This window comes from Rattus norvegicus, chromosome 7 (genome assembly GCF_036323735.1).
Source record: "Rattus norvegicus strain BN/NHsdMcwi chromosome 7, GRCr8, whole genome shotgun sequence".
Taxonomy (NCBI): domain Eukaryota; kingdom Metazoa; phylum Chordata; class Mammalia; order Rodentia; family Muridae; genus Rattus; species Rattus norvegicus.
The window spans coordinates 719,376-779,283 of NC_086025.1; the positions used below are offsets into that span (position 1 = coordinate 719,376).

Below are 59,908 nucleotides of genomic sequence, written 5' to 3' on the forward strand. Positions count from 1 at the left end.
TACAACTTGTCAATTCACAGCTTGACTTCTGTGGCAGAATTCCTGAGCCCAGATAGGAGGCTGCCTAAACAAGCCTTCCTTAACCACATTATCTCTGTTTCTTGCTTTCCCTAAACTCACTGGCTAGTCAAACTCAGCCCCTGTCAAACACCCTTGGCCACCCAACTACGGTAGAGGCCACAGGCCATAGCTCTCCTCCTCTCCCATGAAGGCTTTAAGTGACTGCTGCCTTCTTCATCCAAAGCGTGACAGAACAGCCTTCTCTCCTTGCCTGCCTCTCCTTTCTCCCTCAGACCAGGAAGTCCTGTCTGTACATTCTGCCCTGCAATTGACTCCCAGCCTTCTTTATTGAAAAATCAAGAACCAATTAGGGTACAAGACTTTAACAACAGAACCTCCATTACAGAGTTGGGGAATGGGATCTGCAGATAGGAATGCAACAGTTTCAGAGACAGCACCAGCTACAGTTCTTGGGATACCCACATGAAGAGCAAGCTGCATATCTGTTTCTTACGGTTGGTAATTAAGTCTCCAGTAGTTCTCAAGGGTCCAGGTTAGTTGATTCTGTTGGTCTTATAGTTGAAACCCGTTCCTCTTGTGTCCCTCAATCCTTCCCTCAATTCTTCTGCCAGACTCCTTGAGCTCCATCTGTTTGTCTGTGATTCTCTGCATCACTTTCCACTGACAGCTGACTGGAGCCCCTCAGAAGACAGGTTTTCTAGGCTCCTGTCTGAAAGCATAATACAGTATCATTAATATTGTCAAGGATTGCTTCTTGTTTCTTGCCCATGGGATGTGACTCTGTTTGGGGCAGTCATTGGTTGGCCATTCCCTCAGAAACTGCTCTTCGTCCCTGCATATCTTGTAGGCAAGACACCTTTTAGGTCAAACGTTTTGTGGGGGGTTGCTATCTTTATTCCTCCACTGGGAGTCATTCCTAGCAACATGCAAATGCCACTGCTATGTCCACATTACCTACTATTAGAAGTAGTAGCCCTCTGTAGGCCCCCAAGGGCCTCCTTTCATCATAGGTCACTGGCTTGATCTAGCAGTTGCTCCCAACTCACTGCTTATTTCCATTCTCTCTGCCCTGCCCTCCCCACATTGGATTATCCTGTATCCTGCTCCTTTCCCTATCACCCCTACAACTCACATCCCTCCCTCCACCTACCTCTTATATCTATGTTTCCCCTTATGAGGAAGATTCAGCCTTCCTTCCTTGGGCTTATTTGGGCCTTTGATTATAGTATGGTTCTTTTGTACTTATGACTTATATCCACCTGTCCTACTCATGATTGGCAGTATTAATATTGTAAAAATGGCCATCTTGCCAAAATCAGTCTACAGATTCAACGCAATCCCCATCAAAATTCGATCTCAATTCTTCATAGAGTTAGAAAGAGAAGTTTGTAAATTCATTTGGAATAACAAAAAACTCAGGAAACCTAAAGCTATCCTCAAAGATAAATGAGTTTCTGGAGGAATAACCCTCTTTGATGTCAAGCTGTATTACAGAGTATTGGTGATAAAACTGCAAGGTATTGGTACAGAGACAGGCAGGGAGATCAATGAAAAAGAATTGAAGATCCAGAAATAAACCCATATATCTATGGTCACTTGATCTTTGACAAAGGATCTTTGAAAAATTATCCAGTGAAAAAAAGATAGCATTTTAAGTAAATGGTGCTGGTTCAACTGGCAGTCAGCATGTAGAAGAATGCAAATTGATCTATTCTGATAGACATGTACAAAGTGTTAAGTCCAAGTAGATCATGGACCTCCACATAAAACCAGATACACTCAAAGTAATAGAAGAAAAAGTGATAAAGAGCCTAGAACATATGGGCACTGGAGAAAATTTCCTGAACAAAGCACTAATGGCTTATGCTTTAAGACCATGATTCAAAAAATGGGACCTCATATAATTGCAAAGCTTCTATAAGGCAAAGAACACTGTCATTAGGAAAAAATGGCAACCAACAGATTGGGGAAAGATCTGATAGAGGGCTAATATTACATACACACACACACACACACACACACACACACACATACACACACACACACACATATATATATATATATATATATATATATATATATATATATGTTAGATTCCAGAGAATCAAATAACCCTATTTAAAAATGGGGTACAGAGCTAAACAAAGAATTCTCAGGTGAGGAATATCAAATGGCTGAGAACTACCTAAAGAAATGTTTAACATCCTTAGTCATCAGCAAAATGCAAATGAAAACAACCCTGAGATTCCACCTTATACCAGTCATAATGGCTATGATCAAAAGTATAGGTGACAAGAGTTGATGGCGAGGAAGTAGAGAAAGAGGAACACTCTTCCATTGTTGGTGGTATTGCAAGTTGTACACCCACTCTGGAAATCAGTCTGGAAGTTCCTCAGAAAATTAGACATATTACTACCTGAGGACCCAGTTATACCTCTCCTGGGCATATACCCAAAATATGCTCCAAAATATAACAAAGACACATGTTCCAGTATGATCATATCAGCCTTATTAACAATAGTCAGAAGCTGGAAAGAACCCAGATGTCCTTCAACAGAGGAATGGATACAGAAAATGTGGTACATATACACAATAGGGTACTACTCGGCTATTAAAAACAATGACATCATGAAATTCATAGGCATATGGATGGAACTAGATAATAGTTCCCAAAAGGACAATTAAATGTACTTTTCAAGATATAGCAAAATTTTCACGAACAGAATCTAAGTTCCATTTCAAATTCAGTTAGTTCCCGATTGTACGCGCTTGTAATAATGTACTTTTCAAAATATAACAAAATTTTCACGAATGGACTCTCAGTATTTTTGCAAATTCAGTTAGTTCCCAATAAGACCCACTTGTAATAAGTGTGCTTTTCAAGATATAGCAAATTTTTCACGAATGGAAACTCAGTATCTTGGTGAATTCTGTTAGTTCCCAATAGGATGCCCTTGTAATAAGTGTACTTTTCAAGATATACCAATATTTTAACGACTGGAATTTCAGTTTCTTGGCAAATTCAGTTAGTTCCCATAAGGACACACTTGTAATAATTGTACTTTTCAAGATATAGCAAAATTTTGACGAACAGAATCTAAGTTCCATGGCGAATTCAGTTTGTTCCCGATAGGCCTCGCTTGTTATAATGTACATTTCAAAATATAGCAAAATTTTCATGAACAGACTCTCAGTATCTTGGCGAATTCAGTTAGTTCCCAAAGGACACGCCTGTAGTAAGTGTAATTTTCAAGATTCAGCAAAATTTTCACGAACAGAATCTCCATATAATGGCAAATTCACTTAGTTCCCAACAATATGTGCTTGTAATAAGTGTACTTTTCAATATATAGCAAAATTTTGACAAATGGAGTCTCACTATCTTGGAGATTTCCATTAGTTCCCAATTGGCCCCGCTTGTAATACGTGTACTTTTCAAGATATAGCAAAATTTTCACGAACGGAATCTCTAAGTTCCATGGCCAATTCAGATAGTTCCCAATAGCACACACTTGTAATAAGTGTAGTTTTCATGATAAAGCAAAATTTTCAAGAACAAAATCTCCGTTTTTTGGCAAATTCAGTTAGTTCCCAATAGGACACACTTGTAATAAGTGTATATTTAAAGATATATCAATTTTTTTCACAAACGGAATATAATTTCCATGGTGAATTTCTTGCTTCTCCTGGCTTGCTCAACTTGCTCTCTTATAGAACCCAAGAACTCCAGCCCGGGGACAGCACCACCCACAATGGGCTGGATCCTCCCCTCTTGATCACTAGTTGAGATCACTGCCTTGCAGATCGGTCTCATGGAGACATTTGCTCAACTGAGTCTCCTTTCTCTGTGATAATTTCAGCTTGTGTCAAGTTGACACACAAACCAGCCAGTATAGTCACCTACCCCAGAATTCCCTAATGTACCTTAAAACAGGCCTGCAAGCTCATTGGTGGTCTCTCTGACTTGCTAATGAGGGACTCCAGCATGCTGGACTTCTGCAGAATAAAACATTCAATGTCTTTTCATACTATTTGAGTCCGAGTATCATTCTTCGGCGAGCCATGGGCCCTCATTCTTGTGACTATTATGTAAAATGTTTGAGATGTTCTAACTTAGATCACAACAACCCTAAAGGTGCAAATGTCATCTGACAGCATCTGAAACCTGTACCAGAGATTTCCCTTCTGTGGTATTAGCTAATTTAACCTAATTTCCTTATTAATTCACTTAGTAAATTAATTCAGAACTATTTTTTGTTTTATTATTATAAAAGATCATGGGACTACTCCTCTAGTGTCAGGTCCAAAAGAAACTCCAGTTCCCCGAATCCCAAGAGGCAGTCCAATGAGCTCAGCCTATGGCAGTCAGGTAAGAGTCAGCATTCCTCTGGAACATGTGAAACTAGCTTCTGTTCCCCTTACCCAGCAGAAGGGACACATGGGTGCCTGTGGTTCCCATTACCATGTGAGAGATCCAGGCTTCTTCAATGTTACAGGTACCCAGTACTAGTGCACATTTCAGAGTCCAAGCCAGCATCCCAGCCTCCTCAGTTCACAGGCTCCCTGACCCCAGCCAGTCAAATTCTTTACAACCCTACTAGTCTCCCTGTTTTCTCTGTTCTCTATGTTCCTGCAGAGAGTTTGGCCCTGTCCAGAATGTTGACCATGTTCAGTTTACAGCTTTCTTTTTCTGCTCTGGACTCTTCTAAATGCCTCTGGCTGGTCTCTCTCTCTCTCTCTCTCTCTCTCTCTCTCTCTCTCTCTCTCTCTCTCTCATCATATATCCAGCAAGTTGAATCCACATTTCTGGTCACAGTTATTTGACTCTTAGCCTCTTCGAAGCAAGTGCTTTGTTTTGTGCCAATAGCTGTATGTGTAAAATGCACATCAGAATACAGAGCTTAATATGAAATACATCAGTGTTAATGACATCATTAGTAAATGTCTTTATACTGATTATATGTTAAATGATAATGCATTGACTAGAACCATGATGTATGACTCAAATTTCACTCATTTCTTTTGACCTATTATTTTTAAAATATAGGACTATTAGAAAATTTGAAATCACAAATGTGATTTGTATTTTATTTCCATTATGTGGTGCTGGTCTAATTTTTTTCTTTTGCTTAACCTTTAAAACAATGCCTTTTCATAGAAGAAAGTTATGTTTCTCCCCAGTGTCTTTCCATTGTGGAGGAAAGGGATCCATGAACCACTAGTGACATGGTTCCTTCCTCCAGTAGGCTTCTCTGCTTTACCAAGTGGCTCCCAAGCTTGTCCTGTTGCAGAGCCCTACTCATAAGGCTTTTTTGACTGGAGACTTACTCTAGGGCCACCAGCTAGCTAGCACACTGAATTCCTGTCTCCATTTCCTGGCTCAGTGTTGGTGATGCATGCCATTTCTGGTGACTCTGGAAAGCAGAGCCTCCTGCTGGGCTCCCTGAAGGGACAATGAAGAGAGCCTTCCCAACCCTCCCTCAACTCCAACTGAGGAATGAAAAGAAAGAAATGTTCTAAGGAGCCCCTGGGAAGTGTGGGGGAGCCCTGCTGTTCTGTAAAAGGCAGTTTAAGGAAAAAACTTCACAGAAAACCATTTATTACCTCTTAAGACCTTTCCTTTAACCTATATCACACTGTTCTGTTCTTTTTTTCTTAGAGAGGAGCAAAGCAGTGTGTGATAAATTGTATATTCTTCCTGTGTTGCCCTTGGAAGCAGCCCAGTGAGTCCATGCACTCTCAGACAGAATGATTAGCACGGAAATCCTTCCCGGGCAGAGTGGTGTGGGTTCAGGAAAATGGAAAGGAATGTGAAGGAAGGGCAGCTGAACCTACACACAAGAATCCTGTCAGCTTACACAGCTCCTGAAAGAGCTTCCTAGGTCCTTTCTGATTCCTCCTCCTTGCTTCAGGCTTCTCTCTGTTTACCAGGGGAATCAAGACTGAGGTTTCCTGTGGACAGTGCAGGTCTGCTAGTTCCTGGTTTTAGCCATTTTGTGCTGTCTGCCTCTTCCCATATTCCTTATCTTTGAGTGGAAAGTTTTATACACAGTGGTTAATTTTATCCCAGTATTCTGTATGGTTAAGAACATGGATTCTGGAAGCACACAAAGTCTGAGGTAACAACAAAGGCTGTACTGAACTAAACTGTTTTAGTCAGGGTTACCACTGCCTTGCTGAAACAACAAGGAGAGCAATCTGCGGAGGAAAGGGATTTCACCTCATAGTGCATCAATGAAGGAAGCCAGGACAGGAACTTAACAGGGCAGGAACCTGGAGGAAGGAGCTGCTGCAGAGGCCATGGAGGGGTGCTGCTTACTGACTTACTCTTCATGACTTGCTCAGCGTGCTTCCTTTTGGCTCCCAGGCCCACCAGCTCCGGGATGGCCCCACCCACAATGGGCTGGGTCCTCCCATATCAGTCATTGAGAAAATAACTTACAGTCAGATGTTATGGAGGCATTTTCTCAAATGAGTTTCCCTCCTTTCAGATAATACTAGCTTGTATTAAGTTGACACAGAACTAGCTAGCCAAGTCTCCCTTCCTCTGTAAGTGGGAGGACTGACCCCATTCCCTCTGCAGAGACTTTTGTTGTGAATGAGACTGTTATAGTTTCAGTAATAGAAGTGGGCAAGGAATGGCTCAGAATTCAAGACACTAAAGCTAGCTTAGGGTAAGGGAATTAGCTTCCTGGTCGGCAGCATCCCAAAGTCTCCACATGGTTGCAGTTTTACTCAGTCAATTATTTCTCTGCAGAAATAGCTTCTTCTCTGGAGAAGGAAACACCCACGAACCACCAAACTTGACCATATGGCTAATGCTCACACAATCAGTTGTTCCTCTCCCTTGGGGAGACTGTTCCCACACCTAGGTACATTTTGCTCTCTTTTAGAAACCCACATTTGTACTCTCCTGTGTACTTTCTTCTGAGCGTGTCTCTTTCTGTTAAGTCTTATGATTAAGCCCATGATGAAATATGTTTAATAAAAGTCTCCAACCCTTCTTTATAAACTGTTTAAACCCAAAATTATTTTTATTATTGAAGCTGTGAATCCTGGTTTGTCCTTAGTCAAGGTTCCTAAAATTCCCAGGGAACTCATCAAGTTACCAAGGTCAGCAGCATGGAGTTGTGTCTCTGTCCCCTCACTGCTGAGGTGTGCTGGCATTTGAGAAGTGGCTATCATTGAGAAGTTAGTTCCTTTAGTATTCCTGGGGAAAAGGACCAACCTCATCCTGGCAAACACAGGGACACAGAGGAGAAAACTACTTACTAAATTTGATGCAAGCCTTCCTAAATTCCCCATTGGATCCCACTTATTCTTTTATCATCTGATCTAAGCTGACCTCATGCCTGTACACTCTTTATCACAACCATGTCAACAAAACAAAACAAAACAACAGCAGAAGCAGCAGCAGCAACAACACATTTGCTGCTCCATTGTGTCTTCATTTCTTTATGATCATTACTGGGAAATTCAGGCTGCCTTTCTGAGAGCTCCTCATCTCATAGATAAAAGAACTTAACAAACTCAAGAGGAAGCGGAAGGCCAATTTTATGGGGTTTGAGAGGACAGTATCAACAAGGCAGGCACCATAGAACTTCCTCAACTGGCAGGAGAGAAATGGGCAAAAGAAGAAAGAAACCCATGCTTTCAGGGTTAGATATAAAGAAATCAAGCAGGTTCAGCATGGAGACCTGCAGAATAATATTCAGGGGCATGGGAGATGAGGGGGTGGGTGGGTGATGGGTAGGTAGTGGTGGGTGGTGACTGGTGGCTGGGGGGACATGTCTTCCAAGTTAGAGACCAAGAAAGCAGGCAGGTTCAATATGGAAGCTTGCAAAATCAGATGCATTGGTGTGTGTAGGGGGGTGGGGGTGGGGGTGTCTTCAGAGAGAGTGGGAATGCTCCCAATATTATGGCCAACAGATTAGGAATCTTGTCAGTAGTTATAAGGGGTGATGTAGAGGGGTCAGGATGATAAAAATTACAGTTTTTGAGTTAGAACTTGTGAAGATGTCAGACTTAGTGAAGGTGAATTTTTGTCAGGATTTCTGTTGCTATGATAAACACAAGGACCAAAGCTAGGTGGAAGGGAGAGGTTTATTTCATTTTAAAGCTTGTCCTTCATCATCCATGGAAGACGGACAGAGCAGTAACTCAAGACAGGAACCTGGAGGCAGGAACAGAAACAGAGGCTGGGGAGAAAAAGAAAGCTTATTGGCTTCTTGCTCATGGCTTGCTTCCTTATACTACACAATAACCCCTATCTAGGTGGCCTCACCCACGGTAAGCTGGGCTCTCCTGCATTAGTCCTTAATCAAGAAAATTCCTCCACAGACTTCTGTATAGGCCCGTTTAAGGGGAGAATTTTTCAAGAGAAGTTCCTTCTTTCCTGTTGATCCTGGTTTTTGCCAAGGTGAACAAAAAGAAAAAATAAATCTAACCAGGACAATCTGTAAGCAGCTGCATCAAGGGAGGGGCTCCCTTGATCATCGAAGGGATAGTTATCTCTTGTACCCTTTTAAAGTCTTTAGATGACTTATGTTTCAAGGTTATAGTTTTTGAAGTTTGTTTTCTGTCCATGTGATTGACAAGCCCATCTGAATTAATTTTATGGGAGGAGCCAAGGGTATGTATCTATATTATAGGCCTTGAATAATTCAGATTGTCATGTTTCTACTCAGAGAGAAATATATAATTCATATCTTATTCTTTTGACCAAAAATCATGTAAGGGGCTGGAGCGATAGCTTAGTGGTTAAGAGGACCAGCTGCTCATCCACAGCACCCAAGTTCAAGTCTCAGCACCCACTTCATGACTCATAACCTTTTGCAGGATATAAAAACACTTAAATGAAATGTAAAAAACAATGATATTGATTCTGGTGACACACATACCTTAATCCCAGCATTTGGAAGGCAGAAGCCCAGAGATCTCTGTGAGTTCTAGGTCAGCCTAGTCTACACAGTGAGTTCTTGGATAGCCAGAGATGCACACTAAATTGTTCCAAATATATGCCTTTAAGAAGAAATGATATTGAAGCTATAGCAAAAAAAAGTGTCCAAATTCTCCAACAAGGATAAGATGGGACAGATGCACTGTTGAATTATATCTGTGTGTGTGTGTGTGTGTGTGTGTGTGTGTGTGTGTGTGTGTGTGTGTGATGTACTTATTATTGAGAGTCCATTTATACCTTCGGGAGAGTGAGCTCATGTGTGTGCATGTGTGTAGAGCAGCATTTTGCAATTTGTGGATTGCAGCCCCTTTGTAATGTCATAGTTAGGGGTCACCACAACACAAGGACTCCATTAAAGGGCTACAGCTTTAGGAAGGGTGAGAAGCACTGATATACAGGCTAGACATCAATATTGAATGTCTTTCTTTTATTGTTAAGACTCTATTGAATAGCCAGAAGAATCCTGATCAAAACCACAAATGCTCCCTGTACCACATTACCTAATTTCAAAATTAGACAGAGTCGGGATAACAAAAGACAGGATTTTGTAGAAACACATACATTATGTGTCAATGGAATAGAAGAGAGGACTGAGAAATAAGCCATGTAGTCACAGCCATCTGATTCCTACTTAATAAATGTGTGTTGGAGAAAAGGTATTCTTAAACAGGTGATGTCAGGCAAATTGAGTAGCTACACATTGAAGAGTAACACTAGATCCCCGTCCCTCCTGCTCTATGAAAATCAACTCAAAATGGATCAAAGACTGTAACTTAAGCCCCCAAAGTATTCTTGAGAGGATATCTTTGCTCAATCGTTCATCTAACCCAGAATAAATCTACATCCTATAAAGAAGTAAAGTAGGGAAGGACAGTGTGGCACATTCTAATCCTAACTTGAGTCACCATAAACAGGTAAAACTCTGTGAGGTCAGGCCATCCTCCTTTACATAGCTTGTTTTAGACCATCTAGGGCTTTACAGTAAGATCTTATCTAAAAACAAAACTAAAATAAAACATTGATAGCTAATAAGCAATATAATTAGTAGATGAGCAAATGATCTGAATAGAAATTTCTGTCTGTCTGTAAGTCTGTCAGTTTCTGTCTCTCTGTGTCTTTGTGACTCTGTGTCTCATGCGCGAACATGTGTGTGTTTCTGTGTGTGTGTGTGTGTGCGTGTGTGTGTGTGTGTGTGTGTGTGTGTGTGTGTGTGTGTGTGTGTGTGTGTGAGGGTGTGTGCATTACTTGGGCCTGCACCCAGAACTGGATGCTGGGTAAATATTCTACCACTAAGCCACACTTCCAGCCCTCAACTGCTAAACAGATGTACAGAAAACCAATAAATGTGATTTTAGCAACCAAGGAAATACAACTAGAAAGTCCACTGAAATTCCATGTCACCCCAGGCAAAATGATGATTCTGTATGTAAAGAAACTTAGATCCTGGCCTGATGACCCAGGTTCAATACCTAGAACTAATGTAAAGGTGGGAGAAGGAACCAATTCATACAGACTCTGTCTGACCCTCAGCTCTGCCCTGTGGTACACATATTCCCTGACATAAATATCACTCACACGTCCAAATACTATTTGTGTTTTTGGTTTTTAATACAGAAATAAATAGATATAGGTTTATATTGCTGATAGGAATGTAATGGCTGTAGAGAATAATATGGAGGTTACTGAAGGAACTAAAAACAGAACCACTATCATAATCCACATGTACTACTCCTGGTGGATACTCAAGGGAAAATATGAAGTCGGCCTCAGAGTTTATCAGTACATGGACAGGTGAAAAATTATTTTTTCCAGAAATGCCTGATGTCTAGAGTGTGCCTGTGACTGAGCCTCCAGCTTATGTGGGACTCAGTCCTGGATCCAAACTCCCCATTCCTACAGGACCAGAAAGTACCTTGCAACCACATTTCCAGCCCAGTGGCCTTAGAGGTCAGTTCAGGGCCTGAGGATTGGTTCCAGTTTGCTCAGGGTTCCCTCGAAATACTGCAATGTTGCTTCCAGTGGTATCTGACATCCATGTGGGTATGAAATCCTGAAGTCTGAGGTGCCAAAGGTTACTGTCAGGCCTCAAGTCTCCCTTTCTATGGTTCTAGAGGTTACTTTGTGCCTGTAGCTCTGTGTTCAGTCCCATGATTGTAGACAGGCTATCTGGTCTGAAATTGGGTATCCAGTCTCCAACAGGATTTTAGAAATCTGTGAGTCTAATCTTTCTGAGTTCAAGGCCATACTGGTCAACAGATCGAGTTCCCAGAGAACCAGAGCTACACAGTGAAACCCTGTATTAAAAAAGAAAGGAAGGAAGGAAGGAAGGAAGGAAGGAAGGAAGGAAGGAAGGAAGGGAGAAAAGAAAAGGAAAGAAAACTAAAAGAAATAATCCTAAAGCAGCATGAAAGAAAACAATAGCTAACAAAGAACTGAACCTTGACGCTGTGCTATGCTCTGGGAGCTAGAGATCTGAGATTAATGTCTTATCTGAGATTAATGTCCTACCTTCCATCTCATCTCCAGCCAGGAATGGGTGGGAGCAAAGTCCTTCATTTCAAAGCTCAGGCTTTCTCCTCTGGTCAGGCGGCTGCCTTGTTCCTGAGATTCATGCTAGGGGCTTCTGTATTTAATATTCCTGTAGCTCTCCCTCCTTGGTATTTCTGCAACTGGGTTTGAATAGGCAAAGGCCACCAAACCTTGTATTCCTCTTGAGGTATTCCTGGATTAGAAGTTAACTCAGAGCAAACCAGCAATTAGTAGTAATCAGCTGAGCTATTTACAGGTATGCATGTAGAGTCTCTCCTGAATTATGAAGTGCATGTGTGCTCTCAAATAGAGAATAGAGAAGTGGCCATCTGTCTTTCCACCCTGTCTTCCCCAATGGTTATCAGGATCCTGTGCAATCTGAGTGCCCTGGCTTCTTAGATGTTCTCCTGACTCTAGAGTCTCCATTGTCTGGTGTTATTTCCATATGCTGGGAAGAACTCAACTGTGTTCTGAAGGATACACAGGGTTAGTGAAAGGAGATGAACATGAATGAGCCTTCTAGACATAGAACAAGCTGGCACCTGGGAAGAAGCAGATTGGGCTGAAGAAAAGTGTTTTTCAGGCATCCGTCATGCCAGTAACATAAGGTGGTGGAAATTAGGAAGGTAACCTGAGCAAGGCTTCCCTGTAGAGACAGTAGGTTATCTAGGAGGCAGCTAGAATTTTTAACCCAGAGCTCAGGGAGTTGTTCTCAGTACATCCTCTCCAAACTCACTTTGTCATGCCTGCATTAGGTTTAAAATGGACTTAACTCATCCACTAGACAGCAACAATGATGCATATAAAAGGCATAGTCTACTTGAGTTCTCAAACTCAAAACCACCCAACACAATTCCAGATCCAACCCAGGTCACCTAAAAAGCAATTTTAAAAGGGAATGAATGCTGCCATTTATCAAGAACTTAAATGCAGGACAATTCCATTTCTTACCCCTAGAAATTCATTTATTGTGTTTGGGTTCTCAAGATGGTGACTCCCTATGTAACTGACGAGACCGGCGGCAACTACATTGCCTCAACACAGAGACCCGATGGGACACGGCACAAGCAGCTGAGGGTCAAAGAAGGATACGTGCTCCAAGAATCCCAGCCTATGAAAAACAAGTATGTGAAGTTTTTCAAGAGTAAACCGGAACTTCCCCCAGGGCAGAGCCCTGATGCCACCACACAGGTCACCCCATCCAGACCTGACAGTGGTGAAGCAGGCCTCTCCAAGACAGCCAAACGCAACCTGAAGCAGAAGGAGAAGAGGAGGCAGCAGCAGGAGAAAGATGCAGAGGCCTTGAACAGGACTCTTTTTTTTTTTTTTCTTTTTTTCGGAGCTGGGGACCGAACCCAGAACAGGACTCTTGATAAGGTGTCTCTGAGAGACTCAGCCCAGACACCCAGTGCTCACCATGGCCCCCAAGCCACATCTCTAGCTGCCTTCCATGCACCCGACTCTGTTGGCACCACAGAGAAAGCCAAGAAGATCAAGAACCTAAGGAAGAAACTGATAGGTGGAGGAGCTGCAGTAACACCTCCAGACCGGGCAGTTCAGCAGAGAACAGCTGAAGAAGCTGACATGGCACAAGGTTCTGGAGGAGGAGCTGGAGGACTTGGAGTTGGGCCTGTGAGGCTTCAGGAGTAGGGGAGTGGACTGAAGAACAAACCATGGGGTTCTCTGGGGTCCAGGGAGCATGGGCCACAGCAGTCCGGGGGCACCCCCATACTGGCTCACTTTCCCCTCCTATGGCCCAACTCTGTCCTCTAGATCCTAGGATCTCTCTTCTTCATCCCTTCTCCTTCTCAGCTCCAATTTTTGAACTTTTCCCTTCCATCCCATTGTTCACAATCTGAGTGCTGACCCCAGGTACCTCTGCTGCTGATCTGGGTGTCTTGTTGAAAAGGAACCCCGGGAGGGTGGGAGTCTGTCGGAGATCTGTGGCTGAGGGTACAAGGAGTACCCAAGTTTTGGAGTCTTGGTTCCTGTTCAGTGTTTATGAATAACTTCTGTGGCCACCAAAACCACCACTACCACCTCCACTAACTGCTCCTCCTCCTCCTCCTCCTCATCTTCCTCATCTCCCTCCTCCTCCTCCTCTTCTTCCTTCTCCTCCTCCTCCTTTTCATCTTTTATTTAAGAAAGTATGAATAAATTCTTGTAGACACCAAAAAAAGTTCATTTATTGTTTGTAGCAAACCTATGCTCTGTTGAGATATAGTGGTTTCCATAGATTTATTTATTCGCTTGTATTTGTTTGTTGTTTTCATGTCCACAGGTGTTTTGCTTGCATGTATATCTGTGCACTAGTGTGTGCCTGGTGCTTAAAAAGATCAGAAGAGGGCATGAGATCCCTGGCACTAGAGTTATGAGTGTTGAGAGCTGCCACGTGGGTACTAGGGCTCCAACCCAGGTCCTCTGGAAGAGCAGCCACTGTGCTTAACTGCTGATTCATCTCTCCAGCTCATTTCCATATTTCAAATACAGAAAAGTGGAAATCTTGGGATTAACCATCCAGGTAGACAAGACCAAACAATGACCACACCCAGCTGTATAGGCTATGAAATGAAGTGTTATTTCCTTTACTTGTTTCCTGGACATAAGCCTTCTATGCCATCCCCCTCCCCTTCTTCTATATTGGTGTTCCCCACCCAATTTGCCCCCCCCCCCATATACACCTACACTGGCGGATCCAGCCTTGGCAGAACCAAGTGCTTCTCCTTCCATTGATGCCCAACAAGGCCATCCTTTGCTACATATGCAGCTGGAGCCATGGATCAGTCCATGTATAGTCCTTGGGTAATGGTTTAGTCCCTGGGAGCTCTGGTTGGTTGGCATTGTTGTTCTTATGGGGTTGCAAACCCCTTCAGCTCTTCCAATACTTTCACTATTTCCTCCAATGAGAAGCCCAGTCTCAGTTCAATGTTTGCTGCTAGCATTCACCTCTCAAGAGGCAGGACCACTGAAATGCAGATGCTTCATTCCTTGTTAAAAGGGAGAACAAATATATTCATAGGTGGCGATATGGAGGCAAAAGTTTGGAGCAGATACTGAATGAATGCCAATTCAGAGACTGCCCCGCATATGTATATAGGCTCTATATATCTATATATCTATATCTATATCTCTATATATCTAATCTATCTATATATATATGTGTATATATATGTGTGTGTATGTGTGTGTGTGTGTGTGTGTGTGTGTGTGTATAACCAAAAGTAGATAAGATTGATGAAGCTAAGGAGTGCATGAGGACAGGAGCCTGCTGTAGCGATCTACTGGAAGGCACAGACAAATCATGTCAATTACAGAGGCGAATGCTAGTAATAAATCATTGAGCTGAGAACTGGACCCAAGATGGATGAATTAGAGAAAGGGTTAAAAGAGCTAAAGGGACTTGCAACCCCATAAGAACAACAATGCCAACCAACCAGACCTCCCAGGGACTAAACCACTACCCAAGGACTATACGTGGACTGACCCATGATCCAAATGCATATGTAATAGAGCATGGTCTCATTGGGCACAAATAGAAGAAAAATTGGTCTTGTCTACCTTGGACCCTCAGTGAAGGGGAATGTCAGGGGTCGGGAAAGGGCGTTGATGGGAAAGGGAACACGTTATAGAAGAAGGGGAGTGCGATGGTATAGGGGGGGTCTAATTTCCAGGGAAACAGGAATAACCTTTGAAATGGAAATGAAAAAATATCCAAAAACAAAACAACAAAAAACCAAAACAAAACAAAAAAAAGAGCTTTAAAAAAAAGACACAATCAGGAAACAGAATATTATGCCTTTGGTTTTCTTCAAATATTCTCGGGACTCAGTTCAGTTCTGGGTCCAGACTGGACCAAGTAGGTTCCTGTTGCTGACTGCTCCCATATTCCTGTATCCGGAGGCACTGTGCAGTTTCCTCTTGGGCCAGGGATGTGGGCAGAGGTGGGCAGAAGTGGCGGTCTGTCCTGTGGTCAGGATTGTCCAAATTTCTGGGTGTCCAGCTCTCTCCAAAACAAAATTTGGGTGCTGGCTTCCTGATTGCTTTTAATCTCCCTTATCCCATGTTTTTATTTCCTGGGAAATATTACAGAAAACCTGATGTATATCCCATTGATTTATTCAACACTCTCATGCATAGAGGAGCATAATTAAGTGGTAGCTAAATATTTGACAAGGATAAAACGTGGGTAATTTTTGCATGATGAACTTGGTATTCACAGAGTTGGAAATACAGTCTACAGAGAGAATAATTGCCTTTGCATCTCAGTCTGACTGGGAAGCAATTATGATGCCCAGTTCCCACGAAAATGCACCTCAATAAAGAAGGTTCTTAAGAGTAAAGAGTTTGAGATCACTGTTTTATTTAAAATACATCCAATTTACTCAATAGTAACCAGATGCACATAGGCAATGTATACAGTCTATATCCTTATCAAAATAGCGAATCAACTGCAAGAATAAAACAAAAACAAATAAATAACAAACTTTCAAATGAATACAAGAAACACCAAAGAACCAAAATAATCAAAACTCAAACCAAAATCTAAACAGAAGAATTGTGCTAAACATTCTTTTGTTGCTCGTTTTGCAGAACAGACTTATAGCCTGTGGTTGACCTTGGAACATAGTAGACAAGCAGTTACTGATGGTAATAATCTTTTCAAGCGGAATGTAAGGAGGTCTCTTCTGTTGGAGTGGGGTATGAAGGACAAGGCCATCCAATACCGTGTATAAAATACATTACAGTCTTGGTCTCAACGTCTTTCCAAGGTTCTGGACTGATCTTGAAATTCTTCTGGATGACCCATCAGGACAAGTACAAAATTGAATGGGTAGACTCTTCCTAGATGCCCACCATCTCTTAACTGATGTGCATCAGCTCTTCTCAGAGTCCCTCCAAATGTGCACTCTTTCTGGGGAGAGGTGAGATGAAAGTACAGTCTATTCAGTCCAAAGAAATCAAACTAAAGGAGGAAAATGCAGGCCACTATTGCGATGGATAGTAGGGATGAGATGCTATAGTGGTGCATTTGCTGTGCACACTTAGTACTCCTCCTGTAGCACTTATCTCCAAGGGAGAACTTGTCCTGGTCTGTACCATGTTTGAGTTTCTGCTGGAGAATTTCAGACCCAGCAGAGCAAGGGAAAAAGGGGTTACTGAGGGATTTTCTATTCAGCTCTCCCTCCAACACCAGCTCTATTCAGTTGGACAATCCAGCATGACCTGTCAGCTGAGGTCATTCCCCGCATCCCCAAGTGTCATAGAGTACCTGGGCTTGGATTTATATCTCAGCTTTTAAAAACTGCTAGAAACTGGACTGTGAACTACACACTGTACTAGTATTAAAAAAAATGAGCATATTTTTCAAAGGTCCAGGTATATTATATTGAATAATAACATTGTAACTATGTCTGAACCTGAGTTCAAGAGAGATTTGACCAACCTAGAATACAGTTTGGATGCGTTAGAGAGAACATGACCAGAATTGAAGTGAAGGTTACGATTATTTTGTTAGTGAAGGAACCTGCGTAGGTTCCATTTGTAATCGCTGTATCTGCAAACACACAGAAAAACCATCTCACATCAAATCCATGGGCACTGCATAGATCCTGTAATCACTGAGAATGTTCTCCATGCATATCTTTCCAGCCTACACATGGAACAGTAAAGGTGATTGTGATGTAGAAACATAACAGCACCCCTGTAAGACTATGGTTATTTTAATGCAATTTGTGAGAGGACAGAAGAGAAAATATTCTCAGATCTTATCAGAGCATTCACAGGAAGAAAGAAGTACAAAATACAAAGAAATCCTGAGGATCATACATATTGTTTCATGGACAAAATTCACATAAACTGTACCAGAATAATACTCTGAGTAGTTCTTTAGTTTCCTGAGGCTGAAAACCATGACAGTGGTCAGCCACCCAAAAAGGGTAGTTAATTAGGGACAGGAAATCCAATTGGCTTCTGCCTGTGTTCCTACCTGATCTCAAAGATGTCAGAATGCTTCTGCATTGTTTCTCCCAAGTCACTTTCCTGGGTGATCAGTTTTCTGCTTCAGAGTGTCCTGCATTCTTTCCTCTAATTCTGGTCATCGGATGAGTGTACTGTCAATGGAAGCATGCATGCATGTGTGCACACACAAACACATGCACAGACACACAGACACAGTAATACAAACTTGCAAACACACAATACATTTGTGTTCACACTATATAAGCATAGTACATTGCAGTCAAGTGTTTACTTTCCCAGTTAATTCTTAATATAATGATTCCCCAGGATACTCTGGAGGCATAAAAACAAATGTTGAGTGAGATATGTACATAGTGGCCCGTAGCCTATACACAGCTCAGTCAGTGATGTACTGAACTCTCATGAAATGACATAGAATCCGGGTTCTTGCTTATTGCCCAGTCTGGCTTATCAAGTTCTCAAGGCTGTGTAGAGCAGGCTTGTTTCCCAGCAAAGGATCATATATTGGTGGTGGACTAGACTCTTTTTCTTGTTCACTGGTTCAGACTTTCCCCAAAGTGTGCAGCTTCTTTTAAGGAGCTCTCTTTACCACAGTCTGACTGAATTCATGCCCAAAGCTATGCCCCCAGGATCAAAGGAAATCTCCATATCCAGAATCCAAATGAATAATTTTTCTCCCTATAATGTGATTGTGTCACAGATAATTGGATTAAGTAAGTAAATGCTTACATGGAATATCTCACACTGAGTCATAATCCATTGAAGGGCTCCAACCTATGGTACATTTTCCCTCCTTGGCTGATGGAAATCTGGATGGTTTCTCCTTCAGGGCTACTCTGGGGACCACTACAACCCTGATGTGCCCTAGTTGCAATGGCAACACCTACTCCTTGTTGTGGAATCTCTGTGTCAACTAAAACATCTGTTCCACTTTATGAACATGACTTCTCATAGGCCTACCTGTTCTTACACTCCCAGACCCATCTGAAGTTCCTCATTTCTCCTAACCCCATTGAGGCTGAACTTTACTCAGAGAAAATGATTTTGATTAACAGCACTTGCAGAATGCTATACAGATAACATAGGGGAGTGCTTTAGATTATTTGTGTACCTAAAGGGGCTCCTGAAACTGCCCTGTTCTTGCACCACAGCATAGCTATGGGACTTGCTGGATGATGGTACAACTCCAAGCAACTCAAATTCTCAATGAATAAAATTCAAGCCAAACTCCCAGAGGAAGTTGTACTGTGCCAAGTTAGCTAGAAAGAAATGGTAACAGGCAATGTGGAAAACAACCTTGGAGAAGACACAGTGAGTGACAAAACCTTCCAGTGACCTTTCACAATTAACGAAGAAGAGAGAAGGAACAAAAACTCATGGATTTTTTAGAGAAGCCTTGCCCTTACCTCCCTGTACTCCATTCCTTTGATGTGCTCCAAAGGATTTCAATGCAGATCAGTAGTTTTGCCCCTAATTACTTGAAAATCTAACTTTACAGGTATTTTTGTGCCTTTTTTGGGGGGGTAGCTTTCTAAAGGTCTTTATTGTCCTGCTTCTATACCATAATGAAAACGGACCTGTAAGCTCCAGGACTGTACCATTTGTTACCACAGTGAAACATGACTCACTTGAACATATTTCCCACTCCTCCCCCAGATTTCACAAGATAAATATGTTACAATTTTTTGAAAACGGAATAAATTACTAACTTAAGCATCCTTTTGCTGTACAGAGCTAGATGGAGATGCCAAATGATTGGGCGGCTGTATTTCATGTTTGTAGGATGTAAAGTGAACACTTAGAGTATTTTCCTCATGAAACTTGGAAATAGAGGGAAACATAGGTTCACTACTGAACAAACAAAAACACATGACACACAAACACACACATACACACCTACACATACACACACACAAACACACACACACAGACACATACATACACACACACACACGCACGCACGCACGCACGCGCGCGTGCGCAAATGAAAACTTTGTTTTTCTGCAGCACATTTCCTGTTGAGTGAGGAATTAGTGGGAGCTGTGTTGTGTACAAGTCTTTTAGACTCAAGCAGGCTGTGCTGCCCTGGCCTGTACTCATTTCCACTTCAGGAAACCTTTCTATGCAGATACTTGCTGGTCCTACAAGTAAGATACATGTTCTACACAGATAGCCTAAACAACAAAACATCAAATTCCCAAGAGAGGGATTTCTAGAAAAAGACTCCATCAAGCTCTATGTTGACTCAGCATAGGCCCCTCACTAAAACTACGCTGTTTCCTTCATAGAAGACTTTGGAAGCATCAGAAGAAGACAGTGACTCATGGTCAGTTACCAGGAACTTTTCATCACATTAGGGTTCATGTGATATTAAAACAACCTCAATGGCAGTCAGAAAAAGGCTAAAGAAATAACATACACTGACTTTTCTGAAATGCAGCACTGTGTACAACACTGAGAGGGAATCTATCCTGAAAGAATGCTATGCCCATGATATAGTCAGGAAAATAATGTCAGCAGAGGGATGCACTGCAGGATTCCATGCATGATCATGGTGAAGTCAATAAGACAAACCAGAAATTTCCAGGGGGATACCTCTATTCAGGTAAAGCGAAGGAATCTAATTCTTATTTTTAAAATAGCTGAATGGTTTAAGAATGGGTTGAGATGGCTCCCAAACCCCGTGGGAGAGAGACCTCACCGCCTGATCAGGTGGGCACTCCTGAGGCTGCAGAGCGGAGGAGACCACCAACACTGCCCACCCCTGCCCACATCTCTGGCCCAAGAGGCAACTGTATAAGGCCTCTGGGTTCCCGTAGGAGAGGGCCCAGGAGCGGCAGGACCCCTGCGCCTGAGACACCGCCGGAACCTGAAGGAAACAGACCGGATAAACAGTTCTCTGCACCCAAATCCCGTGGGAGGGAGAGCTAAACCTTCAGAGAGGCAGACACGCCTGGGAAACCAGAAGAGACTGCACTTTGTGCACATCCAGACGCCAGAGGAAAACACCAAACGTCATCTGGAACCCTGGTGCACAGAGGCTCCCGGAAAGAGCGGCGCAGATCTTCCCGGTTTCTGCCGCCGCGGAGAGGACTTAGGCAGTACCCCACGAGCAAACTTGAGCCTTGGAACCACAGGTAGGACCAACTTTTCCCCTGCAAGGAACCTGCCTGGTGAACTCAAGACACAGGCCCACAGGAACAGCTGAAGACCTGTAGAGAGGAAAAACTACATGACCGAAAGCAGAGCACTCTGTCCCCATAACTGACTGAAAAAGAGGAAAACAGGTCTACAGCACTCCTGACACACAGGCTTATAGGACAGTCTAGCCATGGTCAGAAATAGCAGAACAAAGTAACACTAGAGATAATCTGATGGCGAGAGGCAAGCGCAGGAACCCAAGCAACAGAAACCAAGACTACATGGCATCATCGGAGCCCAATTCTCCCACCAAAGCAAACACGGAATATCCAAACACACCAGAAAAGCAAGATCTAGTTTCAAAATCATATTTGATCATGATGCTAGAGGACTTCAAGAAAGACATAAAGAACTCCCTTAGAGAACAAGTAGAAGCCTACAGAGAGGAATCGCAAAAATCCCTGAAAGAATTCCAGGAAAACACAATCAAACAGTTGAAGGAATTAAAAATGGAAATAGAAGCAATCAAGAAAGAACACATGGAAACAACCCTGGACATAGAAAATCAAAAGAAAAGACAAGGAGCTGTAGATACAAGCTTCACCAACAGAATACAAGAGATGGAAGAGAGAATCTCGGGAGCAGAAGATTCCATAGAAATCATTGACTCAACTGTCAAAGATAATGTAAAGCGGAAAAAGCTACTGGTCCAAAACATACAGGAAATCCAGGACTCAATGAGAAGATCAAACCTAAGGATAATAGGTATAGAAGAGAGTGAAGACTCCCAGCTCAAAGGACCAGTAAATATCTTCAACAAAATCATAGAAGAAAACTTCCCTAACCTAAAAAAAGAGATACCCATAGGCATACAAGAAGCCTACAGAACTCCAAATAGATTGGACCAGAAAAGAAACACCTCCCGTCACATAATTGTCAAAACACCAAACGCACAAAATAAAGAAAGAATATTAAAAGCAGTAAGGGAAAAAGGTCAAGTAACATATAAAGGCAGACCTATCAGTATCACACCAGACTTTTCGCCAGAAACTATGAAAGCCAGAAGATCCTGGACAGATGTCATACAGACCCTAAGAGAACAAAAATGCCAGCCCAGGTTACTGTATCCTGCAAAACTCTCAATTAACATAGATGGAGAAACCAAGATAGTCCATGACAAAACCAAATTTACACAATATCTTTCTACAAATCCAGCACTACAAAGGATAATAAAGGGTAAAGCCCAACATAAGGAGGCAAGCTATACCCTAGAAGAAGCAAGAAACTAATCGTCTTGGCAAAAAAACAAAGAGAATGAAAGCACACAAACATAACCTCACATCCAAATATGAATATAACAGTAAGCAATAATCACTATTCCTTAATATCTCTCAACATCAATGGCCTCAACTCCCCAATAAAAAGACATAGATTAACAAACTGGATACGCAATGAGGACCCTGCATTCTGCTGCCTACAGGAAACACACCTCAGAGACAAAGACAGACACTACCTCAGAGAGAAAGGCTGGAAAACAACTTTCCAAGCAAATGGTCAGAGGAAGCAAGCTGGAGTAGCCATTCTAATATCAAATAAAATCAATTTTCAATTAAAAGTCATCAAAAAAGATAAGGAAGGACACTTCATATTCATCAAAGGAAAAATCCACCAAGATGAACTCTCAATCCTCATCTTCGATTGGTTTATATACAAGTGTGCAATTTCTAGGCTTGAAAGTAAAATGATACTATCTGGTGCTGGATAGAGGAGCCTTATTTTTTATTATGGCAGCTTGCTATTTTTGTAACATGGTGATTTGGTTGAACACAATAAAGTACAGTAGTAACTGATCTCCCCCTCTTCCTGGATGAGTGAGGAGATGATTAAATGTTGATGTCAGCATCCATGAGCATATTCAGATGAGCTTCTGCTTCTGTTGAAAAGGATGCTGTGTTTGATTGTGGTCCGAAGCTTTGAAGCACTACTTGGCATCTCCTTCCTTGGAGGTCTCACTGTTTAAACATAACAGATTTGATAGCTTGTTGGTAAGGTGAGGTCCAGCTTGTCTCCACTAGGTCATCTTCATGTGAATCCGGTGGTTATACGGTTTTGTTCTAGGGATATTTCATTTTTTTAATAACGGTTTTAGCTGACATTCATGGAGAGAATGAATCCTTAGAACTGTGCCACTAGTGAAAGGAAATCCTGTCTAGAGTATGTTTCTTTACAAAGCTGTGTCACACCATCCTTTGGGCCCTCTGCTGGAAAAGTAGAATCAAGTCTCAAATAATGCCTTTTAAATTGTATCCTCTAGTATTATAGATGTAGGACAGTACTGTATCATACCTCTGTGGATGTAAAATAGCTTGTACCTGCTTTATGATATGTAGTAGTGACCGTGCTTTATCAGAGCTGTTTTTAATGATGTTGCTCAGAATGTTTTCTTTCCAGATGATGATTGAGAAGCTAATTTTAAAAAAAAATGGTGCCAGGTACCACAAGAGTAACAGAACTGTGCTGTTTTCTCCGGTTTTGTTTTTTTACTTTTTTTTTTTTTTAATGGAGTATGCTGGATGTCTCTACAGTTTTGTTCAGATGACTGCAGAACCTGGAAAAGCTGTTGCTGCTGTTGATGCATAACACACTGCTATTATTGGTCTTTTTATATAAATATAAATATATATATAGATATAGATATATAATTTGAATTTTTTGAAACTTTACCTGTGCTGTCAACTTTGGAAAAAAGTATCCCCGTTTACTGTGTTGAGTTGGCACTATACAGAAATTAACAGCCATATTGGTCTAGAAATGTTGAACTTAAGTTTTTTCCATTTGTACAGGGGTAACACACTGTATTAAATATGTAAGGACTTATATACGTGGGTTTGATTACAAAAACTAATAAAGTATTCTCTAAATTAAAAAAAAAAAAAGAATGGGTTGAGACATACAGGAAATCCAGGACTCAATGAGAAAATCAAACCTAAGGATAATAGGTATAGAAGAGAGTGAAGACTCCCAGCTCCAAGGACCAGTAAATATCTTCAACAAAATCATAGAAGAAAACTTCCCTAACCTAAAGAAAGAATAAGCATACAAGAAGCCTACAGAACTCCAAATAGATTGGACCAGAAAAGAAACTCCTCCTGTCACATAATAGTCAAAACACCAAATGCACAAAATAAAGAAAGAATATTAAAAGCAGTAAGGGGAAAAGGCCAAGTAACATATAAAGGCAGACATATCAGAATCACCCCAGATTTTTGCCAGAAACTATGAAAGCCAGAAGATCCTGGACAGATGTCATACAGACCCTAAGAGAACAAAAATGCCAGCCCAGGTTACTATATCCTGCAAAACTCTCAATTAACATAGATGGAGAAACCAAGATAGTCCATGACAAAACCAAATTTACACAATATCTTTCTACAAATCCAGCACTACAAAGGATAATAAAGGGTAAAGCCCAACATAAGGAGGCAAGCTATACCCTAGAAGAAGCAAGAAACTAATCGTCTTGGCAACAAAACAAAGAGAAGAAAAGCACACAAACATAACCTCACATCCAAATATGAATATAACAGGAAACAATAATCACTATTCCTTAATATCTCTCAACATCAGTGGTCTCAACTCCCCAATAAAAAGACATAGATTAACAAACTGGATACGCAACGAGGACCCTGCATTCTGCTGCCTACAGGAAACACACCTCAGAGACAAAGACAGACACTACCTCAGAGAGAAAGGCTGGAAAAAAACTTTCCAAGCAAATGGTCAGAAGAAGCAAGCTGGAGTAGCCATTCTAATATCAAATAAAATCAATTTTCAACTAAAAGTCATCAAAAAGATAAGGAAGGACACTTCATATTCATCAAAGGAAAAATCCACCAAGATGAACTCTCAATCCTAAATATCTATGCCCCGAATACAAGGGCACCTACATACATAAAAGAAACCTTACTAAACCTCAAAACACACATTGCACCTCACACAATAATAGTGGGAGATTTCAACACCCCACTCTCATCAATGGACAGATCATGGAAACAGAAATTAAACAGAGACGTAGACAGACTAAGAGAAGTCATGAGCCAAATGGACTTAACAGATATTTATAGAACATTCTATCCTAAAGCAAAAGGATATACCTTCTTCTCAGCTCCTCATGGTACTTTCTCCAAAATTGACCATATAATTGGTCAAAAAACGGGCCTCAACAGGTACAGAAAGATAGAAATAATCCCATGCATGCTATCAGACCACCACGGCCTAAAGCTGGTCTTCAATAACAATAAGGGAAGAATGCCCACATATACGTGGAAATTGAACAATGCTCTACTCAATGATAACCTGGTCAAGGAAGAAATAAAGAAAGAAATTAAAGACTTTTTAGAATTTAATGAAAATGAAGATACAACATACCCAAACTTATGGGACACAATGAAAGCTGTGCTAAGAGGAAAACTCACAGCGCTGAGTGCCTGCAGAAAGAAACAGGAAAGAGCATATGTCACCAGCTTGACAACACACCTAAAAGCTCTAGAACAAAAAGAAGCAAATACACCCAGGTGGAGTAGAAGGCAGGTAATAAACTCAGAGCTGAAATCAACCAAGTAGAAACAAAAAGGACCATAGAAAGAATCAACAGAACCAAAAGTTGGTTCTTTGAGAAAATCAACAAGATAGATAAACCCTTAGCCAGACTAACGAGAGGACACAGAGAGTGTGTCCAAATTAATGCAATGCAGAAATGAAAAGGGAGACATAACTACAGATTCAAAGGAAATTCAAAAAATCATCAGATCTTACTATAAAAGCCTATATTCAACAAAACTTGAAAATCTGCAGGAAATGGACAATTTCCTAGACAGATTCCAGGTACCGAAGTTAAATCAGGAACAGATAAACCAGTTAAACAACCCCATAACTCCTAAGGAAATAGAAGCAGTCATTAAAGGTCTCCCAACCAAAAAGAGCCCAGGTCCAGACGGGTTTAGTGCAGAATTCTATCAGACCTGCATAGAAGACCTCATACCAATATTATCCAAACTATTCCACAAAATTGAAACAGATGGAGCACTACTGAATTCCTCCTATGAAGCCACAATTACTCTTATATCTAAACCACACAAAGACCCAACAAAGAAAGAGAACTTCAGACCAATTTCCCTTATGAATATCGACGCAAAAATACTCAATAAAATTCTGGCAAACCGAATTCAAGAGCACATCAAAACAATCATCCACCATGATCAAGTAGGCTTCATCCCAGACATGCAGGGATGGTTTAATATACGGAAAACCATCAACGTGATCCATTATATAAACAAACTGAAAGAACAAAACCACATGATCATTTCATTAGATGCTGAGAAAGCATTTGACAAAATTCAACACCCCTTCATGATAAACGTCCTGGAAAGAATAGGAATTCAAGGCCCATACCTAAACATAGTAAAAGCCATATACAGCAAACCAGTTGCTAACATTAAACTAAATGGAGAGAAACTTGAAGCAATCCCACTAAAATCAGGGACTAGACAAGGCTGCCCACTCTCTTCCTACTTATTCAATATAGTTCTTGAAGTTCTAGTCAGAGCAATCAGACAACAAAAGGAGGTCAAGGGGATACAGATCGGAAAAGAGGAAGTCAAAATATCACTATTTGCAGATGATATGATAGTATATTTAAGTGATCCCTAAAGTTCCACCAGAGAACTACTAAAGCTGATAAACAACTTCAGCAAAGTGGCTGGGTATAAAATTAACTCAAATAAATCAGTAGCCTTCCTCTACACAGAAGAGAAACAAGCCGAGAAAGAAATTAGGGAAACTACACCCTTCATAATAGACCCAAATAATATAAAGTACCTCGGTGTGACTTTAACCAAGCAAGTAAAAGATCTGTACAATAAGAACTTCAAGACTCTGAAGAAAGAAATTGAAGAAGACCTCAGAAGATGGAAAGATCTCCCATGCTCATGGATTGGCAGGATTAATATAGTAAAAATGGCCATTCTATCAAAAGCGATCTACAGATTCAATGCAATCCCCATCACAAACCTACCTCCTCAAGGAAGTTCCCCAACTCTGCCAAGGCTCACCAAGCCTTCCCCAAAATGATTTCATCCTTCCTGTTTTACTAGACAGGAGGTCATCTTCCTTCTGACTTGGTGTGGTCTCTCCTTGATCTCCACTTTCCTTCCGAAATGGCCTGAGCAGCTGACGAAACATGCCTGCTTGTGAACCCAAAGGGAACTGAAGGAATATCCCAAAGGCAGTTGGTGTCACCACAACACTGGTGACATCACAGAAGATTCTAGGGATCTCTTAGATACAATAGATTGTCCAATGAAGGGCTTACTGATGATGTCACTGGGAAGTTCTATGGCCTACCTGCTAACTAGCTCACCCCAAATGGATCAATTTCTGTGGGGGCCCTATCCTCCAGTCTCTAATGTGTCACCAGGAATACCATTTGGCAACCTCTATTCCAAAGCTAGACATTTCTCTCTGCTTCATTAGAAGTCATCAATGCTTTTGCTGGGGAGAGTTGCTTACAACCCTGAATTAGAGAAGAGATTTTTCTTAGCACCCAAATCTCTAGGGACAATGGATGAGGGAGTTTTTCTTAAAAGTAAATCTACTACCCAAGACAATGCATGTGACACACATTTCGATTCCTAAGGTTTTCCCTTTTTCTGGAGACCAATATCTTTCTTTTATACCTTTGATTGTATAAAACCTGGAAATATTTGCTTACTGTGCAGTCCTTGACAGCTGACATTGTTTCCATTTATATACATCCATGTATTTCAAAAAATCAATGGTCTATAATCCTATTCTTTACAATAAAAACTCCTTTTTGTTGGGAACATAGGGATCAACTACAGGACATACATAAAATAATAAATTTCTGTACCTTTTATATATTAAGTTGGACATCCTCCCTTTCACAAATACAACAAGACAATTAAATTGACATCAGTGAGCAAATGTCAACCTGGACCTTGTGTTACCACATTGTAACCACATAGCCATCACTTCTCCAATATCATTCTTCCTGAATTTCCAAGTCCAATCATGAGGATATTTGGGGCTACACACTGATCTTTTACTCATAGCAAACATAAAAATCAGGCAGATGGGCAGGGAGTGGAATGGCCTAAGGTTAGGCTAAACCTCAATTTTAATGGGTCCATACGTTCAGGAGGGAGTTCATTTGGCATTGTCATCTGTGGCTTCTGTGTTCTTATCCTGGGTGTGGTGAATCTGTGTTACAATGCCACCTCACCTCACAGATGTCAGGATGAAAATCATGTATGACTTTTCTGGGAAGAACTCTGCCTTTTCCTACCATCTGGAGTTATACTACATCACTATGCAAAGCTCAGAAGAGAGGGGTGGAGATTGTGGAGGCCTTAGAAGTTGAGGATCTTTTCTGATTTAAGGCACCTATTTTTCCTATGTATTTTTCCCTTGCTCTTTCACTAATGATGGTTGACTTCATTCCTGGACTGAAGTAAACTGGATTCCAAGGTTTTGGATTAGGGAAGCTCCTATTTTTGAGATGACAGGTCCACCAAGGGATCCCACTGCATACAGGTTCCTATTCCCCAGGAAGTTGTTGCTGCAGAATCACAGCATGGGGGCAGCAGCACAGGATATCTCCCAGCTTCTCTCCTGCAACTGCTGCAACTGTAATGGGGCTGTTTGTTTGTTTGCTTGCTTTTTATTGGAAATACCTACAAAGCTGGTCAGAGTTAATACATGCCTTTAATTACAGCACCCACAAGGTTTTTTTTTTTTTGTTGTTGTTGTTTTTGCTCATTTTTATTTTTGTTTTATTTCATTTATTTATTTATAAGAACTATTGTTCTTAGGATTCTTATTATTTTCTCTGGTAATTCCCTCTAGCTATTCACTTTGTACCTAGAATGTGAAGCCTATGCTGTGCGTGGTCCTATTATTCATGTTAAGGATTTTATTCTTACCACCAACACCACAAATGATCACATTTTTTACTTTCAAATCAGGAAAACAGGCATAAAGAAGAGAGTTATGTCTCAGGTAACCAGCCAATCAGGAGTATAGGAAGGCTGCCCAATGTTTTGGATTAGGTAAGCTTCTGTTATTGAGATGAAAGGCCTCTGCTGAAGCCTCCAGTTGAGTAACAGAGAGCCTGGAAAGGCTCAAAGAGTGGTTGCACCTTGAAGGTGAAGACTGGCCCTTCAGTGCCTCTGCAGCCTGAGGCAGAGTTCTGATGGGAACACAAGAGCATTGGCCAGAGATGATAGGGGACTGCATTTTGTTTGAGCCCTGAGATCTGGATTAGCAGAGGCCTCCGCAGTCCTGATAAATTGAAGTGGAGCCACATAGATGTGAGGGAACAATGCATCTTTGATCTGTGTGTTCTCCACTTCATTTACCTTTGCTGTGTATATAGTATATGTAAATGACAAGGGCATCCTACTTTATCACATCTAGTCTCTCTAGATGTTAAAGCATTTGCTAGTGAAAACATAGTAGAGTTAGTTCAGCAATACATTGTGTCCCATTTTGTTAAAGAACTTTATTTTATTTCTATTTATATATATATATATTTTTTTAAAGAATGTATTTATTTTATGTATGTGAGTACACTGTAGCTGTCTTCAGACACACCAGAAGAGGGCATCAGATCATTACAGATGGTTGTGAGCCACCATGTGGTTGCTGGGATTTGAACTCAGGACCTCTGGAAGAGCAGTCAGTGCTCCTAACCGCTGAGCCATCTCTCCAGCCCTATTTATATATTTTTATCTTATTCATTTTATGTTCAGCTCAGTGACTACTGACACCTAGTTACTCTCTCCCACAATCCTTCCCCAATTCTCCTGGCACAATCTTCTCTGAGTGTATGAGGACCAAATATCTCAGTACCTCCCTTTTTTTTAGCAAGGCCTTTCCTAGGGGCATTGGTGAGGATGCTGGTTTTGAATGCCTTGGACTTGGCTTTCTTCATGGTCCAATTTGCTGACTTTGGGAAGTTCATGAAGAACTGTGAACTTGGGACTTCATCCAGATGGTACACAAGAGGCAATGGTTTTGTTAATATTCTTGAGAGTATATTTCAATCAAACCTATCCTACTAATATCCTAACAATGACAAAGGTAATGGGATGCTACACATCTACTCCATTAGTTTTCAGTTCTCCTCAGAGTAGCAGAATAGAAGCCCACAAAGCTGGCAAAGTTACGTGAGGTCACACAGGGGTCCTAAGAGCACAGTCCTCCTTTCCTAGAGTAACTCCTAGGGACTTACCATATCCATACACCCATAGCTTTATATGCACTAGACACCAGGGAAGTGCTCAACATTCATTGCTTTTGTCACTCAGTTTGCCACAAATGTTAGAAATCTGAACAGTTCAGGAAATTTGAAGGTATGAATAAGTCCCAGTGACTGGAGTAACCTCAAAAAGTCTGTGACAACAAAGAACTGATTGAGCATCCAAGAGACAAGATGCTCACCAGGATCATAGTTGTATCCCAGTAAGAAAATTTGAATAATAAGGCATCAGGTGAAAAGATAAATTAGGAGGTTATAGGCCTAAAAGTTTTATCCTTTGCCCTTAGGGGAGCAGCCATTCTTTCAGCCTTTCCTGGCCCTCTCACAGGATCAGAGTTCTCAACAGGAAGCAGGGTTATCTGGAAGGCGCATAATACATATACACAGACGACCCTTTGGGTACAAACTGATAGGCAATTTCAAGGCTTAAAGTCATTCTCTCTCTCTCTCTCTCTCTCTCTCTCTCTCTCTCTCTCTCTCTCACACACACACACACACACACACACACACACACAGCTTGATGCTGCACACACTCTACATTCTTTTGTGCACTCTGCTTTTTTTATTGCAGTTTTCTTTTCCCAAACTCCCACTCTCATGCACACGTCTGTTCATTACCCTTTCATTCTCACACACACTCTTCATACACACCTCATACATATCTCACACACGCCACATGCACTCTCCTTTCACTCTCACACACACTCTTCATACGCACCTCATACATATCTCACACACGCCACATGCACTCTCCTTTCACGCACACACACAGTCTTCATACACACCTCATACATATCTCACACACACCACATGCACTCTCCTGTCACTCTCACACACACTCTTCATACACACCTCATACATATCTCACACACAGCACATGCACTCTCCTGTCACTCTCACACACACTCTTCATACACACCTCATACATATCTCACACACACCACATGCACTCTCCTGTCACTCACACACACAGTCTTCATACACATCTCACACATATCTCACACACACCACATGCACTCTCCTGTCACTCTCACACACACTCTTCATACACACCTCACACATATCTCACACACAGTACATGCACTCTCCTGTCACTCTCACACACACTCTTCATACACACCTCATACATATCTCACACACAGCACATGCACTCTCCTGTCACTCTCACACACACTCTTCATACACACCTCATACATATCTCACACACACCACATGCACTCTCCTGTCACGCACACACACAATCTTCATACACACCTCATACATATCTCACACACAGCACATGCACTCTCCTGTCACGCACACACACAATCTTCATACACACCTCATACATATCTCACACACAGCACATGCACTCTCCTGTCACGCACACACACAGTCTTCACACACACCTCACGTTCTCTCCTCACTCATTCTCACATGCTCTCCTCATGCTCTCTCACTCGCTCTCACATTTGTTCTCAGACTCGCTCTCTCATTCGCTCCCTCATTCACTATCACATTCTCTCTCCACTCACTCTTCACATGCTCTTCTCATGCTCTCTCATTCGCTCTCACATTTCTTCTTACATTAGCTCTGTCATGTACTCTCTCATTCACTCCCTCATGCTCTCTCTCATTTACTCTTCACATGTTCTGTAGACTTTTTCTTGCCCTAGTCCTTTATTAATAATCCAAAATCAGGTAGAAAAAAGACATTTTATAATCATTGCCAAATCAAATTCAAAGAATAACTACATCCCACCAAGAACTAAGAATTACAATTGTTCCCCGATGTTTCAGGCTTCCCCTATACCCAGGCCTGTGGCCAATATAATAATAATTGTAAACTTCTCATTATTTAAACTTTAACTTTTAACTTTTATACTTCAGAGCTCCGAGGTCAGCTACTTGCATTTTCCTGTGAAGCTCTACTGATAAATGACATAGGCACAGCTTCCAGGCAGTGGCCAAAAAGAATCAAGTTAACCCTTAGCTCAGTATTTCCGCTAGCTTTCTGTTCCTTGCACACAATGACTCTCATAAGAGTCCCAGTAGTTTGACTGAGTTTACTAGTATATTATTTTATATATTCTATACTTCCTAATCCAGTAACCAGTCTCAAATATTATGTAAAACTTATTTCCTAACTTCAATAACATTTTCCGTTCTTAGGGACCCAATGTTGGCTCTAATTCACTTTCTAATAATTTCTTCAAGCTTTCATTGCAAGTCTAACCTTAATCTGGAACCACAATTGTGCAGTTATTACATTGTTTCCAAGATGAGATTACAGAGCATGCACCTGGGCCATTAGGGCTGTGCTGTGCTATGCCTCTATGCATCAATATCCAATTGTTTAAGAATCATAACATCAAGGAACATCTAGTTTCACAGAATTCACCAGAGCAGAAGGAGAAAGAAGTAGGAAAGTCAGATATAATAGAATAATTATGCACACCAAGGCCAACTGAAAGACAGTCACACACAAATGAAATCTATACAGCCATTGTCGAGGGCTAAGGTTAGGAGAAATGGAAACAACCAGTTTTTACAAAGAGCTGCTGTGGGCTACTGAGATGTCTCCATCCCGGCCTACTGCTGGCAGTCCCTGTCATTGAATGTTGTTCCCATCATTAACCAGAGCAATCAGGCAACAAGAGGAAGTCAAAGGGATACAGATTGGAAAGGAAGAAGTCAAAATATCACTATTGCAGATGATATGATAGTATACTTAAGTGACCCCAACAATTACACCAGAGAACTCCGAAGCCTGATAAACAACTTCAGCAAAGTTGCTGGGTATAAAATTAACTCAAACAAATCAGTAGAGGATTCTACACAAAAGATAAACAAGCTGAGAAAGAAATTAGGAAAATGACACCTTCCATAATAGTCCCAAATAATATAAAAATATAAAAATACCTCAGTGTGACTTTTATCAAGCAAGTGAAAGATCTGTGTGATGAGAACTTCAAGTGTCTGAAGAAAGAAATTGAAGAAGATCTCAGAAGATGGAAAGATCTACCATGCTCATGGATTGGCAGGATGAAGGTAGTGAAAATGGCCATATTTCCAAAAGTGATCTACAGATTTAATGCAATCCCCATCAAAATTCCAATCCAATTATTCATAGGGTTAGACAGAACAATTTGCAAATTCATTTGGAATAACAAAAAACCCAGGATAGCTAAAACTATCCTCAACAATAAAAGGACTTCCAGGGGAATCACCATCCCTGAACTCAAGAAGTATTTCAGAGCAATAGTGATAAAAACTGTATGGTATTGGTACAGAGACAGACAGATAGACCAGTGGAATAGAATTGAAGACCCAGAAATGAACCCACACACCTATGGTCACTTGATTTTTTGACAAAGGAGCCAAAACCATCCAATGGAAAAAAGATCGCATTTTCAGCACATGGTGCTGGTTCAACTGGAGGTCAGCATATGGTAGAGTGCAAGTCATCCCCTTCTTATTGCCCTGTACAAAGCTTAAATCCAGGTGGACCAAGGACCTCTACATCAAACCAGATACACTCAAATTAATAGAAGAAAAAGTGGGGAAGAATCTTAAACTCATGGACACTGGAAAAATTTTCCTGAACAAAACATGAATGGCTTATGCTCTAAGATTAAGGGTAGACAAATGGGCCCTCATAAAGCTACAAAGCTTCTGTAAGGCAAAGGACACTGTTGTTAGGACAGAACAGCAACCAACAGATTGGGAAAAGACCTTTACCAATCCTACAACTGATAGAGGGCTTATATCCAAAATATACAAAGAACTCACGAAGTTGGACTGTAGGGAGGCAAATAACCCTATTAAAAAATGCGGATCAGGGGTTGGGGATTTAGCTCAGTGGTAGAGCGCTTGCCTAGGAAGCGCAAGGCCCTGGGTTCGGTCCCCAGCTCCGAAAAAAAAGAACCAAAAAAAAAAAAATGCGGATCAGAGCTAAACAAGGAATCCACAGCTGAGGAATAGGGAATGGCTGAGAAGCACCAAAAGAAATGTTCAACATCTTTAGTTATAAGGGAAATGCAAAGCAAAACAACCCTGAAATTCCACCTCATACCAGTCTGAATGGCTAACATCAAAAACTCAGGTGACAGCAGATGCTGGCGAGGATGTGGAAAAAGAGGAACACTCCTCCATTGTTGGTGGGACTGCAGACTGGTACAACCATTCTGGAAATCAGTCTGGAGGTTCCTCAGAAAATTGGACATTGAACTGCCTGAGGACCCAGCTATACCTCTCTTGCACATATACCCAAAAGATGCTCCAACATACAACAAGGTACATGCTCCACTATGTTCATAGCAGCCTTATTTATAATAGTCAGAAAATGAAAAGATAAAAAAAAAAAAGAAAATGAAAAGATCTCAGCTGTCCTTCAACAGTGGAATGAAAACAGAAAATGTGGTACCTCTACACCATGGAGTACTACTGAGATATCAAAAACAATGACTTCAAGAAATTGACAGGCAAATAGAATGAACTAGACAATATCATCCTGAGTGAGTTAACCCAATCACAGAAACACACACATGGTATGCACTCAGTGATGAGTGGATATTAGCCCAAATGCTCAAATTACCCAAGATGCACAGACAACGTGAAACTCAAGAAGGATGACCAAAATGCCGATGTTTCACTCCTTCTTTCAAAGGGGTTGGAGAGTACCCATAGTAGGGATAGAGAGGCAAAGTTTAGAACAGAACCTGAAGGAATGGCACTTCAGAGTCTACCCCACATGTGGCCTATACATATACAGCTTCCAAACTAGATAAGATGGATGAAGCTAAGAAGTGCAGGCTGACAGGAACTGGATATACATGTCTCCTCAGAGTTGCAGCTAGATCATGTCAAATACAGTGGCAAATGCTAGCAGCAAACCATTGAACTGAGAACTGGATCTCAGTTGGAAGAATTACAGAAAGATTGAAAGAGCTGAAGGGACTTGCAACCCCATAAGAACCACCATGCCAGCCAAGCAGAGTTCCCAGAGACTAAACCACTACCTAATCACTATACATGGACTGTCCCATGGCTCCATCTGCATATGCAGCAGAGGATGGTCTCCTTAGGCACAAATGGAATGAGCAGCCCTTGGTCCTTCCTAGGCTGGGAACGTGGATAGATGGTGAAGGGAATACAGTAATAGAAGAAGGGGAAGGGGATGGTATTGGGACTTATTTCTGGGAAACCAGGAAAGTGAATAACATTTGAATTTGAAATGAAAAATATTCAATTAAAAATCAACAGCAACAACATGATGTTTAGAGCTTAAAATAAAAAAAGCTACAATCAGGAAACAGAATTGTGTGCCTATGGTTTTCTTCAAATATGCTCTGGGCCCAGGTTATTTCTGGGCCCAGGCTGGACCAAGCAGGTTCCTGCTGCTGACTGCTCCTATATTCCTGTTTCCAGAGGCATCACGCAGATTACTCTTGGGCCAGGGATGTGGGCAGAGCTGGGCAGAAGTGGCTTTCTGTCCTGTGTTCTCATGATTGTCCACATTTCTGGGTGTTCATCACTCTCCACCATGGGATTTGGGTGCAGGTTTCCTGATTGCTTTAATCTCCCTTATACCATGTTTATGTTTCTGCCAGATATTACAGAAAAATTGAAGTTTATCCCATTAATTTGTTCAACACTCTCACACACAAGAGTATAATTTAGAAGTAACTAAATATGTGACAACAAGTATACACAGTGGGTAATTTATGCATGATGAACTTGAAATTCACAGAGTTGGAAACAGTGTACATTGACTGTATAATTACCTTTGAATCTCAGTCTGAGTGGGAAGTAATTTTGATGCCCAGTCCCCATGAGAATTCAGAGATCCATCCATCCCTGATAGCTGTGGGACTTCAGATGTTGACACTACTGATCAATAAAGAAGGTTCTTAAGAGTGAAGAGTTTGAGATCACTCTTTTATTCACCAGAATACATCCAATTTACTTGATAGTAACCAGATGCAGGTAGTCAATATATACAGTGTGTATCCTTATCAAAATAGAAAATCAAATTAACAAAACCATATAAATAACAAGATTTCAAATGAATGGAAGGAAAACCAAATAACCAAAATAATCAAAATTCAACCAAAATTTAAATAGAGCAATTGTGCTAAGCATTCTTTTGCTGCTTGTTTTACAGAGCAGATTTATAGTCAGTGGCTTGCCTTGGAAATATAGTAGACAAGCAGTTACTGATGGTAATAATTTTTTCAAGGAAATGGAAGTAGGTCTGCTCTGTTGGAGTGGGGTATGAAGGACAAAGCCATCCAATACCGAGTATAAAATATATGACAGTCTGTGACTCAAAGTCTTTCCAATGTTGTGGACTGATCTCCATGAAACTCTTCTGGATGACCCATCAAGACAAGTACAAATTTACAGGTGCACAGTCTTTCTGGATGACCAGCAGCTCTTGATTGATGTGCATCAGTACTTCTCTGGGTCCCTCCAAAAGTGCACACTTGCTGGAGAGAGAGAGCCGAGATGAAAGTACGGCCTATTCACTCCAAAGAAATCAAACTAAAGGAGGAAAATGCAGCCACTACTGCGATGGACATTACAGATGAGATGCAATCGTGGTGCATTTGCTCTGCACACTTAGTCCTCCTCCTGTAGCTCTTCATACCTGAAATATGAAGGCAGGCCCATCCATTATCTGATCCTATTACCTTAGGTGCTCCAAACCTGGGAAAAATCTCTTCTAGTATCTCTACGCGTCTATCCGGGAGGAAATTCCACAAAAACTGTCACATAGGAGGACACAGCGAAGGACAAAGTCCATGGTAGGGGCTGGAGAGATGGCTCTCATTTGAGAATGTGTTTCTCCAAAGACCTGCAGGGCATCTAACAATCCTCTGTCACTTAAGTTCCAGGTGAAACACAATGACCTCTTCTGGCCTGTGGGGAACCTGACAGATGTACAGAAGGCAAAACACTCATAAATATAAAATAAATCATCAACAACAACAACAATAAACAAAAACAAAAGCACCCGGGAAGGGGGAAGGTACAAGGGAGAAAACTCCTAGACTACCTTTGCTTGGATATTTTGTCCAGCTTTTAAAGAAATCTAGGAACTGAATTGTAAACTATACACTCTGCTTGAGTTGAAAACCCAAATGGAACATAGTACATTGTCAAGAAAAATGTCATCATCCTAATCAAGAAGAATAAGAAAACAACCAACTATAAATTTCCTATCCCCTGAAAGATCGTGGAATTTATTATCTCTTCTGTGCAGTTACAGTAGACAGCATGTTTGAAGGAAATCAGAAGCATGCAACTCTGTCTCATGACTGCTTCTATACTCCCTGTAATATTGTTTTATTTCCTGGGAGATCCTAAAGAAAACCTGGTGAATATTCCATTAATTTGTTCAACACTCTCCTCCAAAAAGAGTATAATTTAGCAATAGCTAAATATTTGACAAGGATACCGCATGCATAATTTTTGCATCAGGAAGTTGGTATTCACAGAGTTGGACACACAATCTACACTGAAAGTACAAATGTCCTTGTATCTCAGTCTGACTGGGAAGTAATTATGATGCCCAAACCCTGTGAGAATGCAGAGATCCATCTCTGCCTGATAGCTGTGGGATTTCAGATGGTTATATCACACCAGGACTGAAAGAGCTTGAAGGGGCTCGAGACCCCATATGAACAACAATGCCAACCAACCAAAGCTTCCAGGGACTAAGCCACTACCCAAAGACTATACATGGACTAACCCTGGACTCCAACTGCATATGTAGCAATGAATAGCCTAGTAAGAGCACCAGTGGAAGGGGAAGACCTTGGTCCTGCCAAGACTGAACCCCCAGTGAACATGATTGTTGGGGGGAGGGCGGTAATTGGGGGAGGATGGGGAGGGGAACACCCATATAGAAGGGGAGGGGGGGTTAGGGGGATGTTGGCCGGAAACTGGGAAGGGGAATAATAATCAAAATGTAAATAAGAAATACTCAAGTTAATAAAGATGAAAAAAAAAGAGTGACGAGTTTGAGATCACTGTTTGATTCACAAGGATACATTCAATTTACTTGACAGTAACAGGATGCAAGAATTCAATATATGCAGTGTAGATGGTCTTGGTGGCCTCCTCATAGAACCTCTTTGCTTCCTCACAAGGATGCTTGCAGATCGGACTGCTCCACCAGCAGTTTTCTGTTCTCATTCATCAAAAGCCTTACATTGTTCTTCAACTGACAGAACTCACTCAGGAGGTGAAAGCACCTGATGCTGAACCACAAACAAAAAATTGTAAATCCCAGGTAGCTTCTATTTGTCTGCCACTGCTGCAAGTACAATCATCCCTTCGATGGCCCTCATCCCCAGGCATCTCCAGACTAGAGCTACAGTTTACATCTTAACACCAATTAGAAGCAGGTCAAATTCCGAGTCCACATTCCATGGGAGTCAAAGTACTTCAGAAAATCTTGAGACTAAAAGGGTTTATGTACATCAAAGAAGAGGAAGTGGTACATATGGGTGCTTATATGTCCATGGTATTCTAAAACCATCATCAGGCAAATCCCCTCTAGGGCTGATAGAAGACCCAATAGCTATACAACCTTTCCATGTGTTTCTCATGGATCACAGATCTTTAAATCTCCTTTCAGAGCCCTAGAGGTTCAGAGTTGACTGATATTTCCATCATGGTGCAAATCTTTTTTACGGAGGATTGTGAGTTGGGAAAAATAACGAGTGGAGGGTCTTATACACTCTTCACACATAGGACAAATGTATCAAAGATTTACAAATCCAGAACTCTTGCCATGAGGCAGGCTTCCTGTTAAAAATCAGACGCTATAGAACCAGAGCCCTGACTTTTTTTCAAAGTTGTAGTTGGACAGAAGCATTCCCTGCCTAGTACCGGGGTCTCATCTCTGTCAGTGACTCACTGGTAGGAATTGTTCACTTGTATGAGTTCCTTGTACTTCTCCACTGTATCACTTATTGAGTTGGTCATCTTATGCATATCCATCATTCTCATCTCATGTTGGGATTTAAGCACTGGCAATTCAACATTCAGCCTGTGTTAGGTCATAGCCCAAGGAACAAATAACTGTCTGAACTCATGATTTCAGAATTAGATGAAATGTAAAAAAAAAAAAAAAATCCAATAAAAAATTCAAATTCAAGGAATGGGGGCTAGGGAAGAAAGTGGCTAACTCAAAGACCACAGCAAAAGCACAACAGTGAGCCTCAAATCATAATTCTTCCATAGAAAATATTTCTCTGCAAACCAGCAGACATTTGTTTTGAAATAAGGACTCCTTAAAAGGCTGGTGTGATATGTTCCTACAAAGACCCTCTGTATAAGAGGGGGCAGAGTCTGAGAGTTTCATGTTTTGTTTGGGAATAACAAGTGTCAAGAATTCATTCCCACAGTGACCTTTTCTAGGTCACAATAAACCATCCCTGGATAGTTAAAAAATAAAATAAAGTTCAAAGCAGGAAAATAAATAAATAAATAAATAAATAAATAAATAGGTGAAATCGGACTGTTCTCTGGACTACCTAAGCCCAGTATATACCACAAACATGTTCCTTTGAACTGGGTCCTCTTGGTGCTGATTAAACTTATTATCCTCGACATTGGACAACAGAGCCAGGGGACCAAATGGAGGGAGCTGACCTTCAAGAGTTAGCCAGCAGAGCATGAAGGAATTGACTAGTTGTGTAAGAAGTTTCCTCCAAATCAGAGAAAGAACTGGAAGAGCTTGAAGGGGCTCGTGACCCCTTATGAACAACAATGTCAAGCAACCAGAGCTTCCAGGGACTAAGCCACTACCTAAAGACTATACATGGACTGACCCTGGACTCTGACCTCATAGGTAGCAATGAATATCCTAGTAAGATCACCAGTGGAAGGGGAAGCCCTGGGTCCTGCTAAGACTGAACCCCCAGTGAACATGATTGTTGGGGGGAGGGCGGCAATAGGGGGAGGATGGGGAGGGGAACACCCATGGGGGAGGGATTAGGGGGATGTTTGCCCGGAAACCGGGAAAGGGAATAACATTCGAAATGTAAATAAGAAATACTCAAGTTAATAAAAAAATTTTATATATATATATATATATATATATATATATATATATATATAGAAGTTTCCTCAGTCTGTGCCATAGCTTTGGGTCCAACAGAAAGATGTGATGACATTTCTCTTCTTTTGAAAGTAGGGATTCTCAATCTTGGTTCCCATTGTTACCTGATTCCCAGAGGCCTTAACTACTTTTTACAGGGAAGAGGATTTATAACACCTCCTCCCCTCAAGAGAGTCCTATGTGCCCGCAAGGTAAACAGAAGGAGCAAAGTGCTCTGTTGATCAATGACGGCCTCCACGGACTCATCACTATCATGACCTGCAAACCATTCACCAAACAAATCCTCAGATCCAACCAAAGGTCCCAGACTCCCTGATCCTAAGCAAAACACTCACAAATACTTTCACATCCATCCATACATACCAACCCATATGCAAACACAATTAGAATGCCAACTATATCCATGGAGGTGCCATAGAATCAGTGTATAATGACCAAAATCAGAGTAAAAGAGTGATGACATTCAGGCATTTCATTAAAAACACTTAGATGCAGCCAGGGTGACCAGGTCCTTCCAGCTGTTGGGAAAAAAAAAAAACAATCCAACTCCAAGGAGCTCAGGGTCGAGTACAAAAGAAATTGAACCTAAACACACAGCACCTAGCTTATCTCACAAGTCAACACCTGCCAAGGCTCCTTAAAGTCCAGGATGAGAGGTGAAACACTTTCTGGATGTGAGGAAATCTTGGCTTAGCAGAGAGAGCACAAGACAGTCAGTAGGTTACAGGGCATAATGACTACCTGTAGTTCAAACCATCATTGACATAAAGGTCCAGGATTTGAGAAAGTTCATCCCGCTCGATTTTACACTTCTGGATTTCAGATTTTAGTTCCTCCAATTTCTTTATACGTTTTTCATGGTTACTGATGAAATTTTCTGATAATGCCTTTCTACCGAACCCTGTAGATAGATAAACACAAGTGAATGTACATATTTGATAGCTCAGGGGTAGAAAAGACCATTCTGAGTCCCAAAAAGAGCTTGAGGAAGAGAAAAATCTGGAGACAGGGTTGATCCCTGAAAGAGAAGAAAAGCTATCTTTAAACTGGACTCTTGAGCTATGTCCCTCTTCCCAACCTCCATTGCCATACATATGCCACACTCACTATTACAGGATCCCTCACCCTGAAAGATAGACTCTACCTCAGACATAAAGATTTGGGACATTGTCAGCTGATATCAGACGTGGAGCAGGTCAATCCTGGAGTTCACAGCACCATCAAACCCTAATCATGTGTTCAAGCTTAAAGTGTCTGTGACCTCAATTCATGACTAGGGGGTTCATCCTTCCTTGTTGTTGTCACCACAGACTTAGTAACCTACAGTAATCTAGAGGATGGAGTGCTTCAACACCCAACCATGAATGGGCACATCGTTATTCTCACAGGGCTTCCTCCTGCCATTCCTTGGCAGTAGAAATTAAAAAGCTCATAGAAAAGAAACTGCAGGCCTGCCAATTCCTGGCTCTCTGTCAAATTAATCATCAGGACTCTTGACTCTTGGTCTGCCATTGATAAATTCCAAGGCTCCTGCCTGTAAGGCCTACTCCTGAAAGGCTCAGCTCAAACCTGGCTCCTGGAGGAAGTTCCCCGACTCTACCCAGTACTCACTGTGCCTTTCCCAGAATGATTTCATTCTTCCGTACTTACAAGACAGAAGGCCAGCTTTCTTCTGCCTCGGTCTGGTCTCTCCTTGATCTCCCCTCTCCTTCTGAACTAGCTTGAGCAGCTGGTGAAACATGCCTGTTTGTGAACCCAAAAGGCACTGAAGGAATCCCACAGGTAGTTGGTGTCACCACAACACTGGGGACATCACAGAAGATTCTAGTGCTCTCTTAGATTGTCCAAGGAAGACATTACTAATGACGTCACTGGGAAGTTCTATGGCCTACCTGCTACCCAGCTCTCCCCAAAGTAACCAATTTCTATGGAACCCTTTTCTGCAGCCTCTCCTGTGACCCAGAATATCCTTTGGCAACTTCTCCTCCAAAGTTAGATATTTCTCTCTGCTTCATTGGATGTCACCAATTCTTTTGAGGGGGAGAGTTGTTTACAACCCTGAATTGGATAAGAGACTTTTGTTAGCACCCAAATCTCTAGGGACCATGAATGAGGAAGATTTTTTTCAATAATAAATCTACCACCAGAGACAATGCATATACATGCAGTCCAATTCCCAAAGTTTCCCTGCTTCCTACAGGCCAATATATTTCTCCTATACTTTTAATTTTATAAAACCTGGATAATATTTGCTTACTGTGCCTTCCTTGATAGCTGGCACTATTTCCACATACACATCCATGTATTTCACAAAATCAATGGTTTACTTTTTGCAATAAAAACTCCCTTTTCTTGAGAACATAGGGGATCAACTACAGGGCAAATATAAAATTATAAACTTCTGCCCCTTCTTTTACATATTAAGTTGGACATACTCCCTTTCTCAAATATTACCAGACAATTAAAGTGATCGTCAGTGAGTAATGGTCAACCTGGACTGTGTGTTCCTACATTTTACCCAGATAGCCATCACTTCTCCAATATCTGTCTTCCTTAATTTCCAAGTCCAGGCATGAGGATATTGGGGTGGGGGGTGCACCTTGATACTTTACTCCTAGCAAACATAAGAATCAGCAGGATGGGCAGGGAATCAAATGGCCTGAGATCAGGTTAAACCTCAATTTTAATGGGTCCATAAGTTCAGGGGAAAGTCCAGTTGGTATTGACATCTGTGGCCTCTGTGTTCTTATCCTGGGTGTGCTGAATCTGTGCTATAATGCCTCCTAACCTCACAGATGTTAGAGTGAAAATCATGTATGACTTTTCTGGGAAGAACTCTGCCTTTTACTACCATCTGGAGTTGTACAACATCACTATGCAAAGCTCAAAAAAGAGGGGTAGAGATTGTGGATGCCTTAGAAGTTTAGGGCCATTACTTCCAAATAAAGCACATATTTTTCCAATGTAATTTTTCCTTTGCTCTTTCACTAATGGTGACTGGCTTCTTTCCTGGCCTTAAGTATACTGGAGTCCAATCTTTTGGATTACTGAAGCTTCTTTTTTTTTTTTTTTTTTTTTTTTGAGATGACAGGCCCACCAAGGGGCCTAATGCATACAGGCTCATATTACCAAGGACGTTGTTGCTACAGAATCATGGCATGTCAGCAGCAGCACATGATCTCCCACACTCTTCTCCGCTGCAATTGCTAAAAGAATAGTAGGGTTGTTTGTTAATATTTTATTGGAAATATCTACAATGCTGGTCAGAGTTGATACATGCTTTTAATCCCAGCACCCATAACGTTTATCTTTTCTTTCTTTCTTTTTTTTCAAGAGTGTATGCAGCATTTATTACAAAGCCAAGAGATGGGGTTGGGGATTTAGCTCAGTGGTAGATCACTTGCCTAGCAAGCGCAAGGCCCTGGGTTCGGTCCCCAGCTCCGAAAAAAAAAAAAAAAAAAGCCAAGAGATACAAATGACCCAGGACAGGTGGGTACAGTCACAGGATCTTAGATTCAAGACATGGTACAAACAGACCCATGGGCTCAGAACCTCACACAGTAAGCCAATACCCTGTCCTCTCCCCGTGCCCCAGATCTATGTACACTTGAGAAAAACCAGGTGGGCAAGGTCTGCCCATAATAGGTGGTCCACCAGGTAGAGTTGGGGTGAGCCCATTCTTTATTTTCTTCTGCTTCTAGATGTCTCTGTCCTATCCCTGCCTGGCCTCCGCTGGAGATGAGGAAGTGGACTGGAGGACTGTTAGCTTTTGGAAGAACTGGAGTCTGTGCTTGTCTGTGGTTACCCACCTCAGCCCTCTACTATGGGCCCCCAGTGACTGTCACCTCCAGTCTTGCTAGATTGGGTTCCTGGGTCAGGGTAGGACAGGAAAAAAAGAAGTGTTCACAATGCCAAAGTCACACATAGATTTTGCAGGGCCAGGGTCTCCCCATAGCCTGAGTCTTCTCTTCCACACACAGGAGGAAAGGGGGGAGGGTTCAGAACTTAACAGTTCTTTGCACAAGGTTTCCACTGTCTGAGGAGATGAGGGGAATCTCCACAGCCACTTGATCCTTACAGTCAGAGGACAAACTGCACTTGTAAAAGGCACTGTCTCAGCGACTGACCATTCAACAATTGGGGACTTGGACAGGGATGGGAAACAGCCAAGATGGAGCCCGTAGGCAGCTAGGGCTTAAGGACCCAATATGCCCTCTGCCCGGGAAACCAGAGGGACATAGGGAAGGACGTTAGTACTTCCAATGACCCCTTAAGACTACCAGGTAACCAACCCATCTCCCAGAAGAGCAGAGTGAATTACAGAAGACCCCTAGACCTGGACACCCCCACTCATACACACACACACACACACACACACACACACTTCGTTTCCTGTGGCATTTAAATTAATCTGGTTGATCCATAGAAAATAAGTATGTATATTTGGTTTTTCCTATGTAGATAGATAGATAGATAGATAGATAGATAGATAGATAGATAGATAGATAGATAGATAGATAGGGAGGGAGGGAGGGAGGGAGGGAGGGACAGAGGGAGGGAGGGAGAGAGAGAGAGAGAGAGAGAGAGAGAGAGAGAGAGAGAGAGATTGATTTATAAAACCCACCTCCCACTCTGAAGATGGGAGGAACCAGGGAAAGTCAAAGTGGAAAAGGGGGCCCAGAAAAAGTAAAAAGGAGGGAAAAGATGACTGCAGGAGAGGGTCCCTTTCCTCAAGTTAAGGGGGGCAAGGAGCTCCATTAACACTCATCTTGCACCCCCTGCTGGTAGAGGATGGCATCTGCAGGCAGTTCGAAGTTCCCCCGTTGGTAGCTGTGGTGGTCACAGCAGCAGTTGAAGGTGGAGTGGGGGAGGTAGGATGGGTGGCTGCGGGGCTGTGGGAGCTGGGAGAGCCATGGGATGGGGTCCCAGGGCTGGACAAGGAGGAGGAGGTGGCCGGAAGTGTGGCAGGGCTGGGAGCCTGACTCGGAGGCCCGCTGGTGTTGGTGCCTTCTGAGGGAGTTGGCACTGTGGGTAGGGTGAGCCTCTTGCAGGCTGGCTGGACACGGTACTTGAGCGGGAGAGGCCCATTCCTCTGCCACGGGTAGATGTAGGCTATGTCCATTAAGGTGTAGTATTCCTTCAGGGGCTTGTCTTCGTAGAGGATCTCTACCTTGTACTTGCTGGGCACATCCATTTCGTTGCAGAGGAACTTGGCGAGGTGCATAAAGGTCATGACTGCTGGGCATCGCAGGAACAGCACCCCTGTCTTCTCCTTGTCTTCGTCCCCATTCTCCACGAGGCTCTTCTTCGCCTCTCGGTATAATTTAATGGACAAGCTGACAATCTCGTTGTCACCCAGAGCCCCCTTCTCCTGTTCCAGGATTTCGACATGGTCATTGTTGGAGCCATTGGGGACTTCTGTCAGGGGGTATGCTGCGTAGAAGTCCCGTCTCCCTTTCATCACATCTTTAAAAAGCCCAGACACCAACTTGTAGACAATGTCCTGGAGGGTTTTGTCTGATCTGATGCTCAGCAGTGGCCCTGTTTTATGGACCTGGACATCACACATGGGGCAGTATTTGTTGGTCTCCAAGTAGCGCACGATGAAGGTTTTGCAAAAGGAATGTAAGCATTCCACAATCGTGGTGGTGTTGATGAAATAGCCCCCATAGAGGGCACACATGAGGTGAGGGTTCAGCTCCATGATTTTAATCTGTGTGGTCCGATGCATGTTGCAGGGGACGGGACTGAGACCTGGGAAGTGTCACCCTGTTGCCACCTGCTTACAGGCCAGCCACCAACAAAGCACAGGCTCTCCTCGACACCTGCTGCAGAGCTTTCTGTGCTTCCCAATGCACCTGGACGAGCGCTGGCTTCGAGGTCCGGTTGGTCTCAGGGAGGGGGCTATTGGAGGGAGGGAGAGAAGGGAGGGGAGGGGGACCACAGCCCTGTCGCTAGCTAGGTCTGCGGGAGGGGAGAAACATCGTTTTTCTTTTCTTTTCTTTCCTTTTTTTTTTTTTTTTTTTGCAATTGTTGTTAGAATTCCTGTTGTTTTCTTTGGTAATTCCTGTATCTATTTGCTCTGTACCTAGAATGTTACCCACACTCTTCATGGCCCTACTCTTCAGGTTAAAGATTTTACTCTCCCATACCACACATGATCACATTATTTACTTTCAAATAAGAAAAACAGGCATGAAGAAGAGAGTTAACGTGTATGGTCTCAGGTAATCAACACATCATGAGTGCAGGATGGCATCCTAGTGTTTTGGATTACCCAAGCTTCTGTTTTTCAGATTGACAGGCCTCTGCAGAAGTCTCCAGTTGGGTGGCAGAGAGTCTGGAATAGCTGAAATAATGGCTGCCCCCGCAAGGAGAAGGCTGGCCCTTCAGTGCCTCTGCAGCCCGAGGCATAGGTCTGCCAAGAGCACAAGGGCACTTGACCAGAGCTGGTGAGGGACTGCCTTTTGGATGATCCGTGAGACCTGGATGAACAGAGGCTTCCAGAGTCCTGATAAAGGGAAGGAGAGTCACATAGATATGATGGAAACAATCGATCTTTGGGCTGCAAGTCCTCCATTTCATTTATCCTTGCTGTGTACATATTACATGTAAATGACAAAGGCATCCTACTTTATCACATCTAGTCACTCTAGTTGTTAAAGTGATCGCTAGTGTAAACATAGTAGAGTTAGTACAACAATACGCTGTGTCCCATTTTGTTAAAGAACGTTTTTATTTATACATATTTTACTTATTCACATTGCATGCTGCTCATTGCCCGCTGACACCCAGTTACTCTCTCCCACAGTCCTTCCCCACCTCTCCTAGTATATTCTTCTCTGGCTGTATGAGGGCCAGCTCTCTCAGTACATCCCTTCTTCCACCAAAGCCAATTTATCCTGTCCTGGGGCAGGTGCTGAGGATGCTGGTCATGGATGCCTGTAGAGAGCGGCGCGGTGAAACAAAGATGGCGCCGACATCCTGCCTTGTCTGGATGTCGACAACTTACTGCGCATGTGCAGGCTTGTCCCCTTGCTAGGGCGGCCATACGATAATGAGATGTAGGGCGCCCTCCAGTGGTGAACAACGGTACCGCACAGGTGCGGTTTTTGCACCAGGTGTCAGTTGACCGTTAATATGCTAATGAGGGGCGGTACCATGCTAATGGGGTGATTCATTCTCCGCCAATCCCTGGAGGACAAGTGGTGGGGTGATAGTGGGGTGATCCATGCCCCACCAATCCCTGAGAGATAATTAACATACTGTTGTGTATATAAGGCGAGCGACTTTGCCGCTCGGGGTCCCTGTTCAAGAGAGCTGTAACACAGTAAAGGCTTGTTCACAGAAGAATCCTCTTGCCGCGCGTCGTTCTTGCTGGCAGGACATTGGGCGCGCGACAAGTAGTGCCAAAACCCGGAAACCAACATCACCGGTGCCGAGGGGACCCTTCAGTGTGCTGAAGAGGATTCAGAACTGCGAGAAGGTAAATTAAAAGGTAAGCTTCGAGAGGCATGCCCCTTTTTGGATTTAAGAGAGCATGTCAGAAACGGAGCAGAGTGAGAAATTAGGAGCGCGCAAAAAAGGAAAAGGTTACTAAAACAAAAGTGAAAGAGATACAAAAGGCGGAAGAAATGCTGCCGGAGGAAAAAATAGGTATGCCCCAGAGGACGAAGTACAAGTCATCCGGAGAGGATACTTTGTATCCATTAAAAGAATTAGAAGCCTTAAAACTGGCTGGCAGTGACTCTGAGCAAGAGTTGTCAGAGTCGGAGGAGGAGGAATTAGAGGAAGAGGCAGCCATATACAAGGAAGAAAGATATGGGCCTAGGTGGAGAGCCACTGTGAAGAAACCGAAAGTTATGGATCCTTTATGGGCAAGGCTGGTAGTTTTGTTTCTTTTTTTCTTTGTGTGGGATAGAGAAGCCACAGACAGCAAGCTTAAGCCCGGACCAAAACCTCTTTGGCGAATGGTCCCTGCCTGCTTAGAGGATAAACGATGTGAGGAAGCTGTTAGAGCCGTTAGGACAGGTCAGAGGGTCCTTGCTGAGCAACAAGAAAGTATGTCAGAGGGAGAAAAGGTCTCGAAAGAAAAAAAGAAAAGAAAAGGAGATAAAAGGAACAGAGAGAAGGCAGAGATAAAAAAAAGAGGATAATTAGGACCAGGAAACAAATAAGATATATTCTTCTTTAAAAGCCTTGACCTTAGAAATGTCAGACAATCTAGAAAGCATCACCGACAGCTTAGAGAAAGTGAAACTAAAGGTAGAACCATCGGGTCCTGGGCCTCCCACAGAGCAACAAAAGGAAGCGCAGGACTCGACTTCAGTTCCACCACCAGACTCGTATTGACCCCTCGAATGGGAACTCAGGTGGTGGATACAGATTTTAAAGGCCCCAGTAAGCAGAATTCAGAAGGATCACAGAAATTGAAAGCATGTGCAAAGATAAAGATTTGGGGTAGTGGTAGTGGTCAAAAGGGAACAAGGTAATAATGGTAAAATGTTTTTGTGTATGTGTTCTTTTAGAGTTATGTTAAAATTTAGAGAAGCAAAGTTGATTCTCATAGATGCTTTTAGTCTTTTGACCCTGACTAGAGACAGTTTACACCCTAGACAAGAGAGAGAATGGGGTTGAGAAAAACAGTCCTCCTGAACTCTCCACAGATGCTTTGGCAAAAGAAGGAAATGAGCTTAAACTTTTTGGAGCTCTCCTGGGAACAGAAGGAGGTGGGAGACGTCTTGCCTCCTTGCTGGCTCCTATTGGAGAAGTGCTTATTTCTGGTTCTGGGTTCTTTAGGCAGGATGTCTGGGTCACTTTGGTGGAACACCATCTAGTTCTTTTTTTCTGTGTCTAATGTCTGTCCTTGGTGCACCAAGCTGTCCATGTATGTCAATTTATGTCTGGGTTTTGTTTCTCATTGCTTGAATGTTTTGTGTTTCATGTTTAAAAGAAAAGGTTAAAATTTTTTTTTTGGTTCTTTTTTTCGGAGCTGGGGACCGAACCCAGGGCCTTGCGCTTCCTAGGTAAGCGCTCTACCACTGAGCTAAATCCCCAGCCCCAAGGTTAAAATTTTAAATGCTGATCGATTCACCCATTGATGTAGCTTTAACTCCTTTCAAGAAAGGAACAAATAAATAAAAAGTTTCAATTGGCTTTTGGAGCCTGCATCTGTAGCTAGAAGCCGAAGTCCGCTGGCAAGCTCCCCAGGGGGCTGGCTAAATGTTTATACTAGCCGACCCTAAAGACACCAGGAGCTTCACAGCTTCTAAGGAAATGGAACTGATGGCTGTTTCTCTTAGAAAAATCTTTGTGATTATTGGACTCAACAGGTGACAAGGTGTTTCTCTTAAAACTACAGCTAGAAAAAGTAAAAATGGTGATTGATTTAAATATTAAAGGTATGTGTAGCCACTTCAATTTTGTTTTCTGATTGGTTTTAAATGTATGAATATTCTCTACATGCCTTGGTTATGGACTATTGGCTTTTAAGTTATTGGATATGGTTAAGAAAAATGTAACATTGGTAACAGAAAGTTGACATAAAACTGGTAAATTTGAATGGAGTCATTCTAGACAACATGTGGCATGAGCCAATCTAGGGAAACAGGTCTAAATTGGGATGATATTTTTATGGAAATCTTATCCTAGAAACCAGGCTTCTAAAAGATTTTAAGGCAATGTCTCTTTGTTGAGGTATTGGAGACCGCACCATCATGTGTTCATATGTAGGAATTGGCAGTCAAACCTTGTAGCATGAAGGATAGACTCGGTTTTTGGAGACTGGATTTTGGGATGATGAGGCTGATCTCAAGGAAGAGGCTGCTCAGTATGAGAGGGAGAGATATGAAGATTGTGGCACCCTAGAAGCGGCCTATGCAAAAGTGGTTAAGGTGCTTGAAAACAATCAATTGTTCATAGCACCTGAAAAGGTTCAAATGGGCCAAATGGGAGAATATTTAGGAACAAAAATCACTCCTCATAGTATTTCTCCTCAAAAAATTGAATTACGAAAAGATCATTTAAAAACATTAAATGACTTTCAAAAATCACTAGGAAGCATAAATTGGATTTGACCCTATATTAAAATGCCCAATGTAGATTTACAACCACTCTATGAGATCCTGTAAGGGGATTCTCAGCTTACTTCACCCTGTGTTTTAACCAAGGAAGCACAATTATCCTTGAGGAAAGTAGAAGAAAGATTAGAAAAGGCAATGCTAAGAAGGTACAAGGAAAAGGAGGATCTCCTTTTGTGTATACTAAGAACCTTTCGTCAGCCTACAGGAGTGTTATGGCAACAAGGTCCACTTCTTTGGATTTATCCCCATACTTCTCCAAATAAGACCCTTGAATATTACCCTTCTGCTGTTGCACAGCTTGCTGTGTTAGACGTTAAATCTTGTATTCAGCATTTTGGTATTTTACCCAAGAAAATTATTATACCATATACAACTGCTCAGATAGAAACATTGTGTGCCTTGATAGATGATTGGACCATATTACACTGTAGTTTTGGTGGAGAGTTTGACAATCATTATCCTAAGGATCCTTTGCTACAATTTTTTACTGAACACCCAGTGATCTTTCCTAAGATCACTGCCTCAGAGCCTTTGCCAGGAGTGTTAGATATTTATACAGATGGCTCCAAAACAGGTGTAGGTGCCTATATGGTTGATTCTCAAGAACCAGTATTAATTCAATACAGTCCAGGCACCCCCTAAATTACAGAATATAAAATTGTATTGAAAGTTTTCAAAAGATTTCATGATTATTTTAATTTAATTTCTGACTCTGCTTATGTAGTTAATGCTGTGCGCTCACTTGAAATTGCAGGGCCAATTCGGTCAAGTAGTACCGTATGTCAAATTCTTTTAGAATTACAAGATTTGATTTGGGCCAGAAAAAATAAAATTTTTATACAACATATTCGAGCCCATACTAATTTGCCTGGTCCCATGACCAGTAATAACACCCTGGTGGATGCTAATACTCATAGAGAGTTTATTTTTCATGCCGCTCCAGTTGATCTCGCTAGAGGATTTCATCAAAAGTTTCATGTACCTGCCTTTACTCTTCAACAAAAATTTAAAATCTCTAGAGCTGTAGCTCGTGATGTGGTGTTAAGTTGCCAGAATTGTGTTCAATTTCACCACCCTCCTCATGTGGGGATTAACCCTCGTGGTCTGATCCCGCTAAAACTTTGGCAGATGGATGTCACACACATATCTCAATTTGGAAATTTAAAATATGCTCATGTTTCTGTTGATACCTGTTCCGGTATTATACATGCTACTCTGATGACTGGTGAAAAGGCTCGTAATGCCATTAGCCATTGCTTAGAGGCATGGGCAGCCTGGGGAAAGCCTGATAGTCTCAAGACAGACAATGGGCCTGCCTACACTGCAAAGTTCTTTCAGGCATTTTGCCAGACAATGCAGGTCGGACATACTACAGGCTTACCATACAATCCCCAGGGTCAAGGAATTGTGGAAAGAGTACATCGTACCTTAAAAGAGCTTATACAAAAACAAAAAGAGGGAATTGCCAGCGGCCAAACACCAAAAGGACAACTTTCTTTGGCTCTTTTTACTCTAAATTTCTTAATTTTGGATGCGCATGGCCGCTCTGCTGCGGATTGCCATGCAGCTACTACACCTATAACTAATGCAGAAGAAAAGTGGAAGGATGTCTTAACTGATGAATGGCGTGGCCCAGATCCCGTGATTTCGAGATCTAGGGGAGCGATTTGTGTTTTTCCGCAGAATCAAGAAAATCCAATTTGGGTACCTGAGCGTTTGACTCGAAAATTGCCTTCTGCTCTTTCTGAAGATGAGACTTTGAACCCTACTATTACTACTGGGAATGGTAATACAGGTTAATTCGCTTACCCTGTGGGCTATTGCCAGATCCTGGCCAGTACCCATGCCAGTTCATAGCAATTCTACTGTTTTGAGAATAAGACTGACAAGCATAATCTCTGGCCTTGGTTTCAATGGGTGCTGTCCAATGAGCAAGGGGCATATACATCCCTGACCCCCTTTGCTAGGTTGATGGGTGAGAACTTCGTGCTGTATAATGAATGTTTCAGCTACCAGAAAAAAATGATACCAGGTTGACAAATATTCAATATAATAACCTCTTGGCAAATAATACTGCCACTAGTACTTCAGTATGTGTTATATCACCTTTTTTCTTTCTGATAAGCATTAATGTAAACAGTGGTGCTTTAAATTGTGATAGCTCTGATGTAGTCTGCTATTTAGCTGAATGCTGGGATGGCACCAAGGACACCGCAGTGATGGTTAAGATTCCCTCCTTTGTGCCAATCCCAGTGGAGGCAAACCCAGATAGCTTTCCTATTCTTAATTTGCTGAAGAGATTTTGGAATTACGGCAGCCATAATTTCAGCCATTGTGCTGTCTGCTGCTGCAGCTACCACAGCTACAATTACTATGACCAATCAAATACAGACGGCTGAGACTGTCAATCAGATTGTAGAAAGAACTGCAGTGGCACTAGAGATACAAGAAGAATTTAATACCCATTTGGCATCTGGCCTTCTATTAGCCAATCAAAGGATAGATTTAGTTCAAGAACAAATTGAAGCACTGTATCATATGACACAGCTGTCTTGCGTTTTCTCCCTTAGAGGTTTATGCATTACTCCTTTGCGAAATAACTTTTCTCAGCATTCTCAACAGAGCAAAGAAATATCAAATTATCTGAAAGGAAACTGGTCCATGAAAGCCAAGCAACTATCAAGACAATTGCTGATGCAGATTGCTGTCCTCAACAGCACTAGGTTGGACCCCATCATAGTTGAAGATTTTACCTCATGGATTACCAATGCTTTCTCCCTTTTTAAGGAATGGGCGGGCATGTTTGCCTGGGGAGCTATTGTCCTCCTGGAATGCGGAGTAGGTCTCTGGCTTATTGGCCATTTAAAAAGAGAACATGCCAGACACAAAGTGGTTGTTTACCAGGCTATGACCACCATTAAAAAGGGTGCTTCTCCCAACATATGGCTGGCCTCTTTGAAAGATTAAGAGTTTGCCCTAGATCATTTTTGTCACAGTCATGTGGAGTCATTGTATCCGGGCAACTTTCCTCGAGCTTGGACCAACCCAAGACACGGGGCCCGGTGGCGATAGGGTAACTCTATGACGGGTAAGGCCGAGTTTGGATGAGAACTACCTAAGACAGGAGCAATGACAAGATTGACGTGACACCCATATCTAGACCAGTCATTTTATTAAACAAAAAAGGGGGAGATGTAGAGAGCGGCGCGGCGAAACAAAGATGGCGCCGACATCCAGCCTTGTCTGGATGTCGACAACTTACTGCGCATGTGCAGGCTTGTCCCCTTGCTAGGGCGGCCATACGATAATGAGATGTAGGGCGCCCTCCAGTGGTGAACAACGGTACCGCACATGTGCGGTTTTTGCACCAGGTGTCAGTTGACCGTTAATATGCTAATGAGGGGCGGTACCATGCTAATGGGGTGATTCATTCTCCGCCAATCCCTGGAGGACAAGTGGTGGGGTGATAGTGGGGTGATCCATGCCCCACCAATCCCTGAGAGATAATTAACATACTGTTGTGTATATAAGGCAAGCGACTTTGCCACTCGGGGTCCCTGTTCAAGAGAGCTGTAACACAGTAAAGGCTTGTTCACAGAAGAATCCTGTTGCCGCGCGTCGTTCTTGCTGGCGGGACATTGGGCGCTCGACAGATGCCTTGGGCTTTCTTCATGCTCCAATTTGCTGGCTTTGGGAAGTTCATGCAGAACTGTCTGTGAACTTGGTACTTCATATAGACAGTTCACAAGAAGCACTGGTTTGGGTAATTTTCTTGAGAGTATATCTCAATCAAACCTACCCCCACTAATATTCAAACAATGACAAAGGTAATGGGACACTATACATCTATTCCAGGTTTCCATTTCTGAGAGCAGCAGAACAGAAGCCCACAAAGCTGGCAAAGTTAAGTGAGATCACACAGGGGACCTAAGAGCACACTGCTGCTTTCCTAGAGTGCATCCTAGAGGCTTATCATATCTATACACCCACAGATCCATATGCACTGGACACCAGGCTAGTGCTCAACATTCATTGCTTTTGTCACTCAGTTTGCCACAAATATTAGGAATCCCAAAAGTCAGAGAAATTTGGAGGTATGAGTAAGTCCCAGGGGCTGGAGTAAGCTAACAAGTAAGTAAGTAAACAAAGAACTGATTGAGAATCAGAGAGACAAGATGCTCACCAAGGCCATAGTCGTATTCTATTAAGAAAATATGAATAATAAGCCATCAGGTGAAAATATAAAGTAGGAGGTCATAGGCCTAGAAGGTCTATCCTCTGCTTTCAGGGAAGCAGCCATTCCAGGCCCTCTGCCACACAATCAGAGACTTCCCTAAACAACAGGCTGGCCTTTCTCAAAGACCTGGCTGGGCTTCTCCCTGTAGAATGGGACATGCAGAGTCCTTGAGGATCCACCAAGAGGCCTCCTCCACACAGGCTCCTTGTTGCCAAAGGAAAATGTTTCTGCAGAATCTGCCATTGCAGAAGGAGTTTCAACTAGGCTGCTCTTAGTTCCAGCTCACTACCTCACAGCTCTCTCTGCTGGCAACTGCTAGAACTGTAATAGGATGTTTGTTTGTTTATTAGAAATATCGTGGTGCTTCAACTGTTCCTACATACAAACTAAACGGCTGCTCATTCATTTGTCATCCGGGAAAGCCGGGAGACTTTCCTGCCTCTTTACAATGAAAAATAATAGTACAAGTTCTGGACTGTCATTAAGCAAGGTATATTCGTGTACCACCAGCATTTCAGCGCAAAGACCTGGCCTCTTCACATCATAGCTATCGGGAAAAAAGTGTTAAAAATCTTTTCCTCGGGGGTTGGGGATTCAGCTCAGTGGTAGAACCCTAGCAAGCACAAGGCCCTGGGTTCGGTCCCCAGCTCCGAAAAAAAAAAAAAGAAAAGAAAAGAAAAAAAAATCTTTTCCTCTTGTGCAGGCAAACCCATCCCACATTCAAATTCTCAAGCACTAATGAGATACTTAATTGGTTGAGGAAGATTTAAGGCAAGTTCGGGCCCTGTGAAGGCACTGAGACCCCCCCCCCATTATTGCTACATGTCTTTATACTCAATGTCACAGTAGAGCTGGTGGAACTAGGAAACTGTCTTTCCTTGCTGGTTTATAAAGCTGGAACTGAAGACGCATACCACGTGAGTCTGACTGCAGAGTCTCTGGGCATTCTTTTCCTCTTTAAAGTCGGATGGACTACAACCATTATACATTCTAAAAAAACTCAAAATGTTCCTCAAACTACTTCCACAGCATCAAGATAGATTTCTGTAAAGAAACCATGCAATCTTTCAAAATTTACATGAACATGGAAAGAAATTAATGAAATAAATATTACATATAATCTCTTAAATTAAGAATTTTTTTACTCATTTACAATAAAATAACCAAGTGAAGTTACAAAGGCATATATTACTGTGAAAAGAACACATGTTTTGCCGATTAATAATGGCAATTATAATTTAACATAATGAAAGAATATATATCTATTGCTTTCACCATACTCGATAAATACAGTATTGTAAGACTCTCGGAGAGAATCTTCTCTCAGGAGGGAGATCCTCAAGCCCCAATGACCAGTCCGAGTCCACCGGCTGCAATCTGCAAGAGGATTTTTATTGATCAGGATACACAGCTATCTGTGGGCGTCCCAGTCAATTTGGAAGACTGGCGCGCCTAGCAGAACCAGGGACGGGTTTTTATAGTGTATTGGGAGCAGAAGCAGGCTTACAGATGTATGGTTACAGGGATGTGATTGGTGGAGTAAATGAGGCATACATGTATGTTACCTATTTTGGCTATAATCATAACAGTGAGTTAGCAAAAAGTACATGGTGGTCAGGGCTTCCGGGGGGTCAGGGACTTTTTCTTTTTCTTGTCAGGTGGCCCATGGAGCAGTGTCCATAATTTAGTCTGGTTTTTGCATTTTGTTTTCTTTTCTGGTCTGTTTCGTCTAAATGATGGGTCAGCTTGTCCCACATATCTAAAAACTTACTTTTTATTTCTATAGTTTAGGGCCTTGGGCTTGTACAATTCCCTTTCTGGGAGGGGGTCTTTCAGTATGAACAACATCCTCAAATGTATACTTTTCACAAGAATAATAAGTTAAATGTTTTTTCATATTGAGTTGTGGTGCAGTGGTGCGGATCAACTCAAAACAGCTAAAAATGAAGCACTTATTTCCCAACAACTATGAACTGAGCTCTGCCCAAGGCTTCGAGAGAGCAGAGGAAATGGTTCTAAGCTAAACACCCACTGAGTGCTGGCAAGGAGACTGTTACCAAATTTTGGAATGCAAGATCTCCTCCACTCCCAGACACATAGAACTTTGTTAAAAAAACATAAACAAGGTAAACAACCACCAGGAAGGAGGCCCAGAGCTACTCCTACCAAGGCATGTTCTTGGCATTAGTTTGAATTCTAGAAGCTTATCCCTTAGGGAGGTGGCAGCCGGCGGGCTCACACTGGTCTTGGAACCCCTTCCAAGGTCAGAGTTCTCACATCTGGACTGTAGCTAAGGCTTTCCAGTGAAAGAAAAGATGGAATGGTGGTTGGTAGCTGCTGGTGATGGGCTGATTCTTTTTTCTTTTAAAACTAGAGTTTCAAACTCTTCTGAGACCTAAACCAAGTGTTTGGTATTCTTTGTTCTTTCTGCATCACAACCGCCCTGTTGTGGGTATTTTGTTCATCCATACGAAAAGTTCGTTAGCTTTTATTTAAACAAGAACAAAACTTTGCAATAATAATAATAATAGTAGTAATAATGATAGTAATAATAATAATAGAGTGAAACCAGAAAACTGAAAGGGAAGGGGAGGGGCCCCTCCAGGCAGAGTTTGAGTCCAAGTGCTCAGAGGGGCCTGCGGCAGTGTCACTCCCCCAACAGTGCCCCCTGTAACGCCTCTCCCAACCCCTCTCGGGCACCCTTGCCTCAGTCCTCAGATATGGAGAGGCGGCTGAAGATGGGCAAGCGGTGACCAGGGCCCAGCCTGCGGGACTCGGAGCCACTGAGGCTGCGGGAGCTCAGCGAGCCACTCAGGTAACTGTCGCGGTCTGACAGCAAGTCCGGGGGACGGGGAGGTGCGTGGAACACTGGCGACTCCGACAAATGGAGCAGCAGCTGGAAGCTGAAGGGCCGAGAAGCTGGTGTGGGGGTCATGGCGGGCTGTGCAGGGGGCGGCGCGGGTCCGCCAGGCCCTGCTGCTGGCTGCGGTAGTAGGCGGCAACTGCGGCGGCGAAGCTGTGGGTCTTGTTGGCAAGTGGCGTGATTAGGCAGCTCAGCTCCAGGCCAAAGGTGAAGGTGAAAGATAAAAGTTTTAAAGTTGCCCCCCTAGACACAAAGTTTAGAGCAGAAAAGAAAAAAAAACAGATTAGGCCCCAGAATTGTATGTTCCAAGAAGCCTCTCCTAGGGCTATAGAATGGATAATTACATTGGCCAGCTCAACAGCTTTCTCCCAGAAACTAGCTGACCATAAATCTTAGAGAACAATCTTGAGAAGCAGGAAGCAACTTCTCCTGAAGTTAAACATGAAGTTAAACAATCTGAGAAGTAGGAGACAGCTTCTCCTAGGAAACAATCTTGGGGGACAGAGAGTTCTTCCTTGTGATTTTTCACTGTTATTCTACACACTTTCCAATGACGCCATCCCTGCCCCCTCGGGTTGTGGTTTCTCCCTTTAAATACCTCTTCTCCCAGCCTCTCAGGGTCGAACTCCACTGTCCCTGCGTGGGATACGAGTCTCGACCCCAGTGCACTGGTTGCTATCGATAAACCTCATGTGGTTACAAGGACGGTCTTGTGTGAGTTCTTGGGGGGTCGCGTCATCCCGAGACTTGAGTGAGGGTCTCCCCACTCCGGGGGTCTTTCAAAGGCATTGTTGGCACACGAGGTGGTCGGAGCAAGTGGTGCCCGGCATGGCGGCTGCAGCGCAGCACAGCGTGGCCGCCACAGCCGCTGTGGTGGAGCACGTCCAGCCGCCCGGGGGCATGGAGGCCGTCGAGGCAGAAGAGCTGGAAGAGGCTGATGAGGAACAAGACTAAGCTGAGAAGCAGGAGGGCCGCGGCATGCGAGATGTGGGGCTGTCGAGCAGCAGCGGGGACTCCGGTCCCCCGGCACCTGGTGGTGGCCTGACGGGAAGCTGGAGAAACTGAGGCTGTGGTGCAACATTGGCCACGGCTCCCGGGCAAAGCCCAGGTGCAGGGCGCCGTGCGCACCAAAGGCTCGAAGGTCCCTGGAGGTCCCCGGAGGCGCCACCAACCCTCCCCCCCCCACCCCCGATGGCGCGGGCGACTGCTAGTCTGCGTTGTGGATGAAATAGCAGCGTGGGCTGCAGGAGCAGAAGCTGATGGTGTGGAAGGTGCGGCACAGCTCTGTCTTGTATTTGGGGTGCCCAGTAAGGCTGCGCAGCTCATGGAAGCCATGCGGGAACTGCCACTTCTCCTGTACCTTCAAGGGCCAGAACAACTCGGTCTTGTAGCTGTGGGATTGATCTGGGAGCCGCTGCCCCCCTTCTGCTGCTGCTGAGCGGTTCTGGAATTTGCACTCAATGTTGACTAGCACCTTGCTGCTGCCCCCTGAAGGCTCCTGGAGCTGGCCTTAGGTGGACCGGCAGTCCGCACCTGCCCAGCCACAGCTGCCACCATTAGGGTCTCCTGGGTACTTATTATTTTTTCACTTTAATTTTGTTTCAAACGGTGTGTGTGTGTGCCTACATTTTAAACTGATGTGAGCAAAGAGAAACTGTTTGGAGGGATAAAAAGAAATGATAGAAGAGGTGAGGAAAGGAAGAATAATGGTATTGAGAGGCAGAGATAAGTGCAATATATGGTATATGCATATATGAAAATTACACACACACACACACACACACACACACTTGTGCAATAGCAGCAGGTACTCAGCAGGTAAAAAACTTGCTGCACTAGTGTGATTATTAGAGTTCAGTACCTGGGACCCATGGTAGAAAGTATGAACTGAAAATTGTGGCACATATGTGCACAGACACACACACACTTATCCACAGGCAAAGAAACCTTTATAAATTCATAAGCATTTGACTTTAGAGGCGCAAGGATCAGGAGTTGGGAATGAGGTCACCCCAACATTCACTTGCCTCAAAAAAATTCAAGAACAGAGATTTGACCTAAGGTAATGTGTCCTATTAAAGTGTGCCAAATTTAAAAAAAAAATTAATGTGCAAGTATGCATGGCATAAACAACAACAAATATTAGGTTAGAAATATCAAATTGCTGGTCCTTTATATTATTTGAAAAAAAGAAACAAAGAAACAAAAAGAGAGAAAAGAAACTAAATGACAAACTTATGAAGGGAAGTAGAAGCCATCGAAATTAAGGCAGGGAATGAAAGAAAATGGGCTGGGGGTGCTCTACTTGAAAGAGGAAGACTTTAGACTCTTTGCTCTAATGAAGTTGACTAAGGTGGTGCCTGCAGGTCCTTCACAGGCACTTTTGCCCTGGCTGCTCAGCTTGGGCATAGTTGTCTGTCCTCTTGTATTCTGTGCGGATTCCAGGCAAGGTGAGCAGTGGGAGAGCTGCTGTGCTTCAGAGCACAGGGTACTTTGTTGCAGCTTGAGCAGGAGCTCCTGAGTCTGCACAGCCGCTGCCACAATGTTTCCAACACACTCCTGCTTTTCTCCCCTGTGAAATCCCCTCCTGAGTCATGTTTGGTGCTGGCTGTTGTCCTGAACTGCTGCCAAAGAAAAACAATCTCG

General features: G+C 42.6%; 2 protein-coding genes, 1 long non-coding RNA gene and 1 pseudogene across 3 annotated transcripts; 1 reads left to right on the forward strand and 3 right to left on the reverse strand.

The window, feature by feature from the left end:
* Positions 1-328: 328 nt before the first annotated feature.
* LOC134479642 (uncharacterized) lies at positions 329-27,413 on the reverse strand. The gene is made up of 2 exons (XR_010053185.1): positions 26,703-27,413; positions 329-730 (listed from the first exon to the last, which is right to left on the reverse strand). It is a non-coding gene; the product is annotated as an uncharacterized LOC134479642 (long non-coding RNA).
* Positions 12,464-13,221, forward strand: LOC134479641 (partner of Y14 and mago-like). The gene is given in 2 exon segments (XM_063264395.1): positions 12,464-13,026; positions 13,028-13,221. Coding segments are annotated over 2 exon segments (648 nt in total). The 5' UTR covers positions 12,464-12,496; the 3' UTR covers positions 13,146-13,221.
* A 17,284-nt stretch (positions 27,414-44,697) lies between the features above and the next one.
* On the reverse strand, positions 44,698-45,811 carry LOC134479587 (polycomb group RING finger protein 2-like). Its single transcript, XM_063264371.1, has one exon. It carries the CDS (start codon positions 45,809-45,811, stop codon positions 44,816-44,818), a length of 996 nt encoding a protein of 331 aa, XP_063120441.1. The 3' UTR covers positions 44,698-44,815.
* Positions 45,812-57,106: 11,295 nt separating this feature from the next.
* On the reverse strand, positions 57,107-59,671 carry Zfp36l2-ps1 (zinc finger protein 36, C3H type-like 2, pseudogene 1; annotated as a pseudogene).
* Positions 59,672-59,908: the final 237 nt, after the last annotated feature.

Bases quoted from the DNA above. Each gene is read 5' to 3' on its own strand.
- LOC134479587 (XM_063264371.1), bottom strand. From the start codon at position 45,811: ATGCATCGGACCACACAGATTAAAATCATGGAGCTGAACCCTCACCTC.